Raw genomic sequence first — 67,323 nt, forward strand, 5'->3', positions numbered from 1 at the left:
TGTTATGTAAGGTGGTATGGAATGTTCATACGCTTCTCATGTGTTCTCTGTTTCTCTGGCAGAGACAGATGGCAAGAGAAACATTTTCACGCACTGGTTTGCCACAGCATTTGCTGTAAATGAGCCCATAGAAGAACAGCCATGAGCTCTATTTTTTTTCCCTGGCAAATTGAGAATTTATTTTGAATGTGGGTTTTTACTTTAAGGCCTCCCATTACTCATGTGCGCTGTTCTCAAAGATAACGGCATATTTAACAATCCTACTGGTTCCCATGCACAGAGAGGCCCTTCAGACTGAAAGCGAGGGACTGAGAAGAGCTTGGAGAGAATGTCTGTAGGTCCTGTGTCTAGACAGGTCCCCAAAGGCCTCACTGTGTGAGGTCCAAGGTCCTACAGCAACTGGGCAAACACACTTGAGGTTAGAAGTCAAGTCACCGTAAATTGATTGTCTGTCAAGAGGAAATTATTAAATGGAATGTCAGAAAATAAGACTGTTCATTGAAAGAGTTTGGGAAGAAGCAAAGGAGATCACCACATCACCCAGCCTGCCCAAACAATGTGGAAACTGATCAACATCACCAACCACGGAGGTTCAGTCTCCATCTTGCTGAGGTGAGAAGCAGCTCCACAGCCACATATTTGAAAAATGCTGTGATCAAAATGCCTGTTGAAAAGTGATTCTGTGAAAAGACAAAGAGGAAACCTACACGTATATATAAAGGAACCAGTCTGAAAGGGTGATGTACTACTGAAGCGTTCCAACTATGAAGACAGCAAAGAGACCCATGGTTGCCAAGAGTTGGAGCAAGGAGGAGGGAGGCATGACCAGGCAGAGAGAGGGATTTTCAGGGCAGGGGAACTATTCTATATGACACTGTAATGGTGGATACATGCTACTATTGGTACAAACCCATGGAGTGTCCACCACCAAAAGTGACTCCTAAAGTAAACTGTGGACTTCGGGTGATGGAGTGTCGATGTAAGTTCATTGATGAGATGGTAACAAATGTACTATTCTGGTGTGGGATGTAGATAAGGGAGAGGCTGTGCCGTGTGGGAGTAGGGGAGATATGGGAACTCTCTGTACTTTCGTCTCCATTTTGCTGTGAACCTAAAACTGCTCTGAAAAGTGAAGTCTAGTTTTGAAAAAAAGAAATTCCAACTTAGGCTCACTCTTCCCTTTAATTAATTCTAGCCTTTCCTTAAAAGGCCATGCTTTAATGACTGAGTTAAAAAATCATGTCATCTAGATTCACCATCTGACTTGTGAGATCCCCTGAAAAATGAACATATGGTGGGGGGCCTTGTCCAAAAAGCACTAAGAAACCCAGCGGGGTGGTGCACACTTGTTATTCCAGCAACTCAAGAGGCTGAGGCAGGAGGATCGCAAGTTCAAGGCCAGCCTCCATAACTTAGAGACCCTGTCTCAAGACAAAACATAGAAAGGACTGGGGATGTGACTCAGGGGTAGAGCACTCCTGGGTTCAATTCCCAATACCACACACACACACACACACACACACACACGCCACTAAGAATTTCAAGACTGTCATTATAGACCAGTAACCAAGCAGATGGTCCTTCAAAAATGCACAGGTCACACAGCCACAAAGCCAGTCCTGCATATCATCAGTAGCAAGAGACTGGAACATCTCAGGTGAGAAAGAAAGAAAGCTGAGCTGCTTAACATTTGCTTAGATATATCAAATCACCAGATTCCTGTTCCTGTGCCAGTGGTTCACTGTCCTTCCTAAAGTGTCTAGAATCAGAAAGCTGTGCTTTGGATTTAGCTGTGAGGTCCCCTTCAACCTATCAAGCAAAAGACACTTCAAGCATTTTTTACATGTAGTGTAAGATTCTAGATGCCTGTAGAGAAAGACTCAGTGTCACTGGAAAATAGCTGAGATATTCAAACTCAGTGTCAGGCAAAGCAAAATAAAAATTTCCCAAGTTGCATGAAAATAAAAAAGAAACTGATTAGCAATAAGGTTTGTTCATCCAATGATACTTCAACAAGCAGCTTGTTATGGGAGAGTTGTTCAGATATATGGGATCGTATCTATGAGCATTGCAGCACTTTATATTATTATCAGGAAACAAATCTGTGGCCAGGAATGCAGTAACAGATTATTGAGCATACTTTGCTAATGACTTTAAGGCCCTTGAACATCAGTGCCAGTGCTGAGCTATTTTTACAAGAAGGTCCTCAGGCAACAGAGGGCGACAGGCTATTTGCCCCTAAGTTGAAAGGCTGGGCTAGTGCTGCATTCATAAATCCAGATTCCAAAGCTGGACCTCCCCTGGTCTCTGCACACCTCTCCACCATTATTAGAGTATAGGCCCTCAGCAGGATCTGGTAGGTGGTGACCGGAATCCTCTGAAGGACTTTTCCTAAATACCACCCCTCACCCTTTTGCACTCACTACCTTGGATAGGTGCAGGCTGAGAAGCAAGCTGACGTGTGTTTTCCATGTTCTGACAAGTCTGCTAAAGTCCCCTATGAGAGGACTGAGGGCCAGTGTGTACACCTTCAAGACCATTACCCTTCCATCAGGACAGCTGTGCCCCTGGTGGGGGGCCATTTGGGCTGCTTCTTCATGCTGCTCCTCCAAAATTAAGTGTGAGCTTGTTAGGACTGAATTGATAATTGTCTCCAGGACAGAGCTAGATGAAGGAATTTTGCAGCACTCATAAAATCTTTATCAAAACAAAGTCCACCAAAACTGTGTGGTGAGCTCATTAGGAAATAAAGATCTTTTTGACTGGCCTGGGTGAACATATTTGTACACATATAGACCATGCCAAAAAAAAAATTTTTTTTAAGTGCTAATGTCCACTGAGCACTTAGGTGTCATGTCCTGTTCTAGGCACTCACATTTGATGTATGTAATTCTCACAATTTCCATTTTACAGATAGGGAGATCTGTCCAAGGAGATTTAGGAGGAGGAGGAGGAGGAGGAGAGCCCTGTCAGGCATGTTGCAGAAGCAAAGCTCTTAATGTCTGCACAATTCCATGGACAAGTGAAACCTACTTCAAACGTGGCAAACAATTGAAAGAACAGCTTAGGTTTCAATGCCAGGCGTTGCATGAATGGTATGACTTAAATGCCAATCCAAATATATTGAGATTTATCATCACTGAGAAGCAAGAAGCGATTTGTCTACCAGGACCCCAAAGCTGCCACCTAAACTGAAATTCTAAAGGGCTGGGGATGTAGCTCAGAGATACAGTGCTTGCCTAGCATGCATGAGGCCCTGGGTTCCATGCCCAGGACCATACACCCATGAAAATTGACTGGAATTTTAACTCAAATCTGTCTTGATGGCTTCCATACCCACACTCTTTTACCATCCCAAGTCATTGAGCTTAAGATGCTACATTGGGCTTTGACTGTTTTCACTGCAAGCCAAGGAGGCAAATTCTACAAAGGAAGATTAGAGAATGAAGTCACTAAGCAGAAAGGATATGACTCCTAACTTTTATAGTCAACTCCCCAAGTGGAGGCTTAGGAGAAGAGAGAAAATGGTTTGTCCTAGATTTGGCCTATTAGCAGAGTTATGAGAACAACATTGTTCAATAAAATCAGATAATACAGTTGGTAAAGTAAGAACTGTTGAAAATCACTAAAAAGGGACAAAACAATGTTTCCATAGATGCAGAGTAACCTTGAAAAAAGATTTTTCTTTGTCCAGCTTAAAAGGGGAAAAGAAAAAGAAACATGAAAGTCAATAAAAGACTAACATGAATCAGGAAGACCATCATTAATCTTCTACTCAAATGGCAGTCACAGCTGCAGACTGAGAGGAGATTCCATTCAGAGACAAAACTAAGTACATGGGGTTACTCTCAGAAGTTAACAAGTGGCCCAATTATGTCCCTGATTATGGAATCAGGCAAATGATCTCAGAACCATCAGTTTAAAGGTTGTTAGGTTGAAAATTAAACATAACTCTTGACATTTTCATAAAAAATTAACTAAAATGATAACTTTATCAAAGTATTCTGAGTGTAGACATAAGTTACTTACTCCTTTAAGAACTTCAGTGGTATGAACTAGATGATCTTCCCTGCCTAGATTTGGTGTGTGCACTTGAAAAGTGGGGAAAGGAGAGAGAGGAAGGTAGGGCTTGGGGGAGAGAGGCATGGCTAAGGCCAGGGGAAAAAGGAGCAATCCAAGGATGAGAGTCCTGCTTGACTCAAGTTCTAGTCTTCGCCACAAAATTAAAAATTGTTGACCCCTGTCCCTTTTATATACCAGGTAGTTAGTAGAAATGTGACCTGAATTTTTTACTAGGTAGATGTTAAAAGATACTAATAAATAATAATAGTGCATTATGGTACAATAAAAATAAATTTATTTGAGGAAAAATATACCGTATTTCCTTGCTTAACAAAGCTGAAGTCTCCACCACAGTGGAGAGCAATTGTTAAAATGAGTGACCATTGCTACAGTTCACTGCCACATGGCATGTGTGCACAATCAGGAATTAGCACAAGTGACGAGGTATCCTCATGTTCTGTTTCCAATTCATCTGATTGACTATGCCAAAAGTCACTTAAAACATGTTGAAGAAGAAAACTTGCAGGAAAATGGGTCAAGAACTGTCTATTGCAGGTCTTTCTGTTGAATGGCGTGTGATCTCTATATGGTTTAATAATTCTCCATCATGGAGTCTTAATTTGGTATTGCATCCAACTATATTTCTGTGCAGACCATGAATTAACATATGTCTTTGAACTTAATAATCACTATTAACACAAATCCTTATCTGACAATAAACACACACATTTAAATACATGGCTTTCAACATCATTGTTTTGTACAGTCTAAAAAGGGATTTTTTTTTCCATCCCAACAGCATCATGTCATAAATTAAGAGAGCAGTAGAGAATATCATTATCACTGCTTAATTGCACTGATGCCCAGTAGCAGCCTGTGGTCTATTCTTCACCCTCCAACTTTTTATATAAAGTTTGGAACTTCGGTCATGGTCAGCCAGCTGACAGTCGCTCTTCTTTCCCAATCCACAATTAAATAAGACAATCCTTTAGGAATCACTGGTCCAGGATAATCTGTGGTCCATTAGCATTGCTGCTGGAAAAGGAGGCCTGACACTTAGTTCTTTAGCAGGACTTTAGTTAATAAGTATCAAGGGGTCATCGCTTCCTTTCCTGTAACAGAAAGGGGGTGGGGGGAAAAAAAGCAATGATTCAAAAATCTTCACAAAGATACAGAAATACTCTATTCTAGGCACACATAGGTTATGTGGGTGAAATAAGTAAGAATAAAACAAATTAAGAAGGGTAATTTAAATTGAGATCTGAGTAGACGTTTGTAGAAACACACCTGAGCAGCTGTCCATCCCTTAGGACTTCCCTTTCCCCTTATCTAACAAAGCCTATCAATGGCTTAAAGGCTGGTTTCCCTCCTCCACTGCAGGAGAGAAGAGGCAAGTTTAATTCACATCTGCTTACACAAGCATCTCTTAACCTGTCACTTTATTCCTGGAAGGGGTTTCAGAGACCACTTAGCTCATCCTGATGGCTCACCTCCTCACCAGTGGAGGAACCAAGAGGTTGAGAAGAGGTCACAGAACACACTTGGTAAGTGGCATGCCCCCCAACAAAACCCAAGTGTTCTGACGATCAAGCTAGGAGCTCTGTCAACAATCCAAAGAAGGATCGATGTGTGAGGGTTTGCTGAACTGCTTTGTTGAAAAGGAGTGAACAGGGACTGGGGTTGTAGCTCAGTGGTACAGCACTTGCCTAGCATGGGTGAGGCCCTGGGTTTGATCATCAGCACCACATTAAAAAAAAAAAAAAGAAGAAGAAGTGACCACGCCCACATCCTGCCAGAGGCAGAGCTGGTACGGAAGGATGTGGTCTATAATGTGGACTGGACACCAGTCTCTGCAGTACATCTCTTCCCTGGGTTGCCTCAGGGAGGTCCTTCTCCAACATTTACTAGGCATTTATAGCCTTCCTCAATTTCATTCATTCTTCTGCTCCTAGCCTTTAAGCACATTAGGGCATAATTATGGATGGAGTCAAAGCTGTCACTTGTTCTCAAGGCCTCCTTAAGATCCACTTCCTCCCATCAGACCCCATGGCCTTCACTTGCTCTTTGCAAGGTCCATACAACCCCCAGGTCTAGCTGACTTTAATCATAGCCACATTTGGGGCAAACATGGTGACAGCGACCTCAGTCTTGTTTGATATCCTCTTTTATCAAAACTTTCATTGTACTTCTGCTCTTGACTTTCTTGGTGAATTCTCTTGTTCCCTTAAATTCTTTCATTCCTGCCATGGGCACGCCTTCCTTCACACCATGCATCTTCCAAATAACCCTTAGCAATGGTCTGCTGAGTTTGCTCCCTTCTTCTCACCTGTCAAACCCAGTCTTGGCAATCAGGCTTCCAGTCCAGCCTTTAAATCTTTCATTATTCCATAAGGCTGCACAAGAAAACCCTTAACAGCCTCGGAGGGCTCTTTATGATGCAAACCAAGGTCCATATGGTAAATACCATAGACCCATCAGTCGCTTTTCAGAATTCACAACTATGTTTCCCAGTGATTTTTTTTTCCCCACTTATATTTAACAACATAATAGAAAAAAGCAACTGAGATACTTTCCTTACCCAGGCCAACTCCCAGAAGGCAGATGCCTATTAAGAAAATTATTTTCCCTTTATCTCAGTTTCCACGGCAACAATGTAATGCTCACAGAGGATGAAATATGATTTTGAAGATTCAAGTCTTCTTAGAAGACCTCATTTCATATTTCATATTCACATTCTTTGGATATGCTCAATCAGATCATTTCAAGTCCCAAGATGCAGTATGAATTGATTAACAGAAAAATACATCCTGAAGTTTTAAGTGGCAATTATGTACCCCCATCTTCCTTAGGAATTTGATTTTAGAGAAGCCTTCTCAAAAAACATGGGTAGGGTATACTTTAAGTTAAAAACTTCCATTCCTGACTTTTGATGAAAACACACATGGGATCATTTAAGAACACTGTCCTTGTTTGACCCCCATTCTAGACCCCAAACCACAGTGCGGTATCCTTTGTCCACTGAGGTTGAGGAAATTTTCCTAACAGTCCAGATGACAGCAAGCAAAGCACAGCTCTCCAATGAAGAGCTTCCTCTACGGGTGGGTTTGCTGCTCTTCTCAAGAAGGTTATTTGCACCATAAACTATAAGAAGGGAAAACGCCTTTGACATTCTCAGAGTTCCATCTCCAAAATCAAGAGTTCTTAATTTTGACCTCTTGCTATAGCCACATGAAAGTTCTGCCTCTTGACTTTTGGGGTCTAATTCATGCCTTTCATGATATCCCTAAGAGATTGCAATCATGTCATGTAGCTTTCTACACAACCCTGTTTTGCAAGAAATAATTCCTTTCGAAAGCCAATTTAGGGAGGAAAACAATGAAGGATGAAATATCTCCCACAACGAACTGATTCCAGAGTATAGGGTTAACCTTGGAGCAACCCTTTCCTAAGGCAACGGAGTAGCTCATCTCTGGATGGTGGACATTAAATACAATACTGACCTCCTCAGACAGCAGACACTGGACAGGAAGGCTGAAGACTCTTTCTGACACTCCTCTTTGCTGCTACATTCCTTCAGGAATTCCTGCAGATCCGTTTCAGGAAATCCATTCTGCTGGTATTTCTTTAAAAAAGCACACAATGCTGTTACCCTCTCTATAGAGCATGAGAAATTGCTCCCTTTGTCAACGAACCAAATTCACCTTTGCAAAAATAAAAGTCTCCCACAGTGCAAGCTGAGATCCAAGAAGTGATATTAGCAATGATGAATTAATCTGTCAGTCCCAGAACAGCCAAGACAGGGCCACCATGGGAACAGAGAACAAACTAAAGGAAAATTCCAGAAAGAAAGCCAGGGAGAGCAAGGGAGGGAAATAGTCAAAAGTCTAAAGCTAGAATGCTAATTGCAAGACTATAATAAGACCTCCCACTCCACACCCTGCAAGGTAGAATCTGCCTGTGAAATTGACCGCTGAAACAGAAAGAAGTAGATTTTTTCCAAGCAGAAACAAAGACCCTAGGCCTAGGACCCCTTCCCTTCACAATTGGTGGGGTCACTGATCTCAACAAGAGGCTTGCCCATGCACAGGGACATGGCCACTCAAGTTCACCAACTTCCACAGCAAGAGCATGCAGGTCTCCCTCAGCCATGTCCTGCTGTTGGAATCAACCACCATCCCCCGCTGGATGCTGACCCCCACTAAGTCAATACCTGGCTTTCTTCTGAGTTAGTCTGGGGAAGGGTTAAGCAGAGGGCAGCACCTGAAGGTGCCGACATGGTATCCAGTGTTGTTCAGGCACTGGCTCTGAAGGGGTCTTCCAAGAATAGCCATCTGCTGTGCAGGTGCCTGGGGAGGCCAACTTCCCTCAAGATACCAACTGATAAATTAGGCCCAGCCAGGTGGCTTAGAAAGGTCCAAGCTAAACAGAGAAAAACCCTTCACCCTCCTGACTTAAAGGAAACCTGCACCATGCAAGTGGCCAATTCATTCAGTATAGGGCCCAGCAATATCTGGACAGTGGTCAGGGTGGCAATCATCTCTCATCCCTGAAATTTACCACCCAGTACCTAAGTTCCAGGTAGCCATGCAGGTGGGTGTGTCCATCAGTGTCTAGAAAACTGCCCAGCTCCCATTTCCTTTCTCTTTTCCACCACACCTACAAACCAACACACCATGGGTATCAGGGACATTGTCCTAAATGCATATTCAAAATTATTTTCCAGCATCTAAAAGTGTATTTTCTATAAATCTTAAAAATCTAAATAAAATTATAATATTTTAAGTAAAATATATTTTTCCTGTCTTCTAATCTATACAGAATTTACAGTAGAGTTTCTTTTTCTTTTCTTTTTTTTTTTTTTGCAGCAAATATAGATAACTACTTACTTTAATGGTGTCGTAAGAATCCGTAATAAGTGCAATAAAAAGGCTGAGAATCATGTATATAAAAAGGCTGATGAAGGAATACAAGTACAGACGGCTGAATAGCCACACCAAGATGCTCTTCTGCTGGATTTGAGCAAAGGTTGCAAACATGTCGTCACCGTTGACCAGGGAAAACAGGCACTCGGCAACTATGTTCAGGTTTTCAAACTGCAAGAGGGAAACAGATCAGCTTCTGAGATAAAGTAGGCTCCAGAGCAGAGAGCTTTAAGAGTTTTCTTAAAGTTGTTTTTGTCATTAGTAGAAGACAGAACACCAAAAGAACTAGACAAACATTATTCAATACCCACTCCATACTTTCAAAGAAAATCTTTTGACATTTCCCTTGGCTTTTTACCATGCATTTTGTATATGTTCACGGTTACTTCGTATAACAAATTTGGATCCTGATTTTTTTTCTATTTAACAAACCATCTTCTTATTCACGCATAGAGAGCACTTGTTATCTAACAGACCATTTCTTGAATGTGCCAAATTTAACTACTTCCCAGCCACTGGATATTCCAGGTTTGCTATTATAAATTATAACAATGTAATGAACATTTCTGTGCACAATGTTTTTTTTGTGTTATTGGGTCTAAGCTAGTCTGCAACTAAACGCAAGTACTTTTACTTTTTTCAAACCAGATGGGGAACATGATCTGCATTTCCTCAAAGTAACCAAGAAAAAGCACACAGAAGATCTAGAACAAGAAGAGCCCAGTGGAAGTCCAAGTAAGATGGGAGACCCCCTGACCAGAGGTGGGGAAGGTGCACCTGGGGCAGGGCTGAGGGAAAGTACTAAAAGGGCTCATGTTTAGACAAGGTGAGTCTGAGGTTCCACAGACTAGGTATTTCATTTGAAGGTGTGCACCTGGAGTTGAGGAGCCCCTAGGGAACACCACCAAACCTTGGAACCTCCAGCTGTCCTGGATTTGAACAGTTGACAAACTTTGCCACATCCAATAAGTACAAACAGCAGTGCTTAGTGGGCTTATCTCTAGGGCCAGAGGATTAAATAGTAGATGCCAGTGAAAAGCTTCTATCTAAAGAATAATAATGAACTAGTACACAAAAGACAATACAGATTTTTTTTTTTTCCGGTGCTGAACCTGAACCCAGGACCTTGCATATGCGAGGCAAGTGATCTGCTGCTGAGCTACATCCCCAGCAACAAGCTATTTTAAGAAAGATGAACCAAGTTCCTGTACTTCTGCCCTTAGGAGCGACGGCCTGCATGCAATTAAGTCAGTGTGGCTTAGGGGGTTAGAAAGACCTTGATGAATGTCTGGGACACCTTCACTCTGGAGTCGTGCTACTACTTCACATGCAACAAAATAAACCTCCCACCACCCTAACCAGGAAAAGGGACATTCCTTCCAAACTTACTGATTTCTGTCATTGAATAAAGGATCATTGGCTCCAAAGTAGTCAAGTACTTAAAACTATGTGTGGAATTTTGATCTTCCGTCCCTTCAATCTTCTAAGGCCTGTTCTTTTGACATGTTTCTCTGATCCACTTTTTTTTTTTACTCCACTCTGATCATCAACATTTATAAGTGGATTATTACTGAAACCGTCAAGGAAGTGTCTTTCACTCCAACCTCTTCACCCTACAATCCAAGCTGCAGTGAAACCTAAACTTCATAGAAGACGTCTTTCAGGTCATTTCTCTTGCTTAAGGTTGGACAAAGTCTGGATGTAAAGTACAAACCCAACCAAGAAGACTGGAGTAAGTTCCTCCTTCATGCGGCCTCTCCGCCTCCCTTCACTGTAAATATGAACATCCTGTGCTTGTCTCTGCCCACAGCACCATGACCATGGTCTATAGCTTGTCCTCATGGGATTTATTCTCTTCATCTCATGTATTTTCCTTCAAGTCAAAGTCCAAGGACCAATTCAAAGTCTACTTCAAGACAGCCTGCCCTGGCAGTTCCAGTTCTTTCTCTGCTCTCTGTATCAGCAAGAACCACAGAGCAATGCACGCTTCTTTTTACCCCTATGAATAAACACCAAGTCTTATACTTCTTGTCCCATGGCTGCATTGGGCTGGGTGAAGTTGGTGGCCCAAACAATAATCATATACATACTTTGCTAAATCGACAATTTTCAGAAACCGGATTAAAGATACTCTCCATAGAGACCTGTAGGGAACATCCAGGTGAGCAATGCACTTAATATGCAGATTATTTCACAGTAAGACAGGCAATTCCTAGTGTAAATATTTTCCTCTTGTCTACTAGTCTTAAGCCGGTGAAGTTAAAGCTAGCTCTATAGATGTCAGTAACTACTCTGGCTGTACCGTATTCCTCAATGTTTCTTTAAGAATCTGGTCAATTCCTTTCTTTAGTTTAAAAACCCCTAACAGTTTGTGCTTCAGGTTTCAAAACTGTAAATACCTAATTAGTCAGTACCTACCATATTAGTTTCTGAGTTTTCTATGGTTATTTAATTTCAGCACCTACCATATTAGTTTGTTAATCTTCTATGTAGTTATCTAATTTCAGCCTAGACATAATATCTGCCTCAATATTAATATTATTCATAACCATTAAACCTCTCCTTCCTATGTAGACCTAAGAATTATTATAGCCCATCAAAAAGTTACAACTGAGACCAAATAAATTGATTGGTGAATTCCCTGTCATTTCTGTATTACAAGAATTAGCTATAAATCAGAGTCAATCTCAGTGGCCAAATCCCATAGAAATGATCTTAAAATACAAAGTAACATCATAATGTGCTTCCAATTAGAAGGACCACATTTAAAGGGCACTGTTTTGTTTTTTTTGGGGGGGATAGGGTACAGGAATTGAATCCAGGCCACTCACCCACTGAGCTACATCTCCAGCCCTTTATGTGTTTTATTTAGAGACAGTGTCTTGCTTGTTAAGTTGCTGAGGCTGGCTTTGAACTCAGGATCCTCCTGCCTCAACCTCTAGAGCCACTGGGATTAGAGGTGTATGCCACCATGCCTAGCTTGTTTTGGTTCATGAGATCTTGGACCCTGGAAAGTAGGTACTGCTGTCTCTCTTTCAACAAAACTTCTTGGGCACCTGCACCTGTCTTGAGACTGGACACTGGGAACCTAGAGAATAAGCCATAGTTCCTGCCTCCCAAGAACTCAGTCTAGAAGAAACCGACAAAGTCTGATGCACTGCAGACATTTAACAAAAATTAAATGGGTATTTCCATAAAAAGTCCCCGTAGTTTCTACAGGACCACACTGCAAACCCAAACATTCATTTCATGAATGATAATTTAGTGATTGAGCCAAAAAGAACTTTCACTTAAATACAAACATAATTTTCAATAGCTTATGTTGGAGAATGATAGAAAAGTTTGCTTCCAGAGCTGATGACCAGAATCTCATGCAATATTTAGATAATATGTTTTAACTAACTAGCTTTTCTTTGGAATAAGAGGTACTTGGTTAAAACCAGAGGCCTTAGAGGCATGAAGGTATATCAGGTCTGCAGAATTTTATTGCTGGCATCAGCAAAGTCCAACAATTTTTCAATGCCTTGGTCTTTTCATTTGTTAAATGTGGACAATGCAAGACCATTATTTATCCTTCCAAGTTAAAAAAAAAAAAAAGTCCCTGGAACTAGAACTATAAAAGCCACATTATCGTAATGTTTAATAATTCACGATGAGGTCTGGAAGAACATCAACAGTCTTTAGCTCTGTGCCCAGACATTTTGAAAAGGCCTGGTGCCAAAGTCCATTAGGGCTAGAAATGAATATCAGTGGGACACTTTTTGTACCTCAGCTCCCCTTCGGTCGAACCAATGAAATCAGATGTCTAACAGGAAAACAGGAAGATGAAATGTCATGGGACTCCAGCTACCAAACAGTAGCACCAAATAATAATTTTTCTGATATGACCCCCCCACCCCGCCCTTTAGTGTTGTTTGCTTGTTTCAAAGAAAGAATTAGCTTTAACCCTTAAAGTCACTGTGTTTTTAAAACAGTAGAAAACGCTTGCTGGGATGCTCAGCTCCTCAGGGTTTTGGGTAACACTCAAGGTCCTCTGATTCAATGACTACTAGAAGAATCTGAAAATTCTGACACTTTGGATTAATTTAGGAGTGCTGGGACAGGGAGCAGTAAAATTTTCAAACTTCAGATTAAAAGTGGCAGAAATATGGAGCAGAAAAGCAAAATTTTCAGAATCTGACTTGTGCATTTATTGAATTAACTGGACTAAATTTTCCCAGTCATCAGCCTAGCAAAAGATAAGAGAGGAATGCTATAAACAGACCTGCTGGGAAACCCTAGAGTCACCCCTCATGCCTGTATTCCCCAAGAGAAACAAAGAAGCTGACATGAAGTGAGAAATGTGTGTACAAGTTTAAAGACCAAAATGGGAGCCACCTACCACGTGTGACTCTTGAGCACCTCAAATGTAGCTTATCTTAATTGGGATAAGCCATGAGGACAAAATAGACAATAGATTTCAAAGACTTAGTATGAAAAAAAAAGGAATGTAAACTGTCTTACTATTTTACATTGCTTACATGCTAAAATAATATTTTGGCTATACTAGGTTTAATGAAATATAATTACGATTAATTTCATCTGTTTATTTTTTTCTGTGTGGATACTAGAATATTTTAAAGTGTACACATGAATCCCATTTGTAGTGTGTGTCACATTTTTACTGGATAGTGCTGGCCAAGAGCATCCCAACTTCACCTAGATCCCTTGAAAAGACAAAACTGGACATATGGAAATAAGGTCAGGCCCATCAAGCAAATAACCTGATTTTCCACTAGGTGATCTTGACACACATCAAGAGAGTAAGACTGATTCCTGTGGCTTTTCTCTCACTGTTGATCTTGAAGTACCACCTTGTTCTTTGGGTCAAACTAAACGCTCTTTTATAGTGGTCTGTTCTAGATAATACCGAGAGAAGCCCTACAGACACCAGTCAAAGCATTTATACTGAGGTCAGGTACATCCAGGTTTGAATCCATTCACTCTCTGGGTAACCCTAGAAAATTTTAATATATTAAGGTTTCTATTTCTATAAAAGGATAACAGTATTTTCCCACAGAGAAGAGGAAAAGAAGTACTGTAGTTCTGATCTCAAACGTTCCCCAAAGAACCATGTGCTAAAAGCCTGATTGGTAGCCTGTGCACTACTGGGAGAAGGTGGAACCTTTAAGCTTGGGGCCTAGTGGGAGGCAGGTAGGTCATCAGGTGTGGGCCCTTGAAGAGGTTCCTGGGACCCCAGCCCTTCTCATCTCATTTCCTTCCTGGCTGCCATGAGAATAGACCTCCTCTCCCATGCATTCTGCCTTGAGGTACTGTAATAGGGCCAAGTGACCGTGAACTGAAACCTCTGAAGCCGAACCAAAATAAACCTTTTTCTCCTTAAAAGTTGATTCTCTCTGTATTTTTTGACTGTGACAGAAAGCTAACTTGGGAGGGTTAGCGCAATAGGGGAGATAAAGAACTTGGATACCAGACTAACAAAAAAACATCTGAAATGATAGCCATTTAGTAAAATTAAAGTGACATTAATTGAGCATCTTCCAGAATAATGATGGGGTGGGGAAGACAGGAGTGGGGAAACAAAGGAAATGGGACCCTTTGTCCTGGGGTCTTGGGGCCAATGGATCAAAATCAAATCCTTAGGTTCGGTTATCTATTCCACACAGTACAACACTGCCCTCTAGTGACAAAGAGATGGAGATGTTCTCAGAGTATGAGGAAAGTAAGGAGCAAAAATGTAAACTTTCCTAGTCATGGAGACAATCAGTTCTCCAGATCATAGATATCATATCAGAGAACAATTTTTACTCATGAGTCACCTTCAAAGCAGTGACATAAAATTGGAAAAGCAATAAGATTACCAAGGTTTATTATTAACCCAGAAGTTAACTATCTGCTAATTATATAGTGTCTCAAATAGGAAAAATAGTAATTCCCTTTGCACATAGTATGCCAGACATTCAGAGAGGAAAGCCTGGGTTACTAGTTTCTAGATTTTATTTTGGTTGTATAACAGAGAAGGCTTGAGCTTCAAGGATAACTTTCCTCTTTGTGAACCGTCTACAAACCACAGCTGATCACATATTTGTTTAATGCACCTAATCATGGTCAAAACTTAGGGTTGCACTGTTACACAAACATAGAAACAATCCTTTGCATTTGGGCCTCTTTTACCCTGTAGAGTGCCTGAGGATACCAGTACCCCAGGCAGTTGTGGGGATGAAATAAAAAAGAACACAGAAATGCCCCGCTCGATGTCTAACACAGAAACAGCAAGTGTTAGCTGCTGTGATTCCAGTCATGGGTCCGTGGAAGAAAAACTGAAGCTATGATCATTACTTTTACTTCTGTGGTTTGAAAACAAGACCCAACTTACCTCGTTTCATTTCCTGATGTCTCAAAATTTGTCAATTTAAAGCAAGAATATCTTAGCATAACTTGGGCATTTCTGAGTTTATGATGGTCAGTACTAATGACTGAAGCTCAGTAATAGTTTGAAACCCAGATTCTGATCTTTAACCCAGCACAAAGATGGTTCTCACAAAGATGGTTCTCATTTCCATCAGAGATGAAATGGCCCTCCAGGCAATCCTTACCACCTTCCTTCTCCTCAACTGGTGTGGACGAAAACCCTAATATTTGGAAGTAGAATGATTCTGTAATAATTTTTCCCACTCAATTTTATTTTTACTAGAGTGACCTTATGCCCAAACACTTGTCACATGATGATCAGTTGGGTGAATGCGTGACCCCTCAAGCCTACTACAGACAACTAGGACATACATACTCTCCAGACTTCTGCAGTTCTTGTTTCAATATCCTAAAGTCACTTCAATTTCCCAAAAGGAAAAGAGATACAAAACCATGACAAAGACACCTACTTATTGACATCACAGGTGAGTGATGGGGAAGAATGTTTAGAAGGCAAGTGCTACAAACCCATTATAAAGGTCCCAAAAGCCTGCGGTGCAGAGGGAAGAGGGAGCGCTACATACCTTCTCATGATATGGGCCCAAGACAATCCAGCCACAGAAGGTGTAACCCAGATAGATCATGCCAGCACAAGCACAGAACCGGAGAACTTTGGGCAGTGAGGCTTGCATTGTTAAAATGAGCACCTGGAAAAAATAAGGGAATTAACAGAATGGGGGAAATAAAAAAGTAACTATGAACCCAAAGAAGAAATGAGTCCCACCCAACCACAATGGTCCTTCCCAGCATCAAATGCTTACGTTATATGCTTGGAAATACCCCAGGTATCTGATGACACCAACCCAAACGAAGAGTGTAGACGTCCCAAGCAAAATGCTGCACAGGTCATAATTTGTGAGATTCTAAGGAATGAAAAAAAAAGGCAATAAATCATTTACCTCACTTTTGATGGATTGGAAAGAATGTTCTGTCTCCCTAGAGGTGCTACTAAAAGTTTTTAAAAAGAATGCAAAAAATAGAATGCAGTCCCCAATGTTTGTTTCTTGTTTCCTTTTACTACTTCAATGGGTTGAACTGATTTTTTTCCCATATAGACCGAAATAGAAATCGCATTCACCACCAATCTAGTCATTTTAGAATATAAGGTGAAGGTGTTTATTAAGCATCAAACAATACAATTCAGCTACTTATGAAAGCAAATTCCAACATGATCTGATAATCCCACTCTCAAGGAATTCCAGGTCTAGTTGAGAACACAAACACATAAATACAATTCTAATAAAGAATATTAAGTGCAATGAGAGAGACAATGCTCTGCTTGTCGAAGAGGGCTTCCCTTGGGGGCGTGACCCCAAAGCAGAGCTACACCTGCAGGACGGGATGGAGAAAGTTCCACAGGCAAATGGACGAAGGCTGAACAGACAGACACATGACACCGAGAACCAGCAAGTTGTCCTGAACAGGCAGGATCAGAACCAAGGTTGGGAATGGGAGGAGAGCCAAGGAACAGAGACAGAACAGGATGAGGAAGACCCTGGGAGCCACTTCCTAAAGTAGGTCCTGGGAGGTAGGAAGGAGGGTAACAGCAAGGTTGACACTTTTGAGAAAATTACTCTGAGCTGGGTGAATGGATCTGAGTGAAATAAGGCTGAAGATGGGAAACGAGAATGGAGCCTGCTGGGACAGTCCAGGCTAGAGGAGAATGGCCCAAAGAAGTCAGCAGCAGAAGATGGAGAAGATGGGCACTGTGGTGGTGGGAGGCCAGGCTGGTAGGATCCATCAACAGTACAGCATGGAGGGCAGAAGGCTGGGTGAAGGAGGGAGCCAGCTCTCCTTCAAGCCAATCTCCTAGTAATGAGATTGAATCAACTAATTTCTGCAACGTGTCAGTTAGTTACTGGTCGACTGGTAAGTATTCCTGCCTTGCCCTCATCTGTCAGGGTGCCCAATAGTCATGGGTCATGACCACCAGCTCTTGATGCATGTTCGGGGGAAATGATTGGTTTATGGCTCAGTTTCTCCTTCTGCAACTACCATAAATGGATGGATGGATGAATAAGGCCCAAACAACCAATCTTCTGAAACTTCCGTTATTATTCCAAAGATGCCACCAAATTTCCTAGAGGATAGTCATAGGAGTATCAGTAGCCACGCACATCAGGTTCCTCACTCCCTTCATGAGGTAATTAAGAGACAGGAGGCCTCCCTTGGATGGGTGTGAGAAAAGAGGAGTAGACCAGCCTCCATAAAGATTCTATATCTTAAAATGCCTGAGGTCATCCAGAAGAATATAAAGAACACAAGATTTGAAAGGGGTTGTCCTCACCTTTGCTTTGATTTCCATTTTTAATATGGATCCAATGATGGTCATGAGGTCGCTGATAATCACCAGGACATACCATCCACTGATGAACTCCCACTGGTCAGCCTCACACACACGTCGCTTGTGCTTCTCCAGGAAGAAATTTAGAAATCTCTACAGCAAACATTTAAAAAAGCATCTCTTACAAATCCCATTGCCCTCGGGAAGCAAAGATAGGTGCAAAACAGTGCTCTTGCCTGTAAAATGACGTGGCATCTCTTTCCCAACTCGATAGTTCCATTTCACATTGGGGGGTGGTGGCACACATTTTTCCTCGTCATCTCCCCCAGCTGTAAATAAGCTTTTGAGTGGCTGCTAAATTAACTCGAACATTAAATACACATGCTCCGGCTCCAGAAGACTCTTGTCAAAATAGCTGACACACAATCTGTTCCAGATACTTTGAATATGATCGACTCATTCAAGCTGAGGACAACTCTGGGGACTAGATACTATCCGTTCTGTCTTCTCGGTGAAGGAATGGAGGCCCAGGGAGGTTGAGCCAGGAACTGAGTCCAGCCAGGAACTGGCTCCAGAGTGTGTGTTCCCAGCGGGCCCCCTCGCTTTGGCACAGAGAGGATCTTAACCTTGTACTCAGAATATGAAGAGGATTAGAGGACAGGTAAGAGAGATGGGTGTTAACAAAGTAAGTTGGCTGAATCAAGATCATGGAAAACAGAACAGACTCTTGCTCCACAAATGGTAATTTCAATGAGTTCCCAATTCCTGTGACCCCAATAGGAATTTACACACATGCCACAAACCAGAATAAGACTGGCAGGGAGCTGGAATATATATATATTCATTAAGAGCCCTGAGGGTAAAAAAGGTAAAGTGAAACTCAGGGGAGAATTTTTAAACTATTTAAAAAACAGAATAAAGCATTTAATGTTTCATTATGACCCATTTACCAAGCTGCCCTGTCAAAACGAACTCTGATTTCAAGACAAAAGATGAAGCTCACACAAGCTATTACTCTGTTCGTGCCTGAATTTAAAAGGGTCTCATTTATTCTGGAAACACCCCAAAGCGTGAGAGTTCACTTTTGTGCACCTGCACTTGTTAACTCACTATTAAGCAGGATCATTATCTGATTCCTACCTGACATCCCCAGAACCTGTACTTCCTTCCCACCCCTCAGGCTGGTTAGAGCCTCCAGGGAGGGGCCATCATTGGACAGAATTAAGTGAGCCAAGGGGCCCAGGAAGAGTAGGGAGGGCCTGTTGAGAGCCACAGCAGAAGGGGCCTCAGCAAACTTTCAGACTGCCAGCTGATGATTGGCTCACAGTGGCCCAGCAACTTCTAGCTGATTGGCTCCTCTGCGGTGATGCTCATTGGGCTGTTTCCCTGCCCTTTCAGACCACGGAGCTGCTCATTGGGGGACTTCTTTGGCTCCGCCCACACGACCCAGCCAATCGGCCTCAAGAGCAGGAGGATTGTGGGAGTGTGAGAGGCTTGGGTTGGTGTGAGAGGCTTGTGGGAAGCCGGTGGTGGCATTTGGGCTCTGAGGGTTTTTCCTGAGGAGCTGTTTTGTTTGGCGTGTGTGGAAGTTCGTTTCTTTTGAAAAGTGGCTCCTGAATCATGCCCAGCCAGACTGCGGCAAGGGCCAACATCAGCAGCCCACTATTTGGACAAGCTGAGGGTGCCTGCCCACATGGGAGGGAGAAAGTGCAAACACACACTTACCTTTCGTAGTCGGAGAGCAAGAACAACAGACCTTGTGCACAGGATGAGGGAGGCCAGGCAAATCACAATGACAAATGCATCAAACACCAGGACATACTGAGGGTTTTTCTGAACTGAAGAACAAAACAGAATGTAAATGCTAAACACATCTCACCTGAGAATAACTTCCAGGCCAAAGGGCAGTCTGAACAGACGTTCAAATGGAAACTTCTGTTCCTTGTCAGAACACAATGGCAACTATCAGAAAGGATCCCACTGAAATCACTCAGAAGTCAGCCAGCAAGGCGAAGCATCCCCTGGTGTGAAGAGTCAGGCGTTTAAAAATACACCAAGTGCTAATAAATGCACTGACATTAACTTATAAATATTTACTGTAGCACAGAATTCAACAGGAGGTGATCCATTTGGACGGGCCTACCAAGTTGTTTCACACATCAAGTTGCCATTAATATGAGGAAAAATTAAAATGCCACCCCTGGAAGCCTCATTTCTGCTTCTCAGCCTCCCTGCTCACATTCCCAGTGGAGAGTGCTGATCTGATAAACGTTTTCTGCATGTGCAAGAAATAACTTCTTGGAATGGAAATGAGGAGGACAGTGGTAATCAGATTTTTGTTCTGGAATACACAGGAGCAGGGAGATTGTGCCAGAGGGAAATGAAACTGTACCTTGAGCTTCTCTCAGACTTTATGGGAGCATCCCACACTCCAATCACTACCCTCTCCTTCCCCACCCTGTGGCTACACTGGTCCTCCTTCTTCCATCCTCTCACCTCAGGGACTTTGCACATCTTGTTCCCTCTGTCTGGGTGAGCACCTCTCTCCCTACACACCTATGCCCAGGTTATTCATTTTCAGTGTCAAGTTTCAAATTAAACCCCTTCCTTCTCAGAACAAAATTTCCTAAATTCTTATCTCTTTTAGCCACTCTTATATTCTTCCATGGCACTGGCTACAGCTACACACACCCAAAGACACTGATCTTATATCCTCAAAGAAGACACGTTGTAGAGCACAAAGACAATGAAAAACGGGAAACGACGTAAATCTCTGGAGCCTGATGGCCTGGGTCTCAGGGAAGTCACTAATCCTAAGCCTCCATTTCCTCTGAGAAGTGGGTAGAATGGTAAAAGTTAATAACAACAACAACAATAAGACAAATATCACGGGGATATCGTGAAGATTACAAAAGTTCATGTATGAAAAGCACTCTGAAGAGCCCTCAGGAAATGACAGGAGCAAACACCCGCCGTGCTTACCATTTGATCATTCAGTGTCCATCTTCCCCAGCAAATGACTGGCTGTCTCTGTGAAGCAGGGTCCCTGAGCAGTGTTAAAATACAGCACTTGTGCCTAGCATCACACTTCAGCAAGCTCACACATAAGTGAAGAGCTTCATGCAGAACATGAGCAGACCACTAAGTGGTCTAAATTAGAGCTTACAAAAATCTGAGCCAAATCAGAGGCAGAGGGTCATGAGAAAGCAAAGAGTTGCGAGAAATGAAGGAAGATCATAAGTTGGACCTCAGGTGGACTTAGGGAAGGAGGACAAAGAAGACTGAATGACAATTTTCTGTCTTGGGTAAACTGAGTTCAGTCTGGACAATCAAGACCAGAAAGGATGACATGGACCTTCAGAACAGGTGACCTTCAGAGGAGAGTCTAGGTCAGAGTGCTCCACGGCGACCTTCAGCAAAGGAGGCATTAAGAGAAGGACCAGAGCACCCTCATATTTAATAACACAAGGATGTGAGCAACCCTGGACCAGTGTCTGAGGGCAAAGTGGCTCATCCAGTAGGGCAGGAACACAGCTGGCTAGTAAATGTGATTCACAGAGCAAATGATTCTACCCAGCTAAGTTTCAGGCACCTCTGCTTCAAAACAGTGTGGGCAGCACCTGCTTCACAGGGCTGTCCTGGGAGCCAGGCACAACAACCAATGGAAAGTGAGTGCCCAGCACTAAATGCTCACAGCTGCTTTTAGCCATTCTATACCGAAGAAACTTAAGTTATCTTGAAATATCATCTGACAGATAGATAATAAGACAACATAGCTCTACCACAACACAGCCCTCCCCTACCCTTGGGCCTAGGGCAGAGAAAATGGGAAGTTCTTGGGAAGATGAGTCAGAAAATCCTATGAAAGGCAAAGACAGCTTCTGGTAACTTTCTTTATAACCTATTCCTAGAACAAAACCTGAGATTGCTTTCATTGAGCCTAATCTGCAGATAGGAAAATAAACAGACCTAGAAAGATAAACCTGCCCTCCCAACAGAGAATCCTGCATTCTATATTTCCTTGAATTACTGAAAAGACAAGTCTGGTGTGTTAAAAAAAAAAAGTAGAGTTTTATAAACACAGCAATTGCTTTCTCACCCCATTGAAACTACATTACCCTACAGGAACATTTTCCAGATGTGGGTTTAGAAAACACTAGTCCAGAAAGATGCTCTACTGACCTGATTAGGAGTGTCCCACACCAACTCCACCCTTCCCTACCACTGGTCTGCCTGAGGGGCTGTAACCCAGGGTCACCTAACTCACCACCCTTTCCTTTTAATACCGGTGACATGCCCATCAAGGGAGAATCCTGCCCACTAATCTCCCCAAGTCTCCCATCCATGAATTGCTCTACTTACAAACTTAAGTTAGACACTCCAGTCAGAATGGCAGTTATCAAGAATATAAGCAACAATACATGTTGGCACACTCATACATTGCTGGTGGGACTGCAAATTGGTGCAACCAATCTGGAAAGCAGTATGGAGATTCCTTTAAAAACTTGGAATGGAACCACCATTTGACCCAGCTATCCCACTCCTTGGTTTATACCTCAAGGACTGAAAAACAGCATACTACAGTGATGCAGTCACATCAATATTATAGCATAATTCACAGTAGCCAAACTGTGGAACCAACCTAGATGCCCTTCAATAGATGAATGGAAAAAGAAATTGTGGCATGTATACACAATGGAATATTACTCAGCAATAAAAGATAATAAAATTATGGCATTCGTAGGTAAATGGATGGAGTTGGAGAACATCACGCTAAGCAAAGTAAGCCAATCCCCCAAAACCAAAGGCCAAATGTTTACTCTGATAAGTGGATGCTAATCCATAATGGGGGGCCATGAGATGAGTGGAGGAACTGTGGATTGGGCAAAGGGGAGGAAGGAGAGGGGAGGGGTATGGGGTAGGAAAGATGAGGGAATGAGATAGACATTATTACCCTACGTATAAGTGTGATTGTAAAAAATGGTGTGACCCTATTTTATGTACAACCAGAGAAGTGAAAAATTGTGTTCCATTTGTGTACAATGAATCGAAGAGCATTCTGCTGTCATGTATAACTGATTAGAACAAATTTTAAAAACTTAAGTTAGAGGAAGATTGCAATACATGTGGAGATGGACATCAGAAGTCATAAAAGCCAACATGAGTTTTGTATGTGAAAAGGAATATTTCCTCATATTTTGCTTTGAGATAATACAGATAATGGCAAGAAGGAGAGAGAAGTGTATGTGAAAGAAACTCAGAACACCTTGTAAGTAGCATCAGGAGTCCACCAGATGTCGCCCTTGCCCTCCTCCCCCTTCCCCCAAACCAGGGAAATCTCAACCCACTAGATTGCTTCACAGAAGGCGGGGGAAATTTCCTAAACTGTTTTCCAAACTTCCGATTTTTAAGTCTTTCACATCCCCTCATTTTATTTTAAATTCGTATTCTCCTAGCGACAAAGAATGGCTTCTTAGGATGCAGTTCCAGAGAAACACATGTAAATTTTTACCGTTTTCACTCTGTGGTGTGAGGTTTGTATTTCCCCTTGTTGGCCACAGGAGGGAGCCACAGCGGCCCCGCGCTGCGCATAGGCAGGAAAACCCCAGGATCTGTGTGGAAGCAGCTGCTTTGGAGACAGATTTGATCTACCACTCATTCCCTCATTTTGACCTTCATACTGACTATTCCTAATCACAATTTACATGCGACAAAGGTTAGGTTGAGTTTTTGTTTGTTTGGGTTTTTTTTTTTTTCATAGAAAATAGATGCAACCCATACTCGGACTTGCAAAACATGCATCTGATCTGTGCCAATCTGTGAAAGTGGTACCTGCTGGAAATAGGAACCCCTTTTAAACAGAAACCCAAACTGTCCATTCTGATCGGAGGAACTACTAAAACCCAAACTTTTAAAAAAGATGAAATCATCAGGCTGTCTTATACAACTGAAAAGTAGCAGGCCACAAAGCTACCTGTTTTTAAAAAAAAAAAAAAAAAACTAAAATGGAAACCACAGGTATTTTACATTTTATTTCATTCTGGTTAAAAGGAAGTTCATCCAAACAAAGCTTGCCAATTAAAGAAAAAAACTGCTGACCATCCACCACTGACATCATTTCAACCCCTCACTGGGCAAAAAGGGCTGGGTCCACATAGCCCATTTAAACATGTGCGTTAAGAGGTGTTTTTCATATATTGACTGAACACATGACCCCACATTTGTACAAGTGACAATCTTGGCTCTGAGGCCTTGATCTTCCTCCTCCATTGTCCAAGGCTCAGATCAAAAACATACCTTCTTCAAGAATCATTTAAATTTTATTTCCCACTCTATCCCAGTCGGATATATCTTTTGCTTGCTTTCTCTTCATTCCTCCAGCACACCCCTCACCTATACCCACCTGAAACACACTAGAGATTTTATCAGCACTTAATTCTCCCTCACTAAGCCTTTCTTTTTTATCTTTTCACCACAGGACCTAGCAATTCATATACACCCACTTCTGTTCTCAGAGCTTTGCTTTCCATACTAATCCTTTGATATCTGACTTCCTGGAAGGTAAGTACCATCATGACTCCTCATTTTTTCAGAGAAAGGTACTAAGACAGAGAAGTTTAGAAATTTGCCCCAGATCACAGGTAAACAGGACTGGGATTCAAACCCAGGCCATCTGGCTCCAGAGCTGGAGTACCTAACCACCAAGTCACATGACTTCTAGCAGATGTGTTATCCACACTTGCTGAACAAAAAGCACAGAGCTGTGGGACATGCATCACAGAATCCGATTTTCAATACATGGACTTCCAGAACCCTTTCCCCCTATCACCATCCAAATCAACCACTCAGATACTCCAAATCCCAAAATAAAGTGTTGAAATCCATCCCATAATCCGCAAAGACCAAGCAGAGCGCATACTTACTAGAGCCAGATATGTTCAGGTCTTTACATTCTTCAATATCGGCGTCACTGTCAAAATAGATTTTGATTTTGCCACTGTGCGCTTTATTATTGAAGGTGATCTGGAGACACAAGGAGATTGAGAGGTTATCGCTCAGCAGAAATTAAGACTCACTGGGTCAACTCTGCTTTTAAAAGTAGGGGCATCCAAACTGTGCTGACTCAAAGAAAAATATACTGATAAAAATATACTGATAAAAATAAAAACATCCTTATCACATGATTTCTTCACAAGGTTCTATTAGTAATCCCAGGAACTAAAATATAAAGTCACCAATCTTTGACAAGAGAACACAATGACCCTCATTATTTAAAAAAAAAAAAAAAGCATTTATTTTTATTTTTTTTTAGTTTTTTTGTACTGAGGATTGAGCCTAGGGGTGCTTAACCACTAAGCCATATCCCCAGCTGTTTTTTATATTTTATTTTGTGATAGGATGTCACTAAGTTGTTTAGGGCCTCACTAAGTTGCTCAGACAGGCTTTGAACTTGTGATCTTCCTGCCTCAGCCTCCTGAGCCACTGAGATTATAGGCATACCCCAATGTGCCCAGTTACCCAGAATGGCATTTAAAAGCATTTGCTTCCATTCTGTCCTATGGGTATGAAATCCTAGGCTTTTATTAGACTGAAAATTCTTTTTCTCTTTGCCTCAAGAGCTATATGCAGGGCTGGGGATGTGGCTCAAGCGGTAGCGCGCTCGCCTGGCATGCGTGCTGCCCGGGTTCGATCCTCAGCACCACATACAAACAAAGATGTTGTGTCCGCCGAAAACTAAAAAATAAATATTAAAAAATTCTCTCTCATTCTCTCTCTCTCTCTCTCTCTCTCTCTCTCTCTCTCTCTCTCTCTCTAAAAAAAAAAAAGAGCTATATGCAATGTTTTCAGAAATTACAGACTTGTTCCAGGGCTTCAGGCTGAACTTAAAATGTCCTAATGCCCTCACTTTCCACATTATAGAACCCAAGTCAGTCATTTAAATCATTCCAGGCTTATACACGATGCATGCTGAGGAGTTCTTAGGGTAAACACATTGAGATATCCAAAGAGCTGGGAGAGCTGAATGTGTGGGTGACCAAACCCACACACCTGAGCACCCCTGAACACAAACCAAGTTCTGTGTAATCCAGAACATCACTGAGACCATTCAGAGCTCGAGAGATAACTCAGACCAGCCCACTTCCCAACGGTGAGCTATGATGGCTTCCAAAATTACTTCCCTAAATTACTTCCCTCAAGCCTTTGGAAACTTGAGCAAAGTCCAAAGAACTAAACAAAAATGTAAAGCCAATGTTTTGATCCCCCCATTGCTGCCCATGTCATGACAAAGTCATATGTGACCCATCCTGGCAGGCCCTGCCCCTCCCTGATTCTCTCTTGCCTCTGTCCTTGTCCTCCAGAGGATCCCAGGGAGGCCTTGCCCACCCAGCTCAGGGTGATAACCATTATCTTCTTGTCCAGAACCAACCCTCCTTACCACATGCTGAATGTGTCTCCCTCAAAATCCACATGTGTCTGAATGTGTCTCCCTCAAAATCCTTCATCCCCAGGGCAACAGTGATGGGGAGGGGACCTAATAGGAGGTGACTAGGTCATGAGGGCTCTGTCCCCATGAATGGATTCATGTCATTACTGTGGGGGCAGGTAGTTGTCCCTAAAGCGGCCCCTCTTGCTCTCTCATGTGCTCTCTCACCGTGTGCTGCCTTCCACCATGTCATGATAGCAAGAAGGCCCTTGCCAGATGCAGCCCCGCCAGCTTGGATTTCTTAGTCTCCCAAACTATCAGCCAAATAAACCTCTATTTACAAATTACCCAGTCTGTGGAGAAAATGGGGGAAGATACCAAACAAGGCAATTTATAATGACTTAGCTATTTAATTATCTTTCTGTCTGCTCTCTCCTCCCGTCTATAAGCTTGGGGGGTGGGGCACGTGCCTGGAGGGCATAGCACAATGCCTGGTGCATAGTAGGGACTCATAGTATTTATTAATTGTGGGGTTTGAAAATACTTGATAGGACATTCACAGAGATCTCCCTTGGAAGCTGGGAAAAGTACTAGAGACTGAAAATACATGTCAGAAGCATCCCTTTGGATATTTCAGAAGAATAGAAGGTCAAAGGCATCTTTGAAAACTCCACTCAGATATCTGGTTAGAAACAAAGGGTTTCTTCAGAGGTCATGGTCTCTGGACCACCAACACCATCAACTGCCACTAAAACCATTTTAAACACAGCCACATGGAATGTCTCTTGGTGTGATTTATACTCTGCAGCTATAAAAGCGGAGAGAGCCATAGGAAGTGGCTTAGTCAAACCAAGGCACTTGCCGTGTTCCGGAAGATGTAGCAGTCGGGTAATTCACGGGAATGAATCGTCTGTAGGTCAATGCCTTTAAGGTGAAAGGAGATTTCAACTTGTAAGAGCCTGAACAGAACATATCAAAAGGTGTAAAATGTCACACTTTTACTCGTCCACCCTCCTTCCCCCTCCCTCAGCTCCTGGGAAATGAGACGTGGAATCGTGGAATCGTGTTTACCGATAGAATTCCAGACTGAAGAACGGGGACTGCATCCAGTCCTGAGGGTCCTTGTCAAGTGTCTGAAGGTCCAAGTTAGTGCAGTCTAGGGAAAGGCCAGGACAAACAAGGGCCGCGTCAGACAGGCATCGGTTGCTAAAACTAGTGCACAGAAGTGCCATGTGAAGCAGGCTACTTAGAAAGTTTCAAAATACCTCCCCAGACCATATTTACTAATTACCAGAGAATGAATAGTGACCTTTCCATGGAGAACCTGGCAGACCCCACACTACCCCAGTGACCAAAGTTAACATCAGTCATGAGATAAATAGGCTGTGCCTCCCACCATGGTGCCAAGGAGGCAGCGGTGACGGTTATGTGCTATTCCTGCCCCAAGTCACTGCCTCAACCCAGTCCTGAGCAAACAAACTCCCAAAGTGCAGGACAGTCCATTCTTTAAAAATGTTAAGAGGTTGTGTTGAGGGCCACAGCCGAGTAGGGATGACGCATGGCATTTTTGCCAGAAGTAGTGGTTGAGAGGTGATCGAGCCTTTAAGACGATGACTTTTGAGTTCTCCCGGAGTTCCCCTTGAGTTCCGGTTGAGCTCTCCCGGGGATTCCTGAAGAGTTGGCATTGGTTGGGGAAGTACCGGAGGAGAGATTTCCAGTTGGTGGTTCCTGGAGGAGCCGCGTGGCATTCAGGAGAGTTCCCAGGGAGTGTGTGTGTGGAGTGTGCTGGTGGAGTTCAGAAATAAAGTTTGTTCCTGCTTCAGTGGCTCGTGATTTGTGCCCACCCAGACTGCGGCAAGATTGGATGCAGTGGCACATGCCTGTGATCCTAGTGGCTCAGGAAGCTGAGGCAGGAGGATTGCAAGTTCAAAGCCAGCCTCAGCAACTTAGTGAGATCCTGTCTCCAAATAAAAATAATAATAATACTAAAATGGGCTGGGGGTATAGCTCAGTGGTTAAGTACCCATGGGTTCATCCCTGGTATCAAAATTTTAAAAATTAAAAATGTCAAGATCATGCCAGGCATGATGGTGCATGCCTGTAATTCCAGCAACTTGGCAGGCTGAGGTAGAAATATTGCAAGTTCAAGGCCAGCATTAGCAACTCAGTGAGACCCTGTCTCAAACATTTTTAAAAAGAGAGTGGGGTGGGGCTGTAGCTCAGTGGTAAAGTACCCAGGGTTCAATCCCCAGTACACAAAAAAGAGCCAAGATCATAAAAGAAAAACAAATCCAAGCAAATTTCTTTTGCTCTGGATTTAAAAAAAACTAAAGACATAATAGCACAAGGCAAGATATGATCTGGATGGGATCCCAGGAGTAGGGAACAGTTTCTCTACAGCTATAAAGATCGTTAAGATAATTGATGAGTTGAGAATAGAGTTTGTGTATTATGGTATTGCATCAGTGTTAATTCTTCACTTTGAGCACTATACAGGGATCACGTAGAATGTTCTTGTTTGGGGAAAAATGCGCACTGAAGTATTTTTAAGCAAAGAAACAGCATATCTATGCCTTCAGGAAAAATATTTATACATACAAAGAAAAAGTAAATAAGACATTAGTATTTGGGAAATCTGGATGAAGAGAACACAGGATATCTTTGTGACGTTCTGTAACTTTTCTGTTAGGTCTGACACTTTCTTCATGATTAAAAAGAGAAGGAAAAGGAGCCCAGGTTGCATGCAAGTAAGAACAAATTATCAGCTATAAACTATAGAAGAATAATCCCAAAAGCCTCCCATAAAAATTAATCTCATTATCATGGAGCCCAACACCCTTGTGTCAGAGGTTAGTAAAGCCAAGAGGTCTAGAGGTGAGCACCTGTCAAGGTGACCTGGTAACAGAACTGGTGGAGGCCAGCCTGGCCGCATCCCCCAGCTAGGGCTGTGCCTCCTGTGCTGTCTTTGACATGGAGAAGTCAGGACCTATTATAGGCCATCCTCGCAGGTGATTTGAGTTACCTCCCTGGCTGGGCGAGAGGCACTTAGGCACATCCTTGTGTCCAGAGCTTTCCCCACCCTTCTCAGGTCCAAGGGCTTGTCTGTGTGGAGGTGTATCTGGCCATTACCCCTGAAGACCCAGTCGCCACACCTGACCTTGGGACACTGCCCCCCTTCATCTTCATTGGATGGGATTTTCCCCAGAATTTTTTGTTCCCCAATAAAAGCCCACTCCCTGGAGTGTTCTCTCTCTCTCTCTCTCTCTCTCTCTCTCTCTCTCTCTCTCTCTCTCTCTCTCTCGCCTCTTCAGTAAACCTCGCTACCCTAATAGGTAGCTGGAGGCTGGAAGTAGGAGAAGCCGTCCTGGAGCTGGTTTAAAGGTAATTAGATTCTGTCTCTTTAATTCAAACTCCCTTCGGATTTCTCACGTAGCTGAACCTTCATTTATGAAGCCTGTGCTGGCTGCGGGCTAAACTACAGTGCCTGGCACCAGCAGGTCCTCCAGCATCTTGTATACTCAATGGTTCATTCTTTGAGAATGGCATCCCAGGATTTCAGCTCCTTATTTGTTTCTTTATCCCTCTAACTGGAGCACAAGGTCTTTGAGAGCAAGAGCACAATCTTATTGCATCACCAAACACTTGCAGCCTACCAGACAACCGACACTTAAAAGATGTCTCGATATGTGGTTCACACTGCTTTTTATAAAAATCAGACATCCTGAGCCAAACGTGGGACACAGAGCTGAAGAGATAACTCAACAGCATACTATAAGAAATGTGCTAGGGCAGTATATTCTCTCATTTAATGCATCTTTTCATTTAAACCTTAAAGCAACCTTGTGAGATGGGCACTGTTGCTGCCATTTTACAAGTGAACAAACCAAAGCACAGAGCAGTCAAGAATCTCCTTAAGGTCACACAACTGGCTGGTGTCTATCCAAAATTTAAATCTACCTGCTCTTGGTTCCAGGTCAGGAGCCCTGCGGAAGCTGACCTCTGAACATGTGTTTTAGAAGAGCATCAAAGATCCAGGCTCCCCACCTGACTCTTCATTTATTCAGTAAATATTTGCTGAAAGCCAAGCACTGTGCTGGGTACTGGAGGTAAGCAATAAAAGGACAGATGTGGCCTCCGTGGAGCTTACCTCCTAGTAGGGGAGGTAAATGGTGATTTTAATACACACACACACACACACACACACACACACACAAAATAACTCAAGGTGTGAGAAGATAGTGAAGACAAAGTGATGTGAATAACTTCGTGGGGTGGCCCTAGTCAAGGACACGTGGTCACAGAATGACCCTGGAGGAGCTAAAGGTGTTTGAACTGAAACCTTTTGCTGAAGGAGGAAGAACCACCCATGCATAGATCCAGGGGGAGTACTATGCATAGATGCCAGCAAGCAGTAAGGACTCCAGGCAAGAAAGAGCCAGACTCATTCCTCAAACAGAAAAGACACTGAACAGGGAACTGAGGACAGGGTTATGAGGAGCTTGGTGCAACAGGTAGGCAGCCAGCTCTCATAGGGACACAGGTTTTATTCTCAATGGAATGGGGAGCCACTTTGAAACCAGAAAATGATATGACCCAATTTATATTTTTTTAAAAAGACCACTCTGGTTGCATGGGGGCTGGGCAGAGAAGGGAGAACATAAGACCAGAACCAGGAGAACAATCTAGGAGCAAGGAGCAGCATGGATTAGAGTGGTGATTGTAGAAATAAAGAAATCAACACATTCAAGCAAGGGGCTTGAGCAACTGGGAATATGATAGTGTAAAACAAAAATGCTGTTATCATTTTCCAAGATGGGGAAGACTGAGAAAGGAACAGCTAGGGCCAGGGGTGAGTGGGGAGATGGGGAAGTCTGAAGCCTTTTGTTTTAGACACAGATTTGAAATTCCTTCCAGACATCACAGTGAGGTTGTCAAGCAGCCAGCTGAACATATGAACAGTCTGGAGTGCAGAGGGAACTCAAGTGAGAGGTGTAGGTCTGGGTGCCCCAGAGAAAGGGCATGACTTCTTAGAGACAGAGGAGTGTCACCTGCCATGAGGCGAGGTTCTAACTGTGGCCTCCCCTTGCACTCCTTTGTGACACAGGGGAGAGGATTGCAGGAAAGAGATGCAAGGAACATGGAAGAGGGGAGGCCAGAAGATAGCGTCCTGCTCGGTCACACCTCTCCAGGAGGCACCAGCCCTGAGATAGTGGGTAGGGAATGGAGGAGGTTAGGGACAATTCACAGTTAACAGGACTCAGGTGGGAAAAGACAGGCAAGTGCCCTGACAGCTTTTGTGAGGAAGTGATAGGGTGGACAAAGGTATCCATGCTACATGCTGAAGTCACTGAAGACGGGAGGTGCAGATGGAATACAGAAAATAAAGTGAAGTCACTCAAAAGGTAGGTCTGTGTGAAGTTAAAGATGTTTAGTTGGAAAACACTGAACCTGAGCCTCAGAAATGCAATGTGCATGAATCACAGGGATCTTGTTGGGATGCGCACTTGGCTCAGGAGCTCGAGGGTGGGGCCTGAAGTTCTACACAAGCTTCCACTAGGGATGCTCATGTTGCTGTATGTGAGTCTTAAAGACCTACTGCCACTATGATTGCATGACTTTGGCTTAGTTGCCTAGCTTAAAGGAGTAGCAGTTTTCTCCACTGTGAAAGGAAGGCCACGCTGTTGATAATTAAGGTGCTTCTAACTCTAAGATGAATTTTAAAATATCAATTAAATCAATCTGAATGAATGATTACATTCTGAAAGAAATAATGTGTTCAAGACAGATGTGCAAGACATGGTCCTGGGTCTTTTTCTTCTGTATTTCATTCACTGTAAGATGTATACTATTTTGCTTTAAACATCTCTAAATCAGTTGGATGTTTTTAAAGTGATAGCATCTTAGATTCATGGAAATAGGACAGAATTTTGTCAGTTAATTTTATGCTATTTGTAAAATTTGCCTTCTAAAAGTCTGCTTAACTGTTCAAATCCAGCATTGCTTTGTAGTTATGAGCTACACATTATCCCAACTCATTTTCAGAACTCTGAAATCTGGTGACCTTACACTACAGTCATTGCCACTGAGGTCACCAGCACCTGATGGCAACAAGACAGATTTAAAAAAAGAAGATGGCAAATGTCCCAAGTAAAATATCAAAGCTCCAGCAGAACATAGCACAACAGCCTCACTGCTCAAATGAATCTTATTTACAGAGCAGAATACTTTGGCCAATGAAATAACAGCCCTCTTAGAAGGAGCACGGGTGAGACACATTCTTAAAGCAGACAGGAAAATAATGAAGCAATCATCATGACTCATGTGGAGAGAAGAACATGAGCAATTGCACTACAGATGCACTACAGAAACTAAAACTGCACTTAAAAAAAAAGTGCAAGTTTTTAGTGAAGTTTTTTAGTGCAACTGTAGTGCACTACTGAAAATAAAATATCATATAGGGTGAGCATCCCTGATCCAAAAATCCAAAATCTGAAATGCTCCAAAATCTGAAATATTTTGAGCATGGACCTGATACAAGTAAAAATTTCCACAGTTGACCTCACTTGATGGGTAACAGTCAAAATGAAGGTATACTAATAATGCTGTATAAAATTACCTTCTGGCTCTAAGATGTGTAGCATGCCATGTTTAGACTTTGACCCACAAGTATCTTTTTCATTATGTATATGAAAAATCCAAAAGAATCTGGAATCTGGAACACTTCTATTCTCAAGCATTATGGATAAGGAATACTTGACCTGTACTAAAATAATAGCCACTTAAATATTGGGGGAGGGGGAATCTCTTTTTTATAGGATTCCTAATAATTCTTTCAATAAAGCTGAACTGGAAAGCTACCATTCTAGAGGCAGAAATGGAAGGGATATAGCCATCAATATTAATTAAGGGAAACTTGGCTTGATCTACACAGCCAACTACAACTAAATAGAAAACCACCAGGAAAGCTGGGTGTACAGGCCGATGTCTACATTCAGCACAAAGAAGGATGATTCTCAATAGTAAAGGAAATGCAGAATGTATGAGCAGCTAACCTAGGACAGCTTCCATCAATTCACCTACTTAAACTCTCACGTCACACGGCTGAGGTCAAATGCAATTCCTATTTGTATCATCTGCAGGCTTCCTCCACTATGTCCAAAAAGGGTTTAAAATCAAATAGCAAGTATTTTTTTAAAGTCTTTATACCTTTTTGATAGGTTGTAAGATTCTCTTTGACAAGTTTTAATTGTTAAGTCAAAGAATACAATTAACCTACTTAAACAATCTCTCTAAACAAAGTCAAATTAAAAACCAACCTCTCTCCTTTAGTAAAAAAAAAAAAAATCCATATTCTTGCAGAAAGGAAACGAACAAAGGCACTATTGTCTAATCATATAAATAAATCCTGCTTTGCAGCCCTGCCCATCCTACCTAGCCAGTGATATTGACTTTGGCCACATTTCTTTAACCAATTTTCCAAGAAAAGTCAATTGAGAAAAACAGCACCTGAATCACTGAACAACAGCTGTATGGTGCAGCCACTTTTAGTCACACATTTTCCAAAGGGTGAATGACTTGTAGCTTACTTGAAGCAGAACTTTGAGGGGTTTTGTCATTCAATCAGGGTGACAGGACAAGCCATTAGTCTACCTGTGAGTCCTCCTACCTCAGATACAGGAATCACCTACAGGGAGGGAACAGCTGGGCACCCAGCTAAAACACTCAGAGGAATCAAGATTAGCCCTTTGTAGATGGACTACCAGATCGGTCTCAGGTGAGGCAGTGCTTCCAGAGCCATAAGACCACATTGGCTACAGAACCAAACAACATCCTCTAAAAGGTCTCTGAGAGCAACCTTGGAGCCATGCAGCACCTGAACCCCAGATGATATGGCTTAGGCTTCTTCTTCCCAAGTCAAAATTCTGGAACACATTTACTCACACAGATTCTAAACAGGCAGACTGAGTTAAAACCAGTGTCTTGCAGGAGTGTTCTCCTCTTGTGTTACCAAGGCACCTTAAAATCAGGTTGTAGGACCTACGGTCAGATTAACTGTGTTAACACCCCATTTAAAAAAAAAAAAAACTTCCAAATTTAAGCTGATATTAAGACCACTACTCCATATCGTTAGTGTGAGGATGGCCTTAGGCTTGAGCCTAAGCAACTCTATTTTAAAAACTCCAGTTTGAAACCTGCAGTCTCACCAGGCACTTCCAACAAAGCCCTCCAGTATGCCACAAACAAGTTACTTCCCCTCAATCTGATAAACAGAGTGAAGCCTCTGGCAGGCTAGCTTCACCTGATAAGAGGGAAAGGTGAGAAGATCAGGGTGAAGACTACCAGACCAGATGTATCTGACCCCAGGTTAAATGATGTCGTGGAGAAATCTGGTGGTAGCTGATAAGGGTTGAAAGGGGGGTCAAAAGCCCCCAAATTTAGTATAAATAATAGAGCTGATGAACAGGGATTCAGCCAGCCGAAGCAAGTATGCACTCAAGCTGGAGAACCTGATGAAGACCTGACATCTCATCACTTGTCACCGTTTCCTGAGCCTCTGCATGATCCTCACAGCTCTCAAACTCCACCCACCTCGTCTGGACCTTGGTGAGAGCCGCCACTTCTCCCTACAACCCTCTCCTCAACCAGTCTCCACTCCATGCCAGGAAAAGCCTGCCTTGGTTCCAGACCTGATCACTGTAGTCTGAGTGAGTGTGCATCTGCTCGACATAAAGCCTAAGGCTTAAGACTTCTGAACTTAGCATGCAGAGGGAATGTCTGTCATTAGCCTGTCATGATTAAGTGTGTTTTGCAGTGCTTAGAATTAATCTAGAATTGTTTGCTGTGAATTGATTATGTCTATTGTAGTGCTTGGCATTAAGGATTGTCATTTTCTTGATTAAGAACCTACAGAGTGAAATTGTACTGAGTAATTTGAGTGAATAAAGCATTGAAAGGGGCAGAAGTGCACGGACATTCTTTATCTCTCTCCTCGACTGCATATGTTGCAATTTTACCCCCTTGACAGTAACTTGAGGAGCTATAATGGAATAATCTTTGCAACCCTAGTACAAGCCACTGTGAACACCATGGGAACAGTGGCCATCCAGAAGTTTGTTGAATGAATGACAAAGTTCTGGGTCAAACATTTTGCATTTACACATTACATATGGTATTCTTTTACGTTTCTAACAGAGTGGTGCACAACAGTTCTACATGATTAGCTGTTAACGTTTTGTCAAACAATCTCCTAAAAGAGAAAGTTTGTAATCACAATTCACCTTTAAAGAGCACTTACATACTTTGTAGGTAGTAAAAACAAGTATGCAAGGCATTTTTGCTTACATTATTTCATTTAATACATACATTTTTTTTTCAAAATCTAATCACTCCCTAATGGGAAAAAAAAACCTAAACAAACATGAATACTTATGCATTTATTCCCAAACTAACAATTTTGAGAGACACCAAAGAGATCCACAGATACTATCCCTATCCCATTACCGGAGCCACAGTTTCCTGAGCCAAAGCTTCTGCAGGCTCATGCCAGAACAGGTTCACTCTCCAATGAGGACTTTGCTCTCACCACAGAAGACAACAAAGGCACATAATGAAATTATCGCTGTGTTACCTGTCTCAATGTCGCTGTCAATGTTCAGGGTCTCGTTAGAAGAAGGCATGGTCCCTTTCTTGTAATGCTGCTTACAGATTTTTAAGCCAATTATGTTGTCTTCATTTTCTCCATAGTCAAGGGTCGCCAGGGAAATGTTCTTTAGACGATGATACTATTTTTAAAAAATAGTTAAATAATAGTTAAAAACACATATGAGCTTTTTAAAGTTTGGTCAGAAGTCACAGCCTATGGAATGCAGTTTTAGCCACTTTTTATTGTTTATATCCTGCCCCCTCAGTAGCACTTTCCAATTTTAAACAACACAAAGTCATTTTCTCAGGCTGCAAAGGAACGAACTACCCCACAGAACTCTAAACTAAAGCACACCCACTCACAGCTGGCTCCCATCTCCCTCAGAGCCCAAGACAGGGTCCTGCTGATCTCTCAGACCTTACTGCCTACAATGGCCCCGTGCTCCATGCCACAGGGTCACATCCAGGGAGCTCCTGGAGCTTGCCAAACACACATCTGCCTCTGGTTTTTGCTGTTCCCTCCACCTGGAACCTCAGGTAACTACCTAGCTCATGCCGTCAGGTCCTGACTCAAATATCACCACCTCAGTCAGGCATTCCCTTACCAAGCCAATGAAAATTGCAAGCATAGATCAAAACCTTACATTGTACCCCCAAAAATGTTATATAATTAAAATTAAATTAAAAAAAACTGCACGCATTGGGCTGGAGATATAGCTCAGTGGTAGAGTGCTTGTCTCACATGCACAAGGCCCTGGGTTCAATCCCCAGCACCCCCCCCCCCGACACACACTGCAAGCATCCATCCCATGCCAAACACATTCCTCCTGTCCTATTCCATAGGAGTGATCACTCTCAGAGAAGCTACAGCTTACATTAACACAACTAATACCACCTCACACTAACACAATTTTGCTCTCTGCACTAACAGGACTTCACTAGCTCCCATCTTCACAAATATCATTTTACTATTCTAGGAAACTTTTACCTAGGAACACAAAAGTTGTTGCAAATAATTATATTGTTCAGGAATATCCAAAAGACTCATATAGGTGGCTAGACAATTCGAAGATTTAGTCTGATAATAATTCCAAGACTTTTTGAGACTATTTCCCTGACCTTGTCTTGCTAGATCCACCAACCTTAAAGTTATAGCATGATCCTTACCCAATTCTAATCGAGGGCCCCCACATTAAAGGACTCTGATTCTACCCGAGGCATGGTTTGGACTATACAAAGTGGCATCTTCCTTACTGCTGTAGCAAGGATCTCAGCTTTGCTTATCAGCATGTTTTTGGATAGTGACCTTAGGGAGCTGGCATTTGATACTATACATTTCATTTTGTTTCATTTGTCTGGCTCTTCCCTTTACAAAGGGCAGGGATTTTGTTTGATTCACTGATATATCTCCAATGTCTGGAATAGTACTGGCTAACACTAGGGACTCAAATGTTTATTGAATGAATGAATGAAAAAGAAAAGACCAATTTCTCTCCCCTAAATTCTCTCCTCAGGTCCACCAGTCTGCTGTCTCATACCCGTCCAGATATAACTGTTATATTCCATGTTCTTAAGATTTGGATAGAATTACTAGTGCTAAGACATCAAAATTGAGACCAACAAAGACTCTTCTTAGTTTCAAGTCTTCATCAAGGCTTCTGAGGTGATAAATGTCTTGGTTATTTGATCTGAAGTAATCTCCCCAAAGTAGTGAGTATGAAGAAATAAATTTTAAAAAAAAATCTTAGAGAAGAGGTCAAATAGGCAAACTTTACTATGTGGTTCCAAAAACAGTTATAAACATTTTTTCAGCAAATTATTCAAAATTTACATGAGGATATTTGAATGTTTGTATTATTTTTGTTTGCTTGCTAAGACAACAAGATCAAATATATTTGTATATTTACATATACTTGATCTTTTTTTCTTTTGGTACCAGATATTTAACCCAGGAGTGTTTAACCCCTAAACCACATCCCCAGCCCTTTCTATTTTTCACTTTGGGACAGGGTCTCACTAAGCTGCTTAGGACCTCACCAAATTGCTGAGGCTAGCCTTGAACTTGTGATCCTTCTGCCTTAGCCTCCCAAGCTACTGGGATTACAGATATGCACCACCATGCCCGGCTCAAGAAAGTATATTCTTAAAGTATAGGTCAACATATTCTTAAAGAACAGATAATTCACAACAAGTACTTGCCTGATGAATAACAAAAAAGATGCTCTCATAGGCGTCCTTTTGAGTATATACACTGCAACTGTAGTCATCTTCATCTATACCAGAATATCCTTTCAAAAACAAGTGCTTAAAAGCAACAGTGTTATCTTCTTTGAAAGCAACCACCAATTGGTTACCTAAACCAAAACGAACAAGCTGGAAAAGAAAATCAAATAGGAATATGAACTTGACCATTTTCCAAGGAAGGAAAATGTCTTCTGATCATTCACCTTCTGCTCAAACCCTATAAGAAAAATCATCTCAATTCCTTGCTTCATACCAATAGCAACAATGTCAAAATACAAGTCCCCCCAAAGAATAACTTCACTGAGTTACATCAGCAATTCTAAGTAGCATTAAGATTGTGTTGGAGCTCAGACAAAAACAAACCCCCAAGCATGGTGCTTTGACAGGCTGAGTACCTTGAACTTCAGCAGCAGCCCAAGCACAAAAAGTCTTCCTGACCTTCTCTCCCCTCCCTACCTCTCCTGAAACACAGGAAGGGTCTTTCTCTGAAGTACCTTTACCTAAAAGTTCCTCCAGTAAGAAGTAATTGCCACGAATCCCATCACTATAAGCTCATTAAACAGGAAAGATTAATTCAAAGGAAAGAGGACTAGAGTTAACACCATCGTCAGAGTCCAGAGAAACTTTGTCCCAAGCTATTGTCTGTTCTTTAGGCCCATTTATCCCTTCCCCCCCAAAAAAAAACACCAAAAAAACAAAAACAAAAAACATTTACTTACTGCACTACTCTGAGTTCTCCAGAGAAACAGATCCAATAGAATGAGGGGGTCTATTAGATTGGCTCCCATGATCAGAAGTTAATTTGCCCCACAGCAGCTGACTAGGGGGCCAGGGAAAGCAGGCAGCTGCTGAATCAAAGAAGCAGGAAGTCTCAGAAGGAGAGAGAAAGGCCAATGGGGTCCCAGTGTGAGGCCAAAAGCCTGAAAACCCTGAGAGCCGCTGGTGCTGGTCCATATTCAAAGGCTGATGAACTGGAGGCTGATGTACCACACAACGGGGGAGAAAAATGCACCCAGTAGAGAAGGGATGAATGCTGGGGAGAAAGCTTCTCTCCAATTTTTTGGTTCCATCCAGGCCCTCAGCCTAGTGGATGGTACTGCCCTCATTAAGTGCAGGTCTTTCCCACTCAATTTGCTGACCCACATGCCAATCTTCTCTGGAAATACCTTCACAGACACACCCAGAAGTATGCGTTATCAGTTTTTAGGTATCCCTCAACCAGTCAGGTTGACAACCAAAATTAACCATTGTCCTTACTCTCTCTTTAAAATGGCATATATTCTCTCTTCCCACTTCCCTCTTCCCTGTGAAGAAGGGTATATCAACTTCTAAATTTTGTTGGGTGATCTCCCCGTGCACATAATAAATGAGTGGGGGTTTTTTTTCCTCTTGTTAATCCATCTCCTGTCAGTTTATTTTAGTTGACACAAATACTAAACCTTCAGAGAACAGAGAGGAAATTTCCTTTGCCCCTACAATTGAAAGAAATTCACTCCCAACCCTACTGGCGTGTGTGTGTGTGTGTGTGTGTGTGTGTGTGTGTGTGTATGTGAGAGAGAGCTACTGAAAGTTGAACCCAGGGCCTCTACCACTGAGCTTCATCTTCATCATTTTTTAATTCTTTATTTAGAGATAGGGTCTTACTAAGTTGCCCAAGCTGGTCTCAAACTTGAAATCCCCCTGCCTCAGCTTCCTGAGACACTGGGATTATAGGCATGTACCACCATGCTCTGACCCTACTGGCTTTTAAAAAAGGAAGAATTCATATCAGCTAAGTCTGAATACTTTTTCCTATATTTGGGTTTTAAATTAATTGTTTTCATAAGTGATTAGTTGGCAAAGCAATAATGTATGTTTTATTGGTAATATACTTAGAAATTGTGGCTTTTAAGAATGCCTTTGAGAAGTTATCAGTATAAATATTTACTCCAGATAGGGTGTAACAATTGTTCAAAGAATTCAATTAATCCAGTTCTGCAAAAATTCTTATACAGCATTTACAACTAAGACTTTGCCCAACAAGATCTACAGTATCAAAGTTCATAAAAGAGCTGGGGCTCTTTTATAAGCTGGGGCACACTGTAATCCCAGCAACTCAGGAGGCTAAGGCAAGAGGATTGAAAGTTCAAGGCCAGCAGCCTCAGAAACTTAGTGAAGCCCTAGGAATTTAGCAAAACCTTGTTTCAATAAATAAATTAATTAATTTAAATGGCTGAGGGTGTAGCTCAGTGGTAAAGCACCCCTGGGTTCAATCCTCTGTACCATTAAATAAATAAAAATTTAAAAGTTCCCAAAAGCATAACAGGGCTCAGTTTACCTATATGATGTCAAACCCATTCATTGTCACCAAGCACCCACCTGCTCCTGATAAAACATCTACTTGCTTTCCCTTCCATTGTATCTGATACAAGATTAGGCACCCAAGGGCTCTCCTCACCAAGAGTGAAAGTTTTCTACCTAGAACCCAATAAATAGGGAAAATTAGCCAATACCAAAGGTTTACAAAAAACTAAGAAACCACACAAACAGCCATGTACACACAGGTGCACATTATCAGGTGTATTCTCTCTCTCTCTCTCTCACACACACACACACACACACACACACACGTGTGTGCAGGCACACTTACACTCTCTCGTGTATGCCCTCACCTCTCACACCTTCTGTGTATTCTAATTCATTCCCTCCCTCTCTCTCTCTCTCTCTCTCTCTCTCTCTCTCTCTCTCTCTCTCTCTCTCACACACACACACACACACACACACACACACACACAGAGTAACATTTTTGCTGAAGTTAAACCTCCAAAAGCCTGTGCCACACACTTTTTCCCACTTCCCTGTTTCATAAAACAATGAGACTCTAGAAGTTTTCCTCCAGGCCTTACCCAGCTCAGTCAGAACATTTTGAGAATGTGTGAAATTAGCAAGTTTAATTAGATGACCCATATAGTTCTGGCATTTCTTGCCATCCCATCACTCAATATAATAAAACTATACAATAATACATAAAATATTAATTATGAAAAATTCAGATGAAATTAATGTTAATTTGCACAAGCAAATTAGCACAAGGGTGTTTTTTTAGTAGTTCTTATTTCAGCTTTTACATTTTGACAGCAAAAATGCATTCCTGTCCCACCATCTAGATCTTAAGGTTTGCTAATTAAATTAAATTTAATTAATTAATTATTACAAATAATATTGACAGGCTGGAAATATAGCTCAGTTGGTGCTTACCTTTCTTGCACAAGGCCCTGGGTTCAATCCCCAGCACCATAAATAGATCCATCGATCGATCGATCGATCTGACTATTTTCCAGCAATTATATGCCAGACATTGTATTAACTGCTTTACATGTATTTTCTTACTTACCACTGTAACTAACCATGAATATGTTACCACTATTATCTGCATTTTACATAAGTATAAACTGATACCTAGCCTCATTAAATTTCCCCAACCCACTTAACTAGTCTGGAAGCCAGGTCTAACTCCAAAACCATCTTTATGATGCTGCATGAACAATTTCCTTCTGATAGAAAAAAAAATTTTATCTTTGGGACATTTCTTATAAAAAAAACAATTTAAGTGCTGGCATTTCATAATTAGGAAAGGCAGCTATTGCTTGAGAATGTACATAGATGACACTCTAGAGCATTTCAATTTCACCATGTCACATTCCTGAAATACCAACTCCAAGGATTGAGCAATTGCAAAAAACACAGCTATTCTAAGAAGAACATCAGATAAGACATCCCACATCATTCCACCTGTGCTGAAAATCAAGCAAGCTAAGGTTAAAAGTTCTTTCAAGCATGTGACACCTGTCAATGGCACCTATAGGAGAGACAAGGAAAGGTCATGTTGCTTTTTGAAAGTTAAAAAGTAAACCAAAGAACCAGCACACACAATTGATTCAAGATGTTAGAAGGGGATACCATTGCATCTTCCAAACCCTCCTACCTCACCTATAGCACCATTATTCAATCAAAATTTACCAACTGCTTCTTTCTGACAAGCTCAATACCATGTGGATGTGGGCAGGGTCAACCCTCATGGTGTTAAATAATAGCACATAGGCACTGTACTAAAAATTTACAATTATTATTTTTCATTTAATTCCTCCATATTCTATGAGAGTTGTTACACTGGGGTCTATTTTTTTTTAAATAGGCCTTCTTTTCTTTCTTTCTTTCTTTCTTTTTTTTTTTTTTTTTTTGTTCTCCCTAGTACTATACAGACTCAGGAAATCAAATAGTGCCCATCACAATGTCAGGGCTAAATATGATTATAGTGTATACATAAGCACACTGAAGTCAATTAATTATCCAAGCTGGAATATCTAGAAGGTATCAAATTGAGGATTCAAACCAGGTCTGTTGACATTAAAGCCTGCTCATTCTTTTGACCATTGGGCTTCCCCAGCTCTTTTACTGAAACGCTGCTGTACTCAGATATTAGACCTATCCCTCCTACACCCATAGAAAAGAAACACAAAAGGTCTGAACAGAAAATGGACAATCAATTAAGAAAGTGGCATATGATTTGCTGATATATGAAGCCACCATTTTATTCAAACTCAAAGCCATCGATTCAACTTTGAGAAGAAGAAAAGGTTAGTGTTGTACTCTCTGCTTGAAACCACCTGTCTGGCATCAAGAACAAAAATCTCCCTCCATTCTCTTGTTCATAGAACAAGCCAAGATCTTCATCTATGGTCTACCACCAGGGAGATGTGGGCATCCTCAAAGCTTCTCTCAAGAGAAACAGACCCTGAGGAGGGAACTGCAAAGGCTTTTTCTTGCTGTGACAGAACCAAACCCTCCCTGCAGAGGAAGAATAAGGGGTGATGGTTGTTATGGTTTGGATGTGAGGTGTCCCCCAAAAGCTCATGTGTGAGACAACGTAAGAAGGTTCACAGGAGAAATGATTGGGTTGTAATAGTCTTAACCCCATCAGTGAATTAATCCCCTGATTGGGATTAACTGAGTGGAAACTGAAGTGGGAGGGTGTGGCTGGAGGAGGTGGGAACTGGAGCCAGACTCTGGGTATGCACTTGAATCTGGCAAGTGGAGACCTCTCTCCCAATCACCATGTGAGCTGCTGGTCTCTGTCACACTCTTCCACACTCCTCTTCCTGTTCTGCCTCACCTCAAGTCCCAAGGAATGGACTGCTGTCTAAGGACTGAGACCTCTGAAGCCTTTAGTCCCCATGTAAACCTTTCCTCCTAAAATTGTTCTGGTTGGGTCCTTTAGTCACAGCAGTGAAATAGCTGACTAAAACACTGGTGTTGACCCAAATGACTTTATGTTCAAAAAGCAGCAGACAGCAAAAGTGCATTCCTATACCCCCATCTAGATCCTAAGATTTGCTAAAAATGTGACACAAGACAGAAAAATCATTACTCACTAAATGTAGTCTGGCAAAGACTGTGAATTAAACACCTCATTATGAAATCAATGTAGGAGAAAATATTCTGTACCAGGTAAAAACAAGATACCACTCTAATGAGGCACAAGGACCATGGGAGGGAAAGAGTAGAACTAGCAAAAGAATGCAGACACCTCCCTCAAGATTATAAATTACTGCAGAAGGCAAAGTAGGAATTAAAAAAAAAAAATAAGATTCCTTCTCATCGACCTTGACCTTGATAAAATTCCACCCATCCCATTAGATTTGAGAAGGGAGTGTAAAAGAGAAAAGAAGGAAGAAAGAAAAGTGGGATTTGACAGAAGGAAAGAAATCTCCAATTAGATAGCACCCAAGTAGCAAAACAGTGGAATAATCCTACAGGGGAACAAAAATTCAATCTCTCCTAATTTTATTAGGGGAGACAGGTAAGTATGTCCACACAAAAAGTAAATTATTGGTTCCCAGAAATACTTCATTATTAACAGTAAAATTGATGATGTAGACAGTAAAGAGTATTAAGGAAATCTACATGTCAAGTGGTCAGGAAAAGCTGATGGGGAGATGGGACTTCAAATAGCACCTGCATGGTGAGGGAGAAGGACCCACTCTGGTTATGGGGTACCAACAAGCAGGAATGAGAATCATCTGGTTGGTCTGGCTATTCTAAGAAAAGTAATGTGATATTAGCATGAAATAGACTAGTATGCGGGAAGGCAAGAAGGACACACAGGATGATGACCAGAAGCAGCCTCGTTCACTCATCTGAGTTGATAACTGTGAGCTCCAAGGGCAACACTTACATCCAGAAGACATAGTATGAGAGTGTGAGAGGGCAGACTCCAGAGGAAGTACCAGACCGTCTGAACTCAAAGCCTGGCTCCGCCATTTACTAATTGGTTATAAACAAACTCTTTCACTCTTTCCCCCCAATTTCTTCATGCATAAAAAGAGAATTATAACTGAATCTACCTCACAGGGTCACAGTAAGGGGGAAACGAGTTAACACAGAGAAAATGCTTACTGTGTTTGACATATGGAAAATTCCATGATAGGTTCAGCTGTCAGTAGCAAGATAATATGTTTACAGCTGTATCCCCAACTCAATATCCAGCAATGTTTCATGTGTTTTTTTTAAATTGGGGCTCAGAATCTGTGCTAAAAAGATAACAAGTATGAAAAAAACAAATATATGCAATTTAGAAGGAAACCAATCAATGGGATTTAGTAAGTTATCAGGACAAAGAAGGTAAGTCAAGAATGGAAATGACATTTTATGCCTTTGTAAATAGAATTTTAGTAACATTAGAGTGAAAAGCCAAAATGAGAGCTGGTTTAATAAGATAAGGGTTTGCAAGACAATTAAAATTAACCAAATGACAAATCAGGACATGACTCTCCTTCCAAGTAATACTAATAATGCACCTATTTTATTATAAGAATTAAAACTTGAAAACCATGAATGAAAAGAGCTAAGAAGCATGCACTTTTAATAATGTTCCTGCATCTCAATCTTGTGTTTTCTGAAGCCACTTGTTTTCTCTAAAGCTGGATGAAGTAGTACAGCATGCCATACAATGGAAAGACCTCTTTATGAATAAAGAGGCAGCTTCAGATAGAGCAGGCTCCTTCTCTCATTTCTATAACTTCTTTTTTAATATTCTAGAAATAACATCTTTATACCCTTTTCTATTGGTGGCAGAATGATTATTTGCCAATAAAGCTGAACATTCCAAATCAGTACTGGGTACTGGGTTTTCATTTTTTTTTTTGCAGGAGTTGGGTTGTTTGTTTATTTATTTCAGTGCTGAGGATAAAACCCAGGGTCTCACACATGCTAGGCAAGTGCTCTTCCAAAGAGCTATATCCACAACCTAAGGACTGTTCTTAAAAGGGCTTCTGTTTTAGATGTAGGTACCTATAGAGAAGCTGACTCAAAACTAGTTCAGTGTCAAGCTCAACAGCTAGATGACACCTCTGATGGCTGCATTAATACGGTGATAAACTGCTCCATAGTATGAACTTAATCCAATGATCCAAATGTTGCTTTTATACACTACTGATAGTAACCCAGGGTGAGTGTTTACTTTGAGCATGTTTGTTGCTGATAAAAGGGAAACTTAGTGTTCTGTAAGGGAAAAAAATTGTAGATTTCAAAAGCATATTTGAATACAGTATATTTGAAGGTGAGGGATTCAAGAACACAAATCACTTCATACTGACAGTCTTGGCAGCCTATGAACCTCACAGAGATATAGAAATTCTCCTCAGTTCAGATCCACATTTATGTAGTATTTACAGAACCTGTGGAGGGATAACCTCATGTTCTTACCAAAAAAAAAAAAAGGTTGCCTTCTAATCTGAACTTCAGCCCATCTTCTGCCTCCAGAGACAACATCATTTTATAGTTTCATGAACTTGAATGTGGATATTTCAGAACAAAAGTCAAGTGTAGAACACATGAAAACAGTTTCATCTTGGGGTAAGGAAAAAAAAAGTATGAATTACCTGTGCAGTAACCATGACTATCTTCAAAATCTGCAAACCCAGTTTCCACGGAATCTGGTGTCTGGCCCGGTACTTCTCACAGGGGTTCATGAAGTAAAACCTCAGGTCTTCCCTCAGACATTCTTCTTTCACTTCAGAATCCAGATGTGCCATTGCATTTCTGCCACAGAAGATCAGTTTTTAAATACCCACAACTGTCTGTTCCCCAAAAGGCTCCTAAACGACACTTTCTCTTCACATGCTTTACCTGTTTCTTGTAGAAACACAACTCTCCAACCAATGAACTGCTTTTCTCTTCAGAAATCAGAAAATTATTCGAAACCTTCTACCACCTGACTTTCCACAGAGCTGTCCCTCCTGTTCAAAGTGGTCATTCTCAACAATAGTGAAAATTAAAATGAAATTTATTTGTAAGACTCAATTCCTGCATTTGAACATAGAACATTCTCATTCTCCTATCACAAGAAAGTATTACAAGATGTGTGTGTGTGTGTGTGTATGTGTGTGTGTGTGTGTGTGTGTGTGTGTGAGAGAGAGAGAGAGAGAGAGAGAGAGAGAGAGAGAGAGAGAGAGAATGTGTAATAGTATAAATGTACAAAAATGTCTGATTGTGTGTATCAACAAAAATTAGATGGAACACTTTCAGGATACATTGCATATTTAATTATAGACTACATAGACTAATGGAACCTAATTGTTATAGAAGTTGAGAATCTATTCTATAACTGCACTAAGAGAAGGATTATGTTTCACTCTACCCCCACCCTCACCCCTGTTTTTTGGATAAAATATCAGTTATTATAAGGTTCCAGAATATAAAATGTTTCTAAAGTTAAGATAGCATTTTTTTTATTTATGCCTAATCAAATTTTGTGTCATTATATTAGTAAAAATTTTACTTTAACTGTTTCAAGGACCAGGACCATTATTCAAGCTAGGCCAAAAAGAAACACAGGATATGATTACAGGAATGTATTATAACTGAGGGGACAAACGTGGTATTTTCCCTAAGTAGTCCCCAACATGGGGTGTGTGATACATTCCATTAGGAGTATAGAAAATATTAACACTTCCATTTTAGTCCTCATTTTAGAAACTAAAAGAATGAACTCTATTAAAAATTAATAAAGAATATACATATATAACATAATAATTAACATAGCTTAGAGAATATACATATAACAAAATATATAAACATATTATATAATAATTTACAAATAAATATATATACATAGGGAATGCTGTGCTCAAATTGTACTATTAGGTATGTCAAGTTTGGAGACCATACCCTTCAAGCACAGGCTGTCTTGGGGTGCTAGATGCCATCTTGCCACCACAGGAGAGCTTGCTAGAGATTAGAGCTGGCACAACAGGTCAGACAAGAGATGGATACCAAGTCTAATAACAATATTTGGATTCCTGGATCCAACTGTGCCTGAGGCTGTCCATTCAAAGGCTTTCAACTTAAGCCAATAAATACATTTGGGAGCTCAAGCAATCTTGAGTCCTGAAGTTTCTGCTTCTCAGGAAGTGTCTTGATGGTAAGTTTAATGAATAAACTATAATAGGTTAGGCCACCATTCCAGTTACTCATTTCTTATCAAGATTCTGTAATTGAAGTTATTCTTGGGAATCTTCTTCCTGGAAATATCTAAATAACATTTTTATTTCTGACTCATGATCTCTGTTATCTACCTTAACTAACAAGCTCAAAAGAAGCTTGAGGGGCTGGGATTGTGGCTGAGTGGTACAGCACCTGCCTAGCATGCACGAGGCACTGGTTTTGATCCTCAGCACCACACAAATGTAAAATAAAGATATTGTGTCCATCTAAAACTAAAAAATAAGTTTTTTTTTTTTTTAAAGAAGCTCAAAAGGGAAAGACTGTTTTAAGGCTCACACTCAGTTTTTAGTGATTTTTCTATTTCTAAATTGATTTAAAAAAATTTTAGTTGTTGATGGACCTTTATTTTATTTATTTTTATGTGGTGTGAGGATCAAACCCAGGGCCTCACACATACTAGGCAAGCGCTCTACCACTGAGCTACAGCCCCAGCCCTAAATTGATTTTTTTAAGATCTCTTGTTTCCAGGATTAGTGGACGGGGATAGTCAGAATTATCCCATAGTAAAGGAGGAAAGGGAAAGAATATAAAGATATGACAGGAGAAATAAAGAAAATAGAAGGGAGAAGGGAGGAGGAAGGGAAGGAAAGAGAGAAAAGAAAACTGAATGAAACACAGGCTCTTGAAGGGTGGGATGGGAAAGTATCTTTAAACTATCAAAAAGAGTCCAAAGAGCAGAGAGCTCCTAGGCCAATTTCAGAGGCTACTGGAGAAGTTAAGAGCCAAGTGTCAAGCATACACACTTAGGCTTTTGTTTTGTAGCCTCAGGTAAGGGAAACAAGAGAGCCACCAAAATATAATAGGACAGCTGTCCCCAAAGGGCTGCTCTCTAGGGACAAGAACCAAAATCGAAACTGCCTGCCCCCAAATTTATAGGACTACAAAGGAGAGCAGAGTGGCTCCAAATCACAGAAAAGAAATTAGAAAGGAAAAGTAGACCCAGCATGAAAAAAGGACAGTCACAGACCAGCCCTGTGAGTGTCACACCTGGTTGAGCCAGGGAACTTCAAACGGTGAGCCCGCTTGGGTCTGGGAGGCCCAGACTGGTATCACCCTTGATATCCCAGAAAATATAAAGATCTCTCCAGAGGTTCCTTAAGACTTGGGGTACTCTAACAAGTAATTTATAAACACAACAACAAGCAGGCAGTTAAATATAACTAAGCACAGAAGGAAACCGAGTCACATAAAGCAGTTACTTAGAAACAACAGGAACAGGACTGAGCATACTAGAATCAGATACATTGGAAAAAAACAGGCTTACCATATTTAAAGACAAACAACGTGGTAAAAAAAAAAATCTATGAGAAAACTCGGAAAAGACAAAGTGCTTTTAGAAACAAAAATCAGTTAGCATAATGAGTCTTGTTTCAAAAGAAGGAGAAGACTTTACAAATGTGTTTGTCTTGCGCCTGCTACAGTCTTGATTCAGTCTGACTAACCGGACAAGCCCTTACTCTGCTAAGTGAGGATGTGATAAATGCTCAGGACACAGGGTTTGAATAGGTTCCTTGAAATTCACATACTCTATGTCCAGCAGGACAGGCAGAATTGCCACAGCATTAACAAATAGTTCAGCGAATGTTGGAGCATAGCCTAAAACATATTACGGACACAGTTCTGACCATGGGGAGAGAGAATGCTGGGGGAACCCATCACAGCCATTGAACCGTGGTTAGTGCCATACTCTTTGAGACTCAAGCCAGTTTGAGTTCCAACATTCTTGCTTCTCAGGAAGTGTCTTGATGGTAAGTTTAATACATAAACTGTAATAGGTTAAGCTATCATTCAAGTTACCTGACTGGGCAATGAAAGGACCCATTCCCAAAAAGAAGGTGGCATCTTAACTGTTCCTGAGAGCAACATCCTGAAACATGAACTTCAGAGCCCTGAGAACATGCCTGTAAAAAGCCTTTATGGACATGCTTGAGCAATGCTAAATTGAGAGCTAATCAACATTGCTTTAGTGGTTGAGTATTGCTAAAGGATTCATCCTGATGATTCACAATATGCTTTCCGTTTAATAAAATGAAAACAGAATTCAAAAAGGTGTGTGTAAAATTCTCAGAGCCCTGAGAGTAAAGCCATGGAGCTTCCCCTGTTCTCACACACACATACCCAACCTCTGTGTGAGGAATGCTAAGGCAAAGGAAGAAGCGTGGAGAAAACACATTTGATCATACACTTAGTGAACATCTAGAGAGCCAAGCTCTGCTGTTGACATTTTCCTTCCACCCAGGAGCTCAGTCCAAGGGAAGAGAGAGATATGAATAGATACCAGTGCAATCAAATGTGTTGGGAACTATAGTTGAAGTGTGCACTGAGAACCCTAGGAACAGAAAGAGTGTCTGATGCAGCATGGTTGCTTCAAGAGGCTTCAAATGATTCTGGCCATTGATTCCTCCCATGACATGGCTACTGAAGGTTCAAGAAATGATAGCTGCTGTTAACATTAACCTAAGAAACTTTATTAAGAAGTCTCAGGCAAAAAAAAAAAAAAAAAGGCCAGGCACAGTGGTGCATACCTGTAATCCCAGTGTCTGCAGAGGCTGAGGCAGGAGGATTGCAAATTCAATGCCTCAAAATAAAAATAAAAATGGCTGGAGATGTGGCTCAGTGGTTAAGCACCCCTGATTCAATCCCTGATCACCCAAAAAAGAAAAACAAAAAGAAGAATAAAAGAAAACGGCAGCATTTTTTTTCCAAAATACCAAAAAAAAAAAAAAGTAAAGTAGCAGTTAATGAAAGTCAAGATGGCTAATTGTGCTGCACTGTTTATACTACTATATTCTTCCAGAATTGTTTCACTTAAATTATTTACAAGCAGTTGCACCACTTCTAACATTGTGAAGTATTAAAATTAAAAAGACTGTGCATGTGTGTGATACTGGGGACTGAATTCAAGGGTGCTCTACTACTGGGCTACACTCCCAGTCCCCCTCTTTTTTTTGGAGGTGGAAAGGCAGGGTCTCATTCAGTTGCCCAGGCTGTCCTTGAACTTGCCATCCTTCTGCCTTAGCCTCCCAAATAGCTGGGATTACAAGGCATGTGACACTAAAAAAAAGAAAGAAACCAGGCACAGTGAAGCATGTCTGTAATCCCAGCAGCTTGGGAGGCTAAGGCAGGAGCCAGCCTCAGTAAAAGTGAGGTGCTAAACAACTCAATGAAATCCTGTCTCTAAAAAAAATACCAAATAGGGCTGGGAATGTGGCTCAGTGAGCGAGTGCCCCTGAGTTCAATCCCCGGTACAAAAAAGAAAGAAATAAAACTTTTTCTAAAGCTACCCTGAAAAACTGTTCTCTTGAGTATATAAATCAATTGGCAAATATAAGATACTACTAGTTGAATATGACCAACTTATAATAATAGAAATACAGATAATTAGTTGTACAATGAGATAGATGTTCTTTAATAAGTCTAATTTATTAAGTTTTAAATAACATCTAAATTCAAAATGTAAAGGCTCTAAAATTCTAGTAGCTTAAGGAAAACATAAATCTAAACATTTTCTAAACTTTTCAGAGGGTTCTTTATTGCCCACCTCTTCCTATTTGTAGATTCACAATAGTTCCCTGATGGATGAAAGGTATTAAACAGACACATACCCAGACATCTTATTGTTATAACAAAAACAACAACTACAAAAGAATGGTACAAAGTGAAGAGACAGAAAAATTAAAAAGCAAAGAGAAGAGATAGGGCAACAGTTGTGGCTCAGGGGTAGAGTACTTGCCTAGCACGTATGAGGCACTGGGCTGGATTCTCAGCACTCCATAAAATAAATAAATAAAGGTCCACTGACAACTAAGAAAAATTACTAAAAGAGAGAGGGGGGGAGGGAGGGAGGGAGGGAGGGAGGGAGAGAGGATAGTATCAAAGGACCAATACCTTTCTTCATTTGACACAAACTTCCACACCCTCTGATGCTGAGCACTAGCTGGTGATTGGTACAGGAGAACTAAAGGCTACAACTGCAACTTCCTAAGCAAGAATTAGGTGAACAGACAAGAGAAATACTGCTACTTCAACTGAGGTCATAAACCCTAATGAGAAAGGGCCAAGGCTTTCAACCTTTGCCCAAGAAAATGCACACACTAGTTTCAGTGATGGTGCCTGGTCAGAGAAATAAACTAACCAGCATGGGCTGCTATTGCTTTGGACTTGCACTTGTGTGGTTTTTACTCCACCTAGCAAGAGTGACAAGGACTCTTCCAGTGATTCAAAGGTGTAACCAAGTTTGAAAAACATCCACCTTAGAGGTTACCTGTTGCTCATTTCACAAATGAGGCAATTTAGGTGCTCTAAGGTTACAACCCACCCCCAACTACAGGAATCCAATGTTTCTTCTTGACCCCTGAGTTAATATTTCTTTAAGAAGTAATAGCCAATAATATGGTCAGTAATGAAGAAAAAACTGGTAGGTTCAAATATAACTTCTCTCATTTGAAAATGTTTGACAAATAAGTATTCTAGTCCATAAATTCAGGAGGTTTCTACATGGTCATATTATTAAAAATGAGAAACACACAAACACACACACACACACACACACACACAAGTAAGGCCATCTGACGGAGTGAACATAGAATTTACCTTCCTCAAGGTACCTTTGTGCTTCAGATCCTCTATTACTCCAATGAAGCTGTTCAGAGTAAACATCATCCACTGTGGATTACAATGAACACTTCTTGGGCTTGGTGGCTCAGCAGTGTTTGATGCCACTGACCACCACCTCCCTGACACAATTGCTTCTCAGCTTCTAGAACACTCGGCTCCTCTGGCTTTCTTCCTACCTCACTGGGCCCATTTCAGTCTTCTTTGCTGGATCTTCTTTCATCTGACCTTTAGATATCAGAGCAGAGTTCACAGCTCTTCTATTCTCCATTCTTTATAAGAGCTTGTCCCACCCTGTGACTTTAAATACAGTCTACCTGGTGGAAACTTTTACTTACATTTGCATCTCCAGAAAACTTCTCTTTTGAATAGATTCCCTTCTCCAGCCCCTTCCTTGAAATTCCATATGCATGTCTAATAGGTTTCTCAACCTGTCCTCCGCCCATCTTCTTAATGCAATGGTCTGAACACATCCATTCAAGTGCTTCAGTTGTTAGCCACAGTGCATTCAGTGGTTCCCCACCTTGACTGTGCAGTAGGATCAGCTGGGGAGCTCTACAGAACTTCTGCATGGCTCCCAGCCCCTTCGCCCTCTGGTTTAATTGGTCTAAGGTACACACTGGGCATCAGGATTTAATAAGCCTCCCAGGTGATTTTCATGTGCAGAAGAAACCACTGCTCTACAGCACTCTTCCATTTCTCCTTTCCTTCAGTTCTCACATCCAGTTTATCAAGTCTTCCTTCAACTTGAGCTATGAACTCGAGTCTCTATTTTCAACTTGAGTCTCCATCTCTCTGTTCCCACTGCAGCTGCCCTGGCCCAAACACATCATCTCTTACTTAAAAACAGCAAAGGCTTCCCAATGTACATCATTGCTAAAGGAGAAACTGATTAAATAATTTTAACTAATTTCACAAGTCAGACGTCATTTCCATACTTCAAACACTTTAGGGACTTTCCCTTACTCTCAGAATAAAGTTCAACCCTGACCATTGCCTAAAAGACTTCCTTCCACCCTCACCTTCTCTCACCCTCTTCCACTTCCTCAGTACACCATGGCTGCATTCCTGGCCCTGGGACATTCCCCATTCTGGATTTTTTTTTTTTAATTTTTATTGTTGGTTGTTCAAAACATTACATAGTTCTTGACATCTCATATTTCACACATTTGATTCAAGTGGGTTATGAACTCCCATTGTTACCCCGTATACAGATTGCAGAATCCCATCAGTTACTGGGTTTTACACTGCTCTTTCAACCACCCTCTTGCTCGTTCCCCAGCTCTTCAAGTATCTGGCTCCTTCTCACCATCCTTCACGTCTCAGTTCCAATGTTACCTTTTTAGGGAGGACTCACACTCCCTTACATGTGGCCTTCCCCTCTGTCTCTCCTATCCCTTCATGGTTGAGACACAGTTTCTGTGGGTCTTCCCTTCAAGATAGCTTCACCAAGCTCCTTTCTAGCTCCTAACTATACACCACAGTACACAGAGGACTACCTAACACAGAACAGGTCCAAGGGAATATTTCTTGGAGAAATGAGTCAGTGAATAAGAAAACAACCCTGACTACATGAGTCTATATTTTAGTAAGTACCCTTTAGATCAAATAATGAGAACAATATTAATAACACAATCACAGAAAATTTAAAACATTGATATGAAAAACTGAATTAAAATATATTCAACTATTGCTTAGGCAAGACAATTGAGAGGATTCTAGATAATTTAACTGACTAAAAAAAGTGATAGAAATTTTATTTTGTTTTATCCACTATTTCTTATGTATTTCCAAATGAATTACAATGAATTATTATCATAATTTGCTATTCGTTTAGGAGAGAGCTAAAATCTTCCCTCAAAATGAATCCCAAAAAATTATTAGACCCGGTAAATAACAAAATTGGTAGTAAAGGATAGAGAATTTTTAAAATAATATGCCTAACTACAACTAAATTCAGAAGCCAAGAAAATGATTGATAGACCTTAAAATAAAAATCTAAAATTTCAATAAGTCAAAAGATGAGCAGGCTGAGAGAAAAAGCCTGCAATCTGTATAAGAAGGCAAATCTCTACTGTCTATGACCTATAGAAAGTTCCAGACTACTAATTTTTTTAAAAAATATAACCCAACATAAAAACAGGTAAAGGATCTGAACAAAACATTGGATAAAAATTCATTAACAATCTGATTGGTGAAAAAATCTCTTAATTTTTATTTATCAAGAGTCGGGTAAAAAAACCTTGTTGAAAGATATGTAAATTTTGAAGGGCACTCGGGCAGTATTCTATAAGAATATCTGTGGTCTAGGAATCAAACTCCTGTGGATCTATACTTCAAACTTTAAAATAACTGGTTAAAAAGATGGTTACAAAAAATACTGACTGCAGCCCTCTTCATAACTGTGCACTGACTTGAAAAATGTCTATGACTGATTTTTTTAAAGTTAGAAAATAAATACTGTGGGATTCCATTTTTTTTAATGTCTATATGTAGACATTTCAAAATGTCTAGAAGTGTAAAAACCAGAAAACAAAAGCAAAAGTCAAACCTGGTAGCCTCCGTGAAGTATATTATAGGTGATATTAATTTTCTTCATCAAGTTTTTCATTTTCTTCATATAGTCATTAACATGTGAATCCTTGAGTTTTCATTATGGGTCAAGCTATTTCAAAAAGAAAGAGCCTAATATGTGTCAGGCAATCAGATATTTCCTTGCCCTTAGTTTGTGTGGTGGTGGGGGATGGAGAGGGAAGCAGATAAGTATAGAGACTAACATTCAGGGGTCCTGGCCCCATCAGCCAGGCAAAGTGCCAGGAGCAGGACCTCGGATGGAAGACTCTGCGACAATCCTAAAGACTTCCACATGACTTTTTCACTCCAATTTCTATACTATTAACTAATTTCCTCATGGTTTTCTAGAATGAAAGGAAAATAATGTCCAATCAATTGAGGGTCTGGAGTAGTTAGGCCCCAACTGAAGGGAGTTGAGTTGGTGGTGGGGAGACAAAGAAGTCAACTTTGGTTACCTTCTCAGCATCTCTCTCAGAACAAAAATAATGCGATCATTCATATCCTAAGAAGTTCCCTGAAGAAAAACCTAAGGGACTTTTCATTTTCCAGTAGAGCCACCCATAAAAAATGAACATGTTAATCTTCCAGGAATTTCCCTAAAGACAATCATGCCACAAGGTTCCTATAACATCCTGTCCCCCCTCCATCTCCAACCACTTTGTTGCCTCAGACTACCAAGAAAGGAGAACTAGAGCTGTACATCTTAAAAGTGCTTGTTTTTAACAAGCTACACTCCTTTTGAAAATGTAACGAAGAGTCATCTCTCTGGGGCAGAGATAAGTACAAAGGAAGCTCCATTTTGCAGTTTCTTATTAGACAGGGTTCCAAATGCAGTTTAAGCTGGAAAAGACAGCTGGAATTATGGCATTTCCTAACCCCAATATTTTCCTTTCTCTCACATCTTTATTAAGAACCTGATAGGTATGGCTGATGGCTCTCTCAAAGTAAAATAAGTTATAAATAAATAACACTTTTCCCCTCAAGGAATGGAGTTCACACAATTTTGCACAAGCCCACCTCAGTGTCATGATAATACCTAGATTTGCCCCACCTTTAGATCCCTTTAGCTGGAATAGGTGATATGATTTTTTTTTTAATACCCACCATTTGAACTGTGAGACTTTTAGAATTATTACACTAAGGTCAATTTGCCAGAATCTCCAGCCTCACAAGTTACCAATTATTGCCTGGCAGATGTTTTAGGCTGAAACTGCCAAGATGTATTCAAGGGGAGAAAAAAAATATTTAACTTTCAAAGCAGAATAAAGGATGCAGCTCACCTGACTGAGGGGAAAGGCAAATGCGCAATGTGCCCCTAAAGCAGTCTCTTCTATATCGGGGAGAAGGGGGCTGAGACCCAAGCTGGAAAGAGATGACAGAAGTCAGCAGCTCAGACAGAAGTGAGCTGAGAGAAAAAAAATGGGAAGGAAAAACCCAGATGGTTGCCAAAGCAAACAAACAAGCCAAAAAAAAAAAAAAAAAAAAAAAAACATGGCTTGAAACATTGGATACTAAATAACGTGTTCCAAGTCTGATAAAAATAAATAAATAAATAAATAAAAGTCTGGAAATAAAATTACATCTCTCTATGAGCCCTTATCAGTAGTATTAGAACTCTCTAGCCATTGAGTCCTTCGGAAATGACACGTGGAACTCAGACTCTAGGCCTCAGCCAAAGAGAACAGTCTCCCTGCAGGGAAGCAACCACTTTTAGTTTAGTGGCCAACTAGACTTTCTTCAGCCACTGTTTTTACTCTGAAAACTACAGACACACAAAACCACCTTTTTTTTTCTTCTCTAAATTGTAAAACTATTCTTAATCTGGGTTTCACTTCACTAACGGAGGAGCGATTAAACAAAGAGATTAGCTTGTGAATATGACCATCTCTGACTTTCAGTTCCCTATTCTTTATCATTCTGTTCAAAATTTGTCCGCCAATTCTTCTTACTTGTTTCATTAGGAAGTAAGTTGGTGGTGAGGAGGCAAAAAAAAAAAACACCTCTCCCAAAAAAAACATCTCTCTTACTGAACTTTCCTTCCATTCTCAACTTATTATGGCACATATTCTTCTGTTTTCCACTAATACTGTACAACCAGACATCTATAGTAGATTTCAAACCTTAAATATTTCAAAGACTATTTATATGCAAACCTTTGATTTGCTAAATTATTTGTTTAAAAAAAAAAAAGACACTTTTTGTAGTCTCCTCCTTGGGAGAAAAGAATGCAACTACCTCAAACTCTTAATCAGGACTGAGCAATTTTTCAGTATGGAAGTTAAATCAAACTGGCATTATCATAAAGGCCTCTGTTTAGAATGATCAGAGATAGCATGGAAACTGCCTGTTTTTAAAGGGACCTGGCCACAGAATCTGCTAAAGGTTTGTTATAGGAGAAGGGTCCAGGGAAAATTTGTCATAACCACTCCTCTTAAGGTATAAAGAGTGCTTGCCTTGCATGCACAAGACCCTGGGTTCAATCCCTAACACTACAAAAAAAAAAAAAAAAAAAAAAAAGAAAAGAAAAAGGTTTAAAGAAATATGCTAAAATCTCAAGAGGCCTCTGACTTGACAGGGGGAAAAAATACTGCCAGAGGCCCAAAACTTGTGCTGCCTGGTTAGCGCATCACAGAGATAGTGAGCAGTTCTTGGCTCTGAAGTCCACATCCCACTTTTGGGGAGAATTATGTACTTAGTCCTTTCTACATAAAATATCAGAATTTGCCTTCTGATAACTACAGAAAACCTCTCCCACATCTCTCTTGTTAACCTTTTCTTCCAGTCTCAATTTATAATGTCACATATTCTTCTGTTTTCCACTAGTACTGAACAACCAGACATCTATATACAGTAGATTTCAAATCTTAAAGCTTTCAAGGACTATTTATATGCAAACCCAAATATGTATCCTTTATTCTAACAGTGGGTGCTGCTTCTAAAGATACAGGATATGTAAAAAGCTATATAAACCCTGAAGGAAATGTGCTGAGAAAAATAGTGTAGTCAAGATAAAAATAGAGATGATACACCACACCCACTGCAAACACAAGTCCATTCTCCAGCCCAAGCAGAAGAAGGTAAATAAATCCAGAGTCCACTTGCTTCTTCCTTTTAGGATGGTATATTTAGGGGTAAGGCAGATGGAAGTAGTGTATTACTTCAGCCCATCTGGACTATTAAAAATAGACACCTCAGCATTAAGAGAGTTTATGAATCACATGACACATGCCATTTTGGTGTGACACAAGTATCCAGTTGTCAATAAAGTTGCACTAACATTACATTTTCTAATGCAAACTTAGTCTTTAAAATGTCTTTTAAAAGTATAAGCCATACTAGCTGGAAATTAGTTAATCTGGACGGCATGTAGAGGAGGTAAATTCCCCTCTTGGACTCTGACTTTCCTTGCTAGCTCTAAGTCCATTTATAACCTTGACAGCACCATGCGGGAGAGGGAGAAAAGTTTCAATACTACTTCAGGAAAGTTTAACAGCTCACCACTGGATTTGTTTTCAGAGCAGGGGAGCCAAGGCCCCTTGTACTCCCACTTCTGCTCAAATGAGCTTGGAGCTTGGAGCTTGGAGCTTTGACCACGGAGGAGGGGCCCCTTGGCAGCGCCATCTGGCTAGACTGTAGGCCTTTTCATAAAGGCTGAGAAGCCGGTTAATCACACTCTAAACCTCCCACCTGAGAAAAGGCCTGTTTGTTCCGGACAGCAAAGCCCAGCCTTATTTAACCAACTTGTAAGCATGCCCACGGTAGCAAGAAAGTTCTAGCCTAGAATAGTAAAGCCATTGCCCCTTGGAGAATTTCTCCAGTGTCTGGTGTACTGAAAGACGCAGCCCAGCCACCTCACCTGACAGTTAACCTGAAAGCACATGATCTTTCTTCCCTCTTGGTCCCTTGCCGGGAGGAAACGAAAGGGCTACTCGGCCCTGCCTCCACCCTTACAACTTTCCAGGGCTCTGGGGATTGGGAGCAGCAGGAAAAATCGTTCAAAGAACACCCATTCCGGCCTTGTGGGGATCTAGCCCCCCGAAGTTGGGGCCCCAACTTTTCTTACCTTCCAGCCAGCTTCCCGGTGCCACAGAAAGTAGGCGCGGCCGGTCACCGGTGCGGCGGACACTGCTCGCTGGGCTGAAAGGCAGCACTGTCTGCGCCCGGCAGTCGCGGCGCGTGGCCAGGCGCTCCCGCTCCGCCCCAAGTCACAACCTACGCCCCTCGCCTCCCTCCTGAGCCAGGCGAGCCGGGGAACTGCTTGCTGGTCAGAGCTTCTCAGCGTGATGTGCTGGAGGACTTTCTCTACCCAACAGCTAGCCGGTTTCTCCGAGCTCCCGAGCTCCCGGAGGCGGGAGGCAGCAGGGGTATAGAGCCCAGGTGCAGGCGCGAGAAGACCCAAGGAAGGATCAGCCCGGGAAGAGGCAGCCAGGGCCCAAGAGGGACGGGAATAGAGGGTGGGAGAACTGCGGCATGCTCCAGGGGTACTGACCTGTGGCGCGGTCCCCTGGACAGGCCCGAGGCGCGGTCCCACACCGTCAGGTCCAGTGACTCCCCTCCTCGAGGCATCGCGCGGGCCAAAGGCACAGGAAGAGAACGCGCGCTGTGTGGGAAGGCTGCACCTGCCTAGGTCCCTGGAACCCAGCAATGCGACTTGTCCCCAGCCTCCGCCGTCCGGGGTGTCTCCCCCGGGGGCGAGACTGGTCAGAAGCCTTTATAAAGGAAACTCGGCCCCGGAGCGCTGTTGCGAAGCGGCCCACGCGCCCTCCACCCCGCCTCCGGGCACGCCCTGTCCTCCGTGGTTCCTGCCTTTCATCCCCTTCCTGATTTCTCCTCTTTCCTTTACTCTTGGAGGCGTTCACTTCTCGTTTTCTACCTCCTTTCATTTGTCTGTTTCGTTGGTCATTTTGATTTTGATGCGTCCGGAAACACTCGCTGAGCACCGCGCCCAGTGATGGTGCAGTACTGTGTTCACCGGGATGAGAAAGAAACCGTCCTGAACCTCTAGGACTTCTCATAGAACCGACAAGTTCATTCGTTCTGGAATGTCTTTATTCTGGAGAAAAAAAAATAGCCAGAAATCTCCGTGACAAGGTCATGTTTCTGAGATGCGACGGATGCACAGGAAAAAGCAACATAAAACGACCTTAGCTTGTGTGGGACAGCCAGAGCGAGTGTCCGTGTGATTCAGGAAGGGCGAAGATCCGCACTGCCTGTGCCGAGGGACTCCCCAAGTCAAGGCACCTGACCGCAGTCGCCACTGCTCTTCCTTCTTGTTGCACGAAAATAAGACGCCTGTGGGAAACGATTGGTTGCCATTCGTGAATCTTAGAGAAGAAGGTTGTGGGCACTTGCCCAATGACTGTGTTGCTCAACGGAAGGTGAGGTTGACTTGACAGTTTGGATGCAAAGGCCAAAAGCTTCTTCTCTGAGGAGTCCTCTCCCTGTCTTTAACAGGTAGCAGCAACAGCAGCAAAAGCCCGAGCCACATCCCCAGTCTTTTAAAAATATTTGATTTAGAGACAGGGTCTCGCTGAGTTGTTTAGTGCCTTGCTAATTGCAGAGGCTGGCTTTGAACTAATGATCCTCCTGCCTCAGTCTCTGGGGTTACAAGAGTGCATGCCCAGCGAGTTCTAGGCTATTTGGAGGGGCAAGTGTATTAAAGGTCTCCGGTTTAAGCAAAGAATATTCTGTTGAAAGTCTTGGCATATTAAAAATACAGTACATGTATGAAGACATGAATTGGTGTGAACATACTTTATATACAGAGATATGAAAAATTGTTCTATATGTGTAATAAGAATTGTGATGCATTCTGCTGTTGTGTATTTAAAAAATAAAACCAATTTTAAAAAGTACAATTAGGTTGAAACAGAAACAGCTAAACACAACGACGTATATAAAAGCTTGCAAATTTTAAAGTCACTTTCAAAGGGCTGTTAGACCAAAAAAAAAAAAAAAAAAAAAAAGCCTTATTTCAGACTCACCCTAGGACCACACCATCAGAAGTGCCCATTGGGTACAGAGAGCTTGGAAGAATATGCATGCAATCACAGTCCCCACAGGTGGATAGAACAGTGTTGTGCTTAGCTTCCTTTTTAGAAGAAAATGTCCCAGCGCTATTTTTCAGGAAAGGATGTAGACTTGTAAAGGAGGCAGACTGTGTGGCATAACTGGAGTGTTTGAGGCATATAATAAGAAATTGTATACCATTTATGAACTTTTTTTTTACTAAAGAATGTTTAAAGCATTTTAAACTCAAAGACAAATTGCCATGCAGAGGAGCATCCTAACAGCTTCAAAATGCATTGCATTTATTAAGCTCTGCAATGTGCAGAGGTTCTGTGCTTCAAAGGGGCCAAAAGTAACCCTGAGTGCATACTAGTTAGGTTGATTTACATATTGTAGCTCACCAAGTGCTGAGCATTCAATAGGCCATCATCTCCTTTTTGAAGTGAGGAAATGGGTTCAGAGAGGCTTGTCACTTTCAGGAAGTCATTCACTGAGTAAGTAGCAGGTCCAAGATTTCCGTTCAGGTCTCTGAATCTCCAAAATCTTTACTTTAACCCCATAACTACATTAGAGATACGATTAAAACAATTGCTGCCCTTCAGTAGTTTTCTTGATCTAACTGAATTGCTGTAACAGTTTCACAAAGTGGAAGAGAGATACATTTACCTCAATATATGTAACTGATGATGCATATATTACCAAGAAGTATAAATGTATCATTTTAAAAATAAACAGTAGGCAGGCTTGGTGGCACACACCTATAATCCCAGCAGCTTGGGAGGCTGAGGCAGGAGGATCAAGAGGAGTTTAGGGCTGGGGTTGTGGCTCAGTGGTAGAGTGCTCGCCTAGCATGCTTGAGGCACACTCAGTTTGATACTCACATAAAAATAAAATGAAGATATTGTGTCCACCTAAAACTATATATATATATATATATATATATATATAATTTTTTTTAAGAAGAAGAGTTCAAACCAGCCTCAGCAACACTGAGGCACTAACAACTCAGTGAGACCCTGTCTCTAAATGAAATACAAAATGGGCTGGGGATGTAGCTCAGTGGTTGAGTACCCCTGAGTTCAATCCCCAATACTCCCCCCACAAAAAAGAAAAAAGAAAAGAAAAAAAAACAGTATGCAAATTCTCATAGAACCCTGTAGAGAGAAAAATTTTCAGAAGATCCATGGGTCTCTTATCTCTAATAAGATTCCAGGGGAATCTTATTAAGGTAACTGCTTCAGTGGGGCCTGACACCCTTCATTTCTAACAAGATGCTGTTGCTGGTGCTCATCCATGCACCATTCTTTAAGTGGCAAGGCTTTAGGAAATATTTAACTGATTGTGTGAGGAAATTAGGGATGAAGAAGAGAAAAGGAGAGTGATAATGGAAAATACTTGGAGTGAGATGGCTTGAGGGTTTGAATATCATGCATAACAAGAGATGTGAATTATGATTTCTAGGCACCGAATCCTGCCATTTTCAATAAGTGAATTTAGTTCCCAGTAAGTATTATATTTTCATGCTCAATACATTACTCGTTTATGGAAAAGATCCTGGCTCTTTTTTCGTTGGGCAGTAAGAGACTGTTTTGTGCTATGCATTGTTTCTTTCAAACATCAGTGTTCTGTATATTCATTCTAATATTAATATCTTGCCACTTTTAGATATTGCAAATATCTTATTTACAATGTCTTCTATCTTAATTTTGTCCTCCATGGATGAAAGTTATTACTTTTGATGTTATGAAATCAAATTCTTTTTTAAAAAATTTGTTTTAGTTGTTGATAGACCTTTATTTTATTTATTTACATGCAGTGCTGAGAATCGAACCCAGTGCCTCACACATGCCAGGCAAGTGTGCTACCGCTAAGCCACAGCCACAGCCCACTAGTATGTTAATTCTTATTATCTGTGGTTTTTTAAAATCTTCTGTAAGAATTCTTTACCCTTAAGTAAAAAATATTCTTATGCTTTTTCTATTAATATTTTAGTTTTTACCCTTCATATCAAATTCCATTGTACCTTGTGCATAGTATGTACATCATGGGAGATACGTATTTGTATATAGTGGGAGATATAAAGACAGCTCAATTATTCTATAAAGTAAGCTGGTTTGCAGCAAACTATCTTATAAACCAGGGTTTGGCAATCCTTAAAGGTAAGATAGTGCTACCTGGGGGCTGGAGTTGTGGTTCAGTGGTAGAACACTCGCCTGACATGTATGAGGAACTGGGTTCAATTCTAAGCACCACATATAAATAAATAAAATAAAGGTCCATTGACAACTTAAAAAAAATTTAACAAAAAGAAAAGTTAGTGCTACCTGTAAGTAGCTTTGTGGATTGTACTATCTGTTGCAATTACTGCTCAACATTGTTGCTGTAGGGTAAAGACAATCATAGATAATATTTAAACTAGTGACTGGTTGTTCCAACTGTCATGAAATAGTATTCTTATTTTAATTTTTTTAAAAATAGATTTTGTTTCTTAGAGCATATTTAGGTTCCCAACAAAATTGAGCAGAAAGTGCAAAGCATTCCCATATGCCCCCTAGCTCCCCCAGGATCAACATCCTACTCCAGAGTAGTACATTTGCAACAGTCATTGAACTGCATATCAGAAGAATGCTCTCACCAGAGACCAGATCTGCTAGCATCTTGATCTTAGACTTTCCAGCTTCCAGAAGTTTAAGACATAAATTTATGTTCTTTAAGCTACAAAGTCTATGGGGCACTGAACTAAAACACTGGCCTAATGATCCCTATGCTCCATCTATTCATATCTCCCTTCCCCATAATCCTTCAGAATCATTGATCTTTTTACTGTCTCCATAGTCTTTCCCTTTCCAGAATGTCACAAGTTGGAATCAGAATATGTAGCATTTTCAGATTGGCTTCTTTTATTTCATAGTATACATTTTAACTTCTTCCACCTCTTTTTATGACCTGGTAGCTCATTTATCTTCAGCACCGAACAATATTCCATTGAGTGGATATACCATATTGTGTGGGCATGTTTTTAAACTGTTTGGGCAAATACCAACAAATACAATTGCTTGATTACATACATGAAGAGTATATTTTTGTAAGAAACTGCCTGTCTGGCGGTATAGCGATACCAGACTTCAAACTATACTACAGAGCAATAATAACAAAAACAGCATGGTACTGGTACCAAAACAGGCGGGTGGACCAATGGTACAGAATAGAGGACACAGAAACCAATCCACAAAACTACAACTATCTTATATTTGATAAAGGGGCTAAAAGCATGCAATGGAGGAAGGATAGCATCTTCAACAAATGGTGCTGGGAAAACTGGAAATCCATTTGCATCAAATTGAATCTGAATCCCTTTCTCTCGCCATGCACAAAAGTTAACTCAAAATGGATCAAGGAGCTTGATATTAAATCAGAGACACGGCGTCTGATAGAAGAAAAAGTTGACTATGATCTACATACTGTGGGGTCGGGCTCCAAATTCCTCAATAGTCGGACACCTATAGCGCAAGAGTTAACAACTAGAATCAACAAATGGGACTTACTCAAACTAAAAAGTTTTTTCTCAGCAAAAGAAACAATAAGAGAGATAAACAGGGAGCCTACATCCTGGGAACAAATCTTTACTCCACACACTTCAGATAGAGCCCTAATATCCAGAGTATACAAAGAACTCAAAAAATTAGACAATAAGATAACAAATAACCCAATCAACAAATGGGCCAAGGACCTGAACAGACGCTTCTCAAAGGAGGACATACAATCAATCAATAAATACATGAAAAAATGCTCACCATCGCTAGCAGTCAGAGAAATGCAAATCAAAACCACCCTAAGATACCATCTCACTCCAGTAAGATTGGCAGCCATCATGAAGTCCAACAACAACAAGTGCTGGAGAGGATGCGGGGGAAAAGGGTACACTTGTTAATTGTTGGTGGGACTGCAAATTGGTGCAGCCAATTTGGAAAGCAGTATGGAGATTTCTCGGAAAGCTGGGAATGGAACCACCATTTGACCCAGCTATTCCCCTTCTCGGTCTATTCCCTAAAGCCCTAACAAGAGCATGCTACAGGGACACTGCTACATCGATGTTCATAGCAGCACAATTCACGATAGCAAGATTGTGGAACCAACCTAGATGCCCTTCAATAGATGAATGAATAAAAAAAAATGTGGCATTTATACACAATGGAGTATTACTCTGCATTAAAAAATGACAAAATCATAGAATTTGGAGGGAAATGGATGGCATTAGAGCAGATTATGCTAAGTGAAGCTAGCCAATCTTTAAAAAACAAAAGCCAAATGACTCCTTTGATTTAAGGGGAGTAACCAAGAACAGTGTAGGGACGAAGAGCTTGAGAAGAAGATTAACATTAAACAGGGATGAGAGGTGGGAGGGAAAGGGAGTGAGAAGGGAAATTGCATGGAAATGGAAGGTGATCCTCAGGGTTATACAAAATTACATATAAGAGGAAAGGAGGGTTAAGACAAGATAATACAAGTGGAAGAAATGATTTACAGTAGAGGGGGTAGAGAGAGAAAAGGGGAGGGGAGGGGGGATAGTAGAGAATAGGATAGACAGCAGAATACATCAGTCACTAGAACGGCAATATGTAAATCAATGGAAGGGTAACTGATGTGATACAGCAATCTGTATACGGGGTAAAATTGGGAGTTCATAACCCACGTGAATCAAACTGTGAAATATGATATATTAAGAACTATGTAATGTTTTGAACGACCAACAATAAAAAAAAAAAAAGAAACTGCCTGTCTTCCAAACTGACTGTACCATTTGGATTCACATCAGTAAAGAACAAGAATTCCTATTGTTCCACATCCTCACCAGCATTTATAATTTTCAACGTTTGGATTTTGACCACTTTGATAGATGTGCAGTAATTGTTTTAATTTGCAATTCCCTGATGGTATATGCTGTTAGGCATCTTTCCTGTGTTTAATTTGTCATCTACATGTCTTCTTTAATAAGATGTCTATTCAGATTTTGCCCAATTTTTAATGGTTTTTGGTTTTTTGTTTGTTTTCTTATTGTTGAATTTTAAGGGTGCTTTGTATATTTTGGATGACAGAGGGCTGGGGATATAGCTCAGTTGGTAGAGTGCTTTCCTGGCATGCAGAAGGCCCTGGGTTCAATCCCCAGCATCACCAAAAAAATAAAAATAAAGATATATATTTTGGATGACAGTTCTTTATCAGATATGTATTTTACAAATATTTTCTCCCATCTTTAGCTTGTCTTCTCTTTATCAATTATTTCTCTCTTGGATTATGCCTTTGGTGCTGTATTTTAAAAGTCACTGACAAGCCAAAGTTCATATATATTTTCTCATATGTTTTCACCCAAGAGTTTTATACTTTTGCATATTACATTTATGTCTATGATCCATTTTGAGTTAATTTTTGTGATAATATGAGAGTTGTCTCTAGATTCTTGTTTTCGAATGTAGATGGCCGGTCATTTTAACACCATTTGTTAAAAAATTAGTCTTTGCTCTTTTGTCAAAGATCAGTTGACTTTATTTATGTTGAATCTGTTTCTGGGCTCTTTGTTCTGTTATATTGACCTATTTGTCTATTCTTTCACCAGTAAACTATGCTACCTTAATTCCTGCAACTTTATGGTAAATCTTGGCATTAGGTAATATCAGTTTTGCAACTTTATTCTTCTCTTTTGATATTGCATTGGCTAGTCTGGGTCTTTTGCCAGTCCCTATAAACTTTAGAATCATTCTGTTCATATCCACAAAATAATTTGCTTGGTTTTTAATTGGGATTGGGTTGAGTCTAAATATCAAGTTGAGAAAAACTGACATTTGAACAATTTGAGCTTTCTTATTCAGAAATGGAATATCTCCCCACTCGTTTAGTTCTTTCATAGAAGTTTTTTAGTTTTCTTCATATATGTTGTGTGCATATTCTATTAGATTTATATCCAAATATTTTATTTTGAGGAGTATTAACATAAGTGGTATTGTGTTTCAATTTCAAATTCTAATTATTCATTACTGATACATAGGAAAATGGCTGCCTTTTGCATATTAACCTGGTGTCCTACAACTTTGTTATTCTTATTTATTAGTTCTGTGAAGTTTTTAAAAAATTCTTTCAGGTTTTCTTCTGCAAAGACAATTTTACTCCTTTCTTCCTAATCTGTATACCTTTAATTTTATATTCTCACTTTATTGCATCATCCAGGACTTCCAGTGTAAAGTTGAAAGTGAGTGTGGGAGGGAATATCCTTGCCTTGTTGCTGATTTTAGCAGGACAGCTTCTTAAGTTTCTTACTGTTAAGTATGATGTTAGCTGTAGGTTTTTTCCATAGACTTTTTTTTTATCAAGTTTAAGGAAATTCCCCTGTATTCCTTGCTTATTGAGAGTTTTTATTATGAATGTGTGTTGGATTTGGTCAAATGGTTTTTCTGCATGTACTGATGTGATCATGTGAATGTTTTCCTTTAGTCTATTAATATGATGGGTTACATTAATTTATTTTTAAATGTTGAATC

General features: G+C 41.0%; 1 protein-coding gene across 1 annotated transcript; it reads right to left on the reverse strand.

Moving 5' to 3' along the window:
- Nucleotides 1-4,384: 4,384 nt before the first annotated feature.
- Nucleotides 4,385-58,905, reverse strand: Mcoln2 (mucolipin TRP cation channel 2). Its single transcript, XM_026406155.1, has 14 exons — nt 58,845-58,905; nt 45,970-46,129; nt 38,006-38,179; nt 35,793-35,946; nt 27,236-27,320; nt 27,027-27,123; nt 24,663-24,762; nt 19,465-19,577; nt 17,743-17,892; nt 16,217-16,318; nt 15,980-16,102; nt 8,949-9,155; nt 7,563-7,684; nt 4,385-5,174 (listed from the first exon to the last, which is right to left on the reverse strand). Exons 2-14 carry the CDS (start codon nt 46,120-46,122, stop codon nt 5,138-5,140), a joined length of 1,617 nt encoding a protein of 538 aa, XP_026261940.1. The 5' UTR covers nt 46,123-46,129; nt 58,845-58,905; the 3' UTR covers nt 4,385-5,137.
- Between the last annotated feature and the right edge of the window lie 8,418 nt (nt 58,906-67,323).

The sequence above is a fragment of the Urocitellus parryii genome, chromosome 11 (assembly GCF_045843805.1).
Source record: "Urocitellus parryii isolate mUroPar1 chromosome 11, mUroPar1.hap1, whole genome shotgun sequence".
In the NCBI taxonomy this organism is placed as follows: domain Eukaryota; kingdom Metazoa; phylum Chordata; class Mammalia; order Rodentia; family Sciuridae; genus Urocitellus; species Urocitellus parryii.

Bases quoted from the DNA above. Each gene is read 5' to 3' on its own strand.
- Mcoln2 (XM_026406155.1), bottom strand. From the start codon at position 46,122: ATGGCACATCTGGATTCTGAAGTGAAAGAAGAATGTCTGAGGGAAGAC. The intron at 35,947-38,005 runs GCAAGTACTTGT...TTTTAAAAATAG, and splicing joins TCTTTTTTGTTATTCATCAG to TATCATCGTCTAAAGAACAT. The intron at 7,685-8,948 runs GTAAGTAGTTAT...GCTTTTTTAAAG, and splicing joins ATTCTTACGACACCATTAAA to AAATACCAGCAGAATGGATT.